General features: G+C 57.4%; 2 protein-coding genes across 2 annotated transcripts; one reads left to right on the forward strand and one right to left on the reverse strand.

The window, feature by feature from the left end:
* The first annotated feature begins 30,129 nt into the window (after positions 1–30,129).
* On the forward strand, positions 30,130–57,001 carry LOC133040815 (collagen alpha-1(I) chain-like). The gene is made up of 16 exons (XM_061120994.1): positions 30,130–30,356; positions 35,911–35,953; positions 36,748–36,896; positions 37,000–37,090; positions 47,426–47,607; positions 47,985–48,151; positions 48,425–48,580; positions 50,016–50,302; positions 50,556–51,308; positions 51,682–51,787; positions 51,875–51,934; positions 52,450–52,695; positions 52,933–53,037; positions 53,885–54,043; positions 54,150–54,361; positions 56,810–57,001. The coding sequence occupies exons 1-16, from the start codon at positions 30,130–30,132 to the stop codon at positions 56,999–57,001; spliced, it is 3,135 nt and encodes a 1,044-aa protein (XP_060976977.1).
* Positions 57,002–57,289: 288 nt separating this feature from the next.
* On the reverse strand, positions 57,290–59,578 carry ASCL2 (achaete-scute family bHLH transcription factor 2). Its single transcript, XM_061156348.1, has 2 exons — positions 58,288–59,578; positions 57,290–57,691 (listed from the first exon to the last, which is right to left on the reverse strand). Exon 1 carries the CDS (start codon positions 58,884–58,886, stop codon positions 58,305–58,307), a length of 582 nt encoding a protein of 193 aa, XP_061012331.1. The 5' UTR covers positions 58,887–59,578; the 3' UTR covers positions 57,290–57,691; positions 58,288–58,304.
* Positions 59,579–69,571: the final 9,993 nt, after the last annotated feature.

A 69,571-nucleotide genomic window follows, 5' to 3' on the forward strand; every position in this document is an offset into this window, starting at 1 on the left:
TCCGCCCCGGCCCTCCACCGCTGGCCCTGGTTTGTGTCACCCTGGCAGGTGACGCGGCTCCTCCACGAGGAGCCGCAGCAGAGGGACAGGAGGAAGGGTGGGGGGAGCAACGGACGGGGTGCAGGGGGGCCGGGGGCGGGGGCCGGGGTGGCGGGAGCAGGAGAGGCCCAGGCGGGCGCGGCGAGGAGCAGGAACAGAAGGCAACGGCCAGGGCCAGCGGCTCGGGGCGGGGACCGAGCCCACGCCCGCTCGCTGTCACCAGCCCCGGGCCACAACAAGGCTCTGATGCCCTGAGTCCCAGGGAGGACGAGAGGTCAACTAGGAGGCCCTTCTCCCCAACGCTGCCCCCTCCTAGGGCCGTCCAAGGCGAGGGGCCTGCCCCGCCCGAGGCAGTGACCCCTGCACCTCAGCCCCGTGCGCCTACCCCTGGGCAAACGACCTCTGGGACCCCGGGCCCTGCCATACTCTGAACTGCGTGGGTGTGGGTGTGTGTGTGTTGGGGGGGAGTGTGTGTGGGTGTGGGTGTGTGTGGGGGGGTGGGGGGATGTGGGGGTGTGAGGAGTGTGTGCTGTGGGTGTGTGTGGGAGGGTGTGTGTGTGGGAGAGTGTGTGTCGGTTGGTGGGTGTGTGTGGGTGTCTGTCGGTGTGGGTGGGTGTGGATATGTGTGGGTGTGGGGGTGTGGGGGGAATGTGGGTATGTCTGTGTGGGGTATGTGTAGGGTGTCTGCGGGTATATGAGGGGCGTGTGCAGTGGGTGTGTGTGTAAGGGGCGTGTGCAGTGGGTGTGTCCGTGTGGGCTGTGTGTGGGGGTGTCTGTGGGTAAATGAGGGGCGTGTGCAGTGGGTGTGTCTGTAAGCGGCGTGTGCAACGGGTATGTCCATGTGGGGGGTGTGTGTGGAGTGTCTGTGGGTATATGAGGAGTGTGTGCAGTGGGTGTGTCCGTGTGGGCTGTGTGTGGGGGTGTCTGTGGGTAAATGAGGGGCGTGTGCAGTGGGTGTGTCAGTAAGGGGTGTGTGCAGTGGGTGTGTCCATGTGGGGGGTCTGTGTGGGGTGTCTGTGGGTATATGAGGAGTGTGTGCAGTGGGTGTGCCCGTGTGGGGGGTGTGTGGGGGTGTCTGTGGGGTTGTGAGGGGCGTGTGCAGTGGGTGTGTCTGTAAGGGGTGTGTGCAGTGGGTGTGTCCGTGTGGGCTGTGTGTGGGGTGTCTGTGGGTAAAGGAGGGGCGTGTGCAGTGGGTGTGTCCGTGTGGGCTGAGTGTGGGGTGTCTGTGGGTAAATGAGGGGTATGTGCAGTGGGTGTGTCTGTAAGGGATGTGTGCAGTGGGTGTGTCCGTGTGGGGGGTGTGTGTGGGGTGTCTGTGGGTAAATGAGGGGCGTGTGCAGTGGGTATGTCCGTGTGGGCTGTGTGTGGGGTGTCTGAGGGAAAATGAGGGGCGTGTGCAGTGGGTGTGTCCATGTGGGCTGTGTGTGGGGTGTCTGTGGGTAAATGTGGAGTGTGTGCAGTGGGTGTGTCCGTGTGGGGTCTGTGTGTGGGGTGTCTGTGGGTAAATGAGGGGCGTGTGCAGTGGGTGTGTCTGTAAGCGGCGTGTGCAGTGGGTGTGTCCGTGTGGGCTGTGTGTAGGGGTGTCTGTGGGTAAATGAGGGGCGTGATCAGTGGGTGTGTCTGTAAGCGGCGTGTGCAGTGGGTGTGTCCGTGTGGCTGTGTGTGCGGTGTCTGTGGGTAAATGAGGGGCATGTGCAGTGGGTGTGTCTGTAAGCAGCGTGTGCAGTGGGTGTGTCCGGGTGGGCTGTGTGTAGGGGTGTCTGTGGGTAAATGAGGGGCGTGTGCAGTGGGTGTGTCTGTAAGCGGCTTGTGCAGTGGGTGTGTCCGTGTGGGCTGTGTGTGCGGTGTCAGTGGGTAAATCAGGGGCGTGTGCAGTGGGTGTGTCTGTAAGCGGCGTGTGCAGTGGGTGTGTCCGTGTGGGCTGTGCGTGCGGTGTCTGTGGGTAAATGAGGGGCGTGTGCAGTGGGTGTGTCTGTAAGCGGCGTGTGCAGTGGGTGTGTCCGTGTGGCTGTGTGTGCGGTGTCTGTGGGTAAATGAGGGGCGTGTGCAGTGGGTGTGTCCGTGTGGCTGTGTGTGCGGTGTCTGTGGGTAAATCAGGGGCGCGTGCAGTGGGTGTGTCTGTAAGCGGCGTGTGCAGTGGGTGTGTCCGTGTGGCTGTGTGTGCGGTGTCTGTGGGTAAATGAGGGGCGTGTGCAGTGGGTGTGTCCATGTGGCTGTGTGTGCGGTGTCTGTGGGTAAATGCGGGGCGTGTGCAGTGGGTGTGTCTGTCAGCGGCGTGTGCAGTGGGTGTGTCTGTCAGCGGCGTGTGCAGTGGGTGTGTCCGTGTGGGCTGTGCGTGCGGTGTCTGTGGGTAAATGAGGGGCGTGTGCAGTGGGTGTGTCTGTCAGCGGCGTGTGCAGTGGGTGTGTCCGTGTGGGCTGTGTGTAGGGGTGTCTGTGGGTAAATGAGGGGCGTGTGCAGTGGGTGTGTCTGTAAGCGGCGTGTGCAGTGGGTGTGTCCGTGTGGCTGTGTGTGCGGTGTCTGTGGGTAAATGAGGGGCGTGTGCAGTGGGTGTGTCTGTAAGCAGCGTGTGCAGTGGGTGTGTCCGTGTGGGCTGTGTGTAGGGGTGTCTGTGGGTAAATGCGGGGCGTGTGCAGTGGGTGTGTCTGTAAGCGGCGTGTGCAGTGGGTGTGTCTGTAAGCGGCGTGTGCAGTGGGTGTGTCCGTGTGGCTGTGTGTGCGGTGTCTGTGGGTAAATGAGGGGCGTGTGCAGTGGGTGTGTCTGTAAGCGGCGTGTGCAGTGGGTGTGTCTGTAAGCGGCGTGTGCAGTGGGTGTGTCCGTGTGGCTGTGTGTGCGGTGTCTGTGGGTAAATGAGGGGCATGTGCAGTGGGTGTGTCTGTAAGCAGCGTGTGCAGTGGGTGTGTCCGTGTGGCTGTGTCTGCGGTGTCTGTGGGTAAATGCAGGGCGTGTGCAGTGGGTGTGTCTGTAAGCGGCGTGTGCAGTGGGTGTGTCTGTAAGCGGCGTGTGCAGTGGGTGTGTCCGTGTGGCTGTGTGTGCGGTGTCTGTGGGTAAATGCGGGGCGTGTGCAGTGGGTGTGTCTGTAAGCGGCGTGTGCAGTGGGTGTGTCTGTCAGCGGCGTGTGCAGTGGGTGTGTCCCTGTGGCTGTGTGTGCGGTCTCTGTGGGTAAATGCGGGGCGTGTGCAGTGGGTGTGTCTGTCAGCGGCGTGTGCAGTGGGTGTGTCTGTAAGCGGCGTGTGCAGTGGGTGTGTCCGTGTGGCTGTGTGTGCGGTGTCTGTGGGTAAATGCGGGGCGTGTGCAGTGGGTGTGTCTGTCAGCGGCGTGTGCAGTGGGTGTGTCTGTCAGCGGCGTGTGCAGTGGGTGTGTCCCTGTGGCTGTGTGTGCGGTCTCTGTGGGTAAATGCGGGGCGTGTGCAGTGGGTGTGTCTGTCAGCGGCGTGTGCAGTGGGTGTGTCTGTAAGCGGCGTGTGCAGTGGGTGTGTCCGTGTGGCTGTGTGTGCGGTGTCTGTGGGTAAATGCGGGGCGTGTGCAGTGGGTGTGTCTGTAAGCGGCGTGTGCAGTGGGTGTGTCTGTCAGCGGCGTGTGCAGTGGGTGTGTCCCTGTGGCTGTGTGTGCGGTCTCTGTGGGTAAATGCAGGGCGTGTGCAGTGGGTGTGTCTGTCAGCGGCGTGTGCAGTGGGTGTGTCTGTAAGCGGCGTGTGCAGTGGGTGTGTCCGTGTGGCTGTGTGTGCGGTGTCTGTGGGTAAATGCGGGGCGTGTGCAGTGGGTGTGTCTGTCAGCGGCGTGTGCAGTGGGTGTGTCTGTAAGCGGCGTGTGCAGTGGGTGTGTCCGTGTGGCTGTGTGTGCGGTGTCTGTGGGTAAATGCGGGGCGTGTGCAGTGGGTGTGTCTGTCAGCGGCGTGTGCAGTGGGTGTGTCTGTAAGCGGCGTGTGCAGTGGGTGTGTCTGTAAGCGGCGTGTGCAGTGGGTGTGTCCGTGTGGTTGTGTGTGCGGTGTCTGTGGGTAAATGCGGGGCGTGTGCAGTGGGTGTGTCTGTCAGCGGCGTGTGCAGTGGGTGTGTCTGTCAGCGGCGTGTGCAGTGGGTGTGTCCGTGTGGCTGTGTGTGCGGTGTCTGTGGGTAAATGCGGGGCGTGTGCAGTGGGTGTGTCTGTCAGCGGCGTGTGCAGTGGGTGTGTCTGTAAGCGGCGTGTGCAGTGGGTGTGTCCGTGTGGCTGTGTGTGCGGTGTCTGTGGGTAAATGCGGGGCGTGTGCAGTGGGTGTGTCTGTCAGCGGCGTGTGCAGTGGGTGTGTCTGTCAGCGGCGTGTGCAGTGGGTGTGTCCGTGTGGCTGTGTGTGCGGTGTCTGTGGGTAAATGCGGGGCGTGTGCAGTGGGTGTGTCTGTCAGCGGCGTGTGCAGTGGGTGTGTCTGTCAGCGGCGTGTGCAGTGGGTGTGTCCGTGTGGCTGTGTGTGCGGTGTCTGTGGGTAAATGCGGGGCGTGTGCAGTGGGTGTGTCTGTAAGCGGCGTGTGCCGTGGGTGTGTCCGTGTCGCTGTGTGTGCGGTGTCTGTGGGTAAATGCGGGGCGTGTGCAGTGGGTGTGTCTGTAGGCGGCGTGTGCAGTGGGTGTGTCCGTGTGGCTGTGTGTGCGGTGTCTTTGGGTAAATGAGGGGCGTGTGCAGTGGGTGTGTCTGTCAGCGGCGTGTGCAGTGGGTGTGTCTGTAAGCGGCGTGTGCAGTGGGTGTGTCCATGTGGCTGTGTGTGCGGTGTCTGTGGGTAAATGAGGGGCGTGTGCAGTGGGTGTGTCTGTAGGCGGCGTGTGCAGTGGGTGTGTCCGTGTGGCTGTGTGTGCGGTGTCTTTGGGTAAATGCGGGGCGTGTGCAGTGGGTGTGTCTGTAATCGGCGTGTGCAGTGGGTGTGTCTGTCAGCGGCGTGTGCAGTGGGTGTGTCTGTCAGCGGCGTGTGCAGTGGGTGTGTCTGTAAGCGGCGTGTGCAGTGGGTGTGTCCGTGTGGCTGTGCGTGCGGTGTCTGTGGGTAAATGCGGGGCGTGTGCAGTGGGTGTGTCTGTCAGCGGCGTGTGCAGTGGGTGTGTCTGTCAGCGGCGTGTGCAGTGGGTGTGTCCGTGTGGCTCTGTGTGGTCCTTGGGGGGACTCTGCGCGCACGCTGGGGTCCGTGAGGTTGAGCTGGTGGGGGGTTCCGGGAAGACGGGGGCGCGTGCGTGCGCGCTCGGGGTGAGAGCCTTGGGCCGCGCTCCTCGGGCGCCCCCAGGGTCCCCGGTCCCCTGCCCCGTGGACCCCAGCAGCTCACACGCGGGCCTCGCTGCCCGCCTGGCGGTCGGCGCCCTGGGGCTCGGGCTCGGCGTAGGCGCAGCCTCGGCCCGGCGGTCAGCCCCGCCCTCGTGGCCCCGCCCTCCCGGCGTTCCCTGAGCGCTGCTGCCCCCTCGTGGCCATCTGCGGCGTGGCCTCCGTCTTGGCGCCGCTGGGGCCGCCGCTGGTAGGGGGTGTCTGGGCAGAAGACCGGCCGCCCTGCCCGCGGGAGGGTCTGGCAGGCGCCTGGGTGTCAGGAGATCCCTGCCCAGCAGTCTACGGGGAGATGTCTGGGCTCTTCCGGGGCGCAAGGCCACGGGCATTGGGCTGAACCGTGGTGGAGCCTGGGTCCCCAGATCTCAGGCCCCAGGGCTGGAGGAGGGTTGGCAGTCTTTTCGGGCTCCCCACCCCCCCTACACTGGGGGTCTGCAGGTGCTGCTTTTCAGATGGGATCAGCAGCGCAGGTCAGAACCAGCCCCAGGCGTGCAGGAAGGAGCAGGAGACCGCCCTCAGGCCTCTGACCCGCTGTGAACGGCACTAGGGAGACCCGCTACCCGGCTCTCGCCCAGGGAGCCCCCCTCCACAGCCCTGCCAGCCAAGCCAGCCGATCCTGACCTGACCTGAGCAAGGCAGGCCTCCCCTCCCTTCCCCACCCCACCAGCCCTAGGAGTGTGAGGGTACCACCAACCCCTGGGGGCTCTGTTGGCATCACCCTCACTTGACAGGTGAGAAAACGGGGGTCCACAGGGGCAGGGAGCAGGGCGGGACCCAGCCTTCGGACCCCCCGGACGAGGCTTCCTCTGGCACCTGGGGGAGGATGCGTCGGGGTGGGGGTGGTGGGGGCGAGTGGCGTCCATCCTCACCTCCAGGTGATAAGGCCGCAAGGGCGTGTGCCCACCTGGCCCACGTGGGGTGGGGCCTGGGCCGGGCTGGGTGCTGGTCTCGGGGCTGAGCCGGTCCAGCTTAGGGCGGGCCGTCTGCGTCCTGCTGCTACAGCCCAGCTCGCTTGGGGTCAGTTCGACAATCTCCCTGTCTCTGTCATACACACATGTATACATATAATTAGGTACACACGTGTACATACAATTAGGCACACACATGCATACATACAAGTAGGTACACACAATTAGGCACACACATGTATACATACAACTAGGCACACAGGTGTGTACATACAATCAGGTACACGCATGTATACATGCAACCAGGCACACACATGTATATATACACACATGTATGCATACAATCAGGCACACATATGTATGCATACAAACAGGCACATGCATGTATGCATACAAACAGGCACATGCATGTATGCATACAAACAGCTACACACATGTATACATACAATTAGGGAGGGAGTGACCGGGGCTGGCTGCAGACAGGATCCGGGGACTGCCCTGCAGTGTGGTCAGGTGGCCACACGGGGGACACCTGGCCCCGTTTCTGGACTCAGAGCAACGGGGAGGAGGCATAGGCTTCCTGGGTGCTGGGAGAGGGATGGGAGGGGTCAGAGGTCAACAGGTGCCAGGGAGGGGGAGGAGGACCTGTTGAGGGGAGGCGTGGGGCCAGGCAGAACAGGGTCGCCCCAGTTTCCAGGAGCAGGCAGGGCTCAGGGGGTCCGAGAGCCCCCCAGCCCCCCACAGGTGGGGGCTCCCCCAGACCCCTGCCCAGTCCCACCTCAGCTCTGCATCTCCACTGTCGCTGTGATGATAACTGGGGCCAGGCCTGAGGACACGGGGCCTCCAGCCAACACACACCCACGTGCACACTCACGTGTGTGCCCATGCACGCACACACAGACGCACGCTGGCCCTTCACTCACACGGGCGGGAAGACTGAGGGCCCAGCCTGTGGGGGAGGGGAGGCGCAGTGGGGGAGGGGCTGTGCCCAGGCCCCTGCTCACCAGGCACCCACGCAGGCCGGGGCCCGGCCCCCACAACGGGCGACCACGCCCAGCGGGCAACCGACAGGGCCAGGCCGCCGCCGGGCCCCCACCCGACCCGTCCCCACGTCCCGCAGCCCACCCAACCCCCTCAGCTCTCCTCCCTCCCAGGGCAGAGCCCAGTTTGGGGGATGCAGGGACCCCTTCGATTCCCACGGGGTGCATACCCTGGGAGACAGCCGTCCGTCCCCCGAGGCAGCCTCGAGCCCAGGGTGTTTCCCTGGGGGCCGGAGGGCGGCATGTGGCCCCGCCTGGGGCTCTCAGGGCCAGGGTGGGCTCAGGCCCGTGCCCATCTGGGAACAATGTGGGGCCCCCACCAGGGCAGGTCCCGGAGAGAAGGTGCGCCTCTCCTTACAACGGCCCTGGGACGAGGGCGACCCCCACTTCATGGACCTGGGGGCCAGGCCTGTCAGATGGCCGCTCTCAGCCCAGGCTGTCCATTCTTGGGAGGACAGAGGGGTAAGCCACCGAGGTCCTGAGCCTCTTGCGAACCCAGCATTGCATCCCGGGGGGCCAGCACCCCCGTGCATTTGCTGCCAGGCCCCTGCCAGCCCCCAGGTCACCCACGTCTACAGCACCCCCTCCTGGGTGTCCAGGGCTGACCCAGAGCTGTCCGCAAAGGCACACCCAGCCCAGGACCCTGGCCACAGCTGGAGGCAAGACCTGAGCCCCTCAGCCCAACCTGTCTGCCCAGGCCCACCTGTCCAAGGCCGCCTGACAGCCACAGACGGGCAGCCTGGGGGACCGTTGTCACCAGCGGTGACTGCTGCAGCCGCCGGGCACCTGCTGTGGATACCTCTAGGAGCAGAAGCATCAGACGCGGCCCAGCCCTGGGGCGCCTGCCTGGGAGCAAGTGGAGACTCTGGGGAGCTCAGGTCTTCGCACCTCATCCGCAGGCCCACGGGAGCCTGGGTGGGATGGTGGGAGGGTGGGAGGCGGCAGAGCCCAGGCCCTGCACAGCCAGAAGCCTGGTCCTTCCTACAGGCAGCCCCACCCCATGAGGGCTCGCTGACCACGCTCCCTGCCCCCTGCCCGCCCAATGCCCGTGCCAGTGGGGGCCACAGGGCTTGTCAAGGGCAGGCCAAGGAGCCATGGGGGGAGGCCGAGGGTTCTGCACCCCACACCCTGGATCACCAATATCGGGGCCCCTTCCCTCCTCAGCCCAAGCTGCCGAAGACTGGAGCCTCTGGGCAGAGCCCCGGCCTGCCAGGTGTCCTTAGATCCGTCACCATCTCCAGTGCGGCGACTGTCTCCCCGGGACCTCTGGGCAGCCGCGGGAGCTCCCACAACGGAGGCCACCACCTGGGCCAAGTGGGCCATTGGGCAGCACCTCCAGACCAGGGTCTGACCGGCCACTGGGCTGTTCCTGCACCAGCTGCTCCCCAAGCTGGGCAGACTGTCCACTCCTCCAACCACTCCCTCCCGGGCCAGCTGGCAAGCTGGGGGTGACTCCAGTCCCAAACACCCCGAGGCCCAGAGCCCCCGGTCCCTTGATCCTCTGGGGCTGGTGGGAAGGGCCCCTCTGGAATGCTCACACCCTTCACCCCCGAGGCAGTCCCCGCCCTGCCCGCACCTGCCCATCTCCGGTCCTGGAGGCTGGCTGCGGAGTGCCTGACCTGGGGTCTGTTCCCTGAGCCCACCCTGCCCGCTAACAGCCTCTCCACACACACACCCCATCCTCCCGTCCTCCCCTCGCGTGTCCAGCACTGCCTGTCCGCCCGGCCTCCGTCACACACGAGAAGAACCCACGCAGTGGATGGGGCCCACCCACTTGCAAAGCAAACACGGCACCACAGCTGACTTAAAGCCCAAACTCGCCGGTCCTCCGGGAGGGGGAGCAACGGATCTTTTCAGAGCGACGGGTTTAATACAAGCATCCAGTTGTTTTTGAATGCGTTCATTCATCCAACGAAGGTTTCCTGGGAGCCTGCTCCATACTGTGCCTCTTAGGGCTTCTAGAGACTTGTGGACTCTGCCCCCAAAGTTCATAATCTAATGAGAAATAAGGTGTGTTTTAACTCATGTCCATTTGTCCAGTAAAAAGGGTGAGATGTAATGGATCGATAGATGGATAACAGACAGATAAAGGCATAGATAGATCCATGAATATAAGAGGGAGGGAGAGAGAGGACAAATAGATGATAGACAGATGGAAAGATGGTAGATGGATGATACATGGATGGATGGAGGATGGATGGACAGGTGGATGGATGGAGGAAGAGAAAGAGGGAGGGAGGGAGGAAGAATGCAAAGATGGAAGATGGGTGGATGAACAGAGGATGGGTGTATGGATGGACGGAAAGATGGTGAATGGATGATGGATGGTGAGATGAGTTCATGAATGGAGGGTGGATGGAGGAAGGGAAAGAGGGAGGGAGGCAGGGAGGCTACGTGGATGGAAGGTGGGTGGACGCATGAAGGACAGAGGATGGATGGAGAAACCGAGGAGACAGACTTTCCCTGTGCTCACGGCCCTCTACATCTGCATCCCTGCTGCAGACGCCCAGCCTCCTGAGCTCCAAAACAGCCTTTTGCAAACTGGCCCAAAGGGCTCCAGATCACCAAGGCCCAGCCCTTCCCAAAGTCAAACCTGGTAGAGAGTCAACATGACCCCCAAAGCTCTGGTCACCTGGGTCCTCGCAGCTGGGGCAGGCAAGCTGCAGAACGGCTGACCTGTGACCTGCCAAGCCCCCCGCTGGCCTTCTGCGCTCTGGGCTAAGTTTAAAGGGACACAGACCAGAGACAGTGCGCACACCTGCACGGCAGCTCCCTGGGAGGGGCTCTCAAAGAGGGGAGAACGTGAGAAGTTCGCCGCTGCCCATGCCCCTGCCCCCACCTCTCAGGCCCAGCGGAAAGGGCACCTCCTCCAGGGAGCCATTTCCAAGCCAGGGGGCCTCCCCCATCCCAGTTCTCCATGGGGGTCATGGAAAGCGCCCTGGGTTCTGTCCTGGGCACCCACCAGGCTCTGCCCCAAGAAGGGAGCTGGGCCTCTGGGCAGGTGGGAGGCAAAGGCCAGACTCCCCACTTCCCGGGGACCTGCATTCACCTGACGCCCCCAGCTAAGGCCCTGCCAGACCCCTCCCTTCAGACCAGCCCTGTCCAGGGCTCAGAGGAACTAGACTGACTCCCTCTGGGCGCCCTGGCAACGGCAGGACAGCCCTGCCGCACCCCAGCCCACGCCTGTGAGTGCCTCCCGGGGAGGGGTCCTCCCCCAGCCCCTGCGCACAGGCCCTCACCCGCCCGCAGTGGGCAGGGCCCGGGAGCCCGCGGGGGTCCAGCTCCAGGGCTGGGGCAGCCTGGGGTGGGGCAGGCCGGTCCTGGCCCTGGTCCAGCGCCTGTCCCCTCCCCCTCCCCTCTCGGGGAGGTTTGCGATCCAGTGTCATAACCAGTCGGTCCTGTTTGGAGGGAAGGGCTGCGGGTTCTGGGGCAGCCAGGGGCTCAGGCGTTGGTTGGGAGAGAGGCGAAGCGTGCAGTGAGCGTGGCGGCAGCCCGTGTGCACGTGTGGGGCCAGCACACATGTCCAAGCACGTGGCCGCACGGGAGGCCCAGACACGCACGTGGGCGCACAGGCCGGTTCGTAGCCCAGGTGTGGGCTGTGTGCGTCGGCGGGCGAGTGCACGCCTGTGTGCGCCCCTCCCGGCACCAGCGGGCACACACGCGCCTCTGATGGAGACCCCAGGCCTGCAGCACAGCCGCCTGGCCGCCCAGGGCCTGGGCCTGAGCGGTCCCACCACCGCCCAACCCCCATCAGGGGGATGAGGAAGACCCAGGGGCCTGGGGAGGCCCCACCTGGCACCCACGTAGGCCCCATGTTGAGCTTTGGGGTGGCCCCTCCCAGGGCAGGGAGTATCCGGTGTCCCCAGAGACTCCAGCCCAGCCCCTCCCCGCACAGAGGACCCGCCCTCCCTGCGGGTCTCCCGAGAGTCTGGGCGTCCCAGGAAGTGGTGGGGGACTTCTGCAGGGACCGGGGTCGGGGGGTCACAGGCTCCAGGCCAGGAAGACCCCATCACACACAAGCCCAGAGTAGGCGGGGCCACCGCCCGGCCCAGTGCAGGGGGAGCTGCGAACGCCTGCAGTCAGCGTCAGCATCTCACATCCGGGGAGGCCCACGGGAAGCTGCTCATGCCATCCCGGGGGCCACGGGAGGCCCGAGGGGCATCCAAGCCGGCACCCGACCTGGATGGACAGCCTCCCGCAGGGCCCCCTCGGCGGGCACCAGTGTGGGCAGTGGGGGCCTCCGCGTGGCCACAAGCACCCGGAAATCCCTGCCAGCCTGCACCACAAAGAGGCCGCTGCCCTTCTGATTCTGAGGTTTTATAGCAAAATGCAGAGATAAGTCAGCTTTGATTCTGCTCTGTTTTATGAGGCTGTGTTCTCACTGGCTCTCTCATCCAGGGGAACAAACGGGTTTATGGCCGGCGCCCCATCTTGCCGTCAGAGGCAGGTGGGGCGGCGGGCGGCCGCTCTGATAAGACGGGCCCTGCCCCTGCTGCATGGCTGCTGGGGGAAGCCTGGAGCCTCCCCGGCTGGCCCCCGGTGCTCCGGGGGGCACCGGAGGTCCTGGGGCACCCTCCACCACCCATCCTCACACCCCTCAGGGCCAGGACCCATGCGGGGTGCCTGGGGCTGTGTCCAAGCAGACCCCATTGGAGGCCAGCCTCCACCAAGCTCTCCCCATCCCGGAGACCCCTGAGGTGGGCAGGCCGGGAGCCACACACCTCCCAGGGGACCTGGGTGAACTCCGTGTCCCCCAAGTTCTGCCTTGGGGGGCCTCAGGGCTGAGCCGCCTTCAAAGGGGCCGGAGGAAGCCTTGGGCCCCACCCCTGCCCTTCTGGGGACATCAAAGAACCCGCCGAGGAGCTTGGAGCCACCCAGCTCTCCATCTCTAGAGGGAGGAACCGCCAGCCTGGCTCCACCCTGGATCCAGAGGAAGGCCCCCCACAGCGACCCCTGGGCACCCGGACCCCACCTGAGGCACCCACCTCAGGGGCCTCTGGGAAACATCTCCAGGGGGATGTGCACTCAAGACCAGGGCCTGCTCCCAACTGGATGGGTCCTGGCCGCATCTTGGGGGCTGGGACGCAGCCCCGGGTCACCTCACGACCACCCAGTGTTGACCAAGGTCCAGGGGCTTCAGGAAAAGCAGGGCTTCTGGTCCCGGGGTGACGGGCCGGGTACCAGGAGGCCCAGGTCAGGCGGTGGGGCGGGGCGGTTTCTTTTTTCCCCGTGAGACAAAGCCCTGATGACTGGGGGACTGGGCCACGTGGGGCTGACCACGGTCCATCACTCACATCACACCCTATTTCTTCATCACACAGTCCCGGGAGGGATCCCCACTTTCCTGGCAGGAGCACAGAGGCTGGGCAGGGTGAATCCCCGCCCGGGGTCATGGGGCTCGGGCGGGCCGAGCCGCTTGGGGGTGCAAGGTCACACGGTCAGGGAGGGGCCCGCGTGCCAGACGCTGCCTCCTCCTTCTCTCCGCTGCCCAACAGCAGGGCCTTCAAGCAGGAGCCGCCGTGGAGTCGTCACCACCCGCAGTGCAGGCTGTCCCCCAGGGTCCCTGCGGGCAGGGGCTGCGGGCGGCGCTCTCTCGCCTCCCTGCCCTCCCCGCTCGAGGGCTGGCGGGTGGCGCCGGCTATGGCCAGGACCTCGGGCGGGCGGGCAGAGGGCACATCTGCACGCATGTGGCTCCCGGCTCACCCAGGGCCTCCTCCCGGCGTGGCGGCTGGGCCCCACGGGCAAGCGGGCCCCCCAAGAACAGGGCTGTGTGGAGTGCCCGCTTGTGGGTCGGACCCTGCTGTCAGTATCAGGAGCACATAGCCACCCTCTAGGGGAGGTAACTAGACAATGAACGAACAAGTAAGTGTCTTCTAGGGAAGCGATCTGCAGACGATACCATGCTAATGGCAGGAAGCGAAGAACTAAAGAGACTCTCAGTGAGGGTGAAGAAGGAGAGTGAAGGAGTCAGCTTAAAACTAAATATTAAAAAGACTAAGATCATGGCATCCCGCCCCATTACTGCGCGGCAAACAGAGGGGAAGGTAGAGGCAGGGACAGATTTCCTCTTCTTGGGCCCCAAAACCACTGCGGACGGTGATGGCAGCCACGGAATCAGAAGATGACTGCTTCTTGGCAGAAAAGCTATGGCAAACCTAAACAGTGTGTTGAAAAGCAGAAACATTATTCTGCTGACAAAGGTCTGTATAGTCAAGTCTATGGTCTTCCCAGTGGTCACTTTTGGTTGTGAAAGCTGGACTGTAAAGAAGGCAGAATGCCAAAGAATTGATGCCTTCGAACTGTGGTGCTAGAGAAGACTCCTGAGAGTCCCTTGGACTGCAAGATCAAACCAGTCAATCTTAAGGGAGATCAACCCTGACTGGTCTTTGGAAGGACTGAGGCTAAAGCTGAAACTCCAGTATTTTGGTCATCTGATACGATAGCTGACTCATTGGAAAAGTCCCTGATGCTGGGAAAGACTGAGGGCAGAAGGAGAAGAGGGCGTCGAAAGATGAGATGGCTGGATGGTATCACTGATGCAATGGACATGAACTTGGGCAAACTTCGGGAGACTGGGAAGGACAGAGAGGTCTGGTGTCCTGCAGTCCGTGGAGTCACAAAGAGGTGGACATGACGAGAGGACTGAACACCACCACCAGGAGACAGGAAAGGGCTTCCCAGGTGGCGCTGCTAGTAAAAGAACCCGCCTGCCAATGTAGGAGATGTAAGAGATGCAAATTTGATCCCTGGGTCAGGAAGCTCCCCTGGAGAATGAAACGGCTACCCATTCCAGTATTCTTGCCTGGAAAATCCCATAGACAGAGGAGCCTGGTGGCCTACAGTCCATGGGGTCTCAAAGAGTCTGACAAGATGGAAGCAACTTAGCAGGCAGAGATGTGACATGCTGGTGCTGGAAAAAAATCCACCTGGACCGGGGGCACGGAGACCTGAGCCCATGAGGTGCTCTCGGGAAGCCTCTCTGAGGAGCTGTGGGGATGAATATCTGCTCCAGGCCTTTCCCTGCAGAGGGGGTGCATGTGCAAAGGCCCCGAGGCAGGAGAGGTACCTGATCCCGGGGCAGCAGGAGGAGGGGCTGATGGGAGAGGGGAAGTGGGCCAGACCACAGAGCGGGGAAGAGGAGGACCACGGCCCTGGCCCCCAGGGCAGCTCTCAGAACCGCTCACGGCAGGTCTGCCCACACCTGACTGGACGGGCTGCGGCCAGGCCTGGGTCTGTGTGTGAGACAGGTCCTTGGAGGCCCCGTCGGCAGGCCCGGGGGGCCCGAGGCCTGAGAACCCGGGACGGCCAGCAGAGAGGGGAGGGGCCCGTGCTGCTGCCCGGGGAGTGGGCAGCCCTTCAGACCAGCTCCTCTGCAGGGGGACCGCTCATGAGCTGGGTGGCAAGCTGGTTGCCAGGCAGACAACAGGGTCATTCCCCAGACCTGTGAGCAGTCCTGACGGCCCACCCGCTCCCCAAACCTGGCTGGCCCCTCATTCCAGACATAACCCGTCCTGCTCCCGGCTCTGCAGCTCGGAGGCCAGGCCGCTGCCTGTCCCAGCCTGTCCGTCCACAGTAGCATCAGGCCCTTTCTCTTTCCAGAACTCAGGCCAGCAGCCCACCCTGCAGAAGGCCAGCCAGACAGACAGGTGGGCAGACGGCCTGAGGCGGGGGCCAGGCCCCGGCAGGGGGCGGCGAGCACAGAAGGCCAGGGCCAGTGGGGACAGAGCGCCCAGCAGGGACGGGAGAGGACAGTGGGGCTGGAACACTCTGGAAAAGTGAACAAAACACGGGGCCAGGCCTGCGAGGGGCCAGGGAGAGACTGAGGGAGGTCTGTGGGGTGGAAAGAGCCAGGCAGAGCCTCCGGCCCCGAGGGCCAGGGCGCCCCAGGCCCCAGAGGGAAGCAGGTCGAACCCAGGCCAGCCAGAATGGACAGAGGCTCCTCAGACTGTCAAGGGCCGGGGCTAGGCGAGCTGGAGGCACAGGGGTCCCCCTCCCCGGGGCTGGGCTGCGTGTCCTTCCAAGCCCAGACAGGGGCCGGGGCCTAGAGAAGCCGGGGTAGCCCAGGGCCACTGGTGATGCCAGCTAGGGACCCCACTGGGGCCCCCGCTCCCTGGCCCCCCAGCCTCCCTTCCCCTCCTGTCCACTGCTCTTCCCAGATGGCTGTTAAGCCCTCCCCTCCTGGGAGGGTGGGCTCCAGTCTCTGTCCTTGCATGCTCCGAGGGACCAGGCACTCACTACCTCGAGGCCCCCTTCACCCATACGGTCCCGTGGACAGAGCCCAGGCCGGGAATGTCCTCCCAGGGTCCCCGACAAGGCAGGGCCGGCCCTGCGCAGATGGGAGGGCAGGGTGGCCTCTGTCTGACCTGCTCTGCCAAGCCTGAGGGCCTCTGTGTTCTGTCCCGTCCCCAAGACCACAGGTGTCTGAGGTCAGAGTTTGCAACCAGTTGCGGGCCTGGCCCCTAAACCCACTCCCCACAGAGAGGGCACCAGACCCCAGCCCAGGCGGCTGCTGAGGGGGATGCAGCCTCTCTCAGCTCTCCCCAGCCGGTCCTCCACCCTCACAGGCCCTTGGTGACCCCGTGGACGCAGCCCAGACCCCTCCTTCTTGCAGTGACGATGGGCTCTACATCGCCCACTGACTGGCTTCCAGGCCCCTGTCCTGGGACTCACTTCTAACCAGCAGGACGCAGCAGAAGTGACCACGTGGCCTCCAAGGTTAGGTCATGAAGGTTGCTGGCTCGTCCCTCACTCGACCGGAGGAAGCCAGGCAGGGACTTCCCCCAGAGAGGCCCTCGGGGCAAGAACCGCCGTGGACAGCCAGCAGCCTGCAGTGTTGGGAGGTCAGGTCAGGAGGGCCTGGGGCCTTCAGGGAGCAGAAGCACTCCCCTTCTGGGGGTCCTGGCCCGGCAGACCCTCCACAGCTGAGGCCTCCCAGGAACCCTCGGTGGCACAGAAGTCTTGATTCAGCCCATTTTATGAACAGGGGTTGGGACTCAGAGAGGAGGGCTGTCCGCCCCCCTTGCTAAGGTGAGCTCACTTGAATTCCAAGTCCTGCGAGGCAGGCCCAGGCCACCAGCACAGACTCCGGCCCTGCAGTTGGCCCTGCCGTCCACTCCGGAGGCATCTGGGACCTAACAGGCCTGGTACATCAGGGAAGGCTTCCTGGAGGAGGGTTCCCAGAAGAGTCAGGTGGGAGAGGAGATAAGATGGCACTCCGGGTGGGAAGTGACGCCAGAGGGCTCCCCAATCCACCCAGCAAGACCCTCCCTCAGTGGGAGGTCTCCACCTGAGTGGGGCAGTGGGGGGGTCACCTGGCCAGACAGCCGGGTCCCTTACGCCGGTGCTGAGCTGTGACCCCAAGGCTGGGGGAGGTGGAGGCCGTGTGGCAGGGTTGGGGCTGCCGGACGCTGCTGCCCTGGGTCCAGACAAGGGTGCCCCTGGGCTGGGGGGTGTCTGAGGGAGGTCACAGGCGGAGGACCCAGGACAGAGCAGGTATGAGAGGGGTCACAGGCCAGCAGGGCTCCCCAAGCACGTGCCGCCAGCCCGCCCGCTCAGAGGGCTGGCGGGACCCTGACCCCAGGCCCACTTTCCTTTCAAGCTTGGCCCCCAGCCACTCTCCCTGGCCCTGCCCGTGAGCGCAAGGCTGGGCAGTGGGGGCCGGGCTCTGTGTTCCGGACTTGTCCCTGCAGGATGGCGGGTCCACCCTCGGAGGACAGGAGGGCTGAGGAGCGGCACCCGGCTCATCGCCTGAAGCTCCAGCAGCTCCACGCAGGTCAGCAGGAGGCGACCACTCTGGAAGCAGAAGGGGGTGCCCGGAGAAGGCCCTGGCTTCCCCTTGGACCCCAGCGGCCCTGCCCCCAGGTCCATCCCTGGCACTGGCTTCCGGCAGGAAATGTCAGCAGCGCCCCCTCCAAAGGTGCCGGCCCCCGGTCACAGCTTCCACCGAGCCCGCGCCTCCGCTTCCCCCCGGGCCCAGGCAGGCCTGTGAGAGGATGTCCGCTGGGGACCGGGTGATGGCTCGCTTCACCACGGGAGCCACTCGGAGGGACTGGGCCCGCTCTTGCTGGAACACAGGCCATAGGCTGGCCCTGCCCCGAGGGCCTGTCCAGCCTCTGGCCAGCTGGCCTCCAGGCAGCCCTCGAGGGTGAACGGAGGAGGGTGCGCAGGACGCGCGCCGGGAGCCGGCAGTCCGGGTGGGTGGAGGGCAGACCCTGGCGGGCGGGCCGCCTGCGGGCAGTTTATGGCCACCTTGGGGAGCCCCCGGCCCGGCAGCTGGCCGAGCCTTGCACCTGCCTCTATGTTTGCACAAATCCCTCCCTAATAGACTTAATCACGGGGCTTTGATGACTGTGCCAGGGACCCGCGCGGCCGCCCTGGCCGCGGCGAACAAACGCACCATTGTCTGCAGCCCCACCGCCCAGGGCCGGTTAATGGGTAAACAGGGGGTAAGGCCGGCGCCTGCCTCAGGCCGGGTGGGGAGCCACCGGGTAAAGCCTGGGCACCCCAGCCCTCAGCCCACACGTCCTGCGCTGGGGCCCCCAGAGGGCAGGGAGCACTCCGTCCCCCTCGTTCTGGAGCCAGCCTCCCGAGCCCTGGAGCCAGGACACAGGTCTCCATGACAGCAAGGCAGCCACTCCAACACCCCCGCCATGGGCCAGCAGACCCCACCCACTGCACACCCCCAGGCCCAGGGGACAGAAGGGGCTCATGAGCAAGCCTCATGCACTACAGGTGGGAGTGTAAGATGGGGCAAAACAGGTTCACGTCAATTCAGTCCCTCAGTCGTGTCCAACTCTTTGTAACCCAATGGACCGCAGCAGGCCAGGCCTCCCTGTCCATCACCAACTCCCAGAGCTTTACTCAAACTCATGTCCTTTGTGTCAGTGATGCCCTCCAACCATCTTATCCTCTGTCGGCCCCTTCTCCTCCCATCTTCAATCTTTCCCATCATCAGTCTTTTCCAATGAGTCAGTTCTTCCCATTAGGTGCCCAAAGTATTGGAGCTTCAGCTTCATCATCAGTCCTTCCAATGAACACTCAGGACTGATTTCCTTTAGGATGGACTAGTTGGACCTCTTTGCAGTCCAAGGGACTCTCAAGAGTCTTCTCCAACACCACAGTTCAAAAGCATCAATTCTTTGGTGCTCAGCTTTCTTTATAGTCCAACTCTCACATCCACACCTGACTGCTGGAAAAACCATAGCCTTGATTATACAAACCTTTATTGGCAAAGTAATATCTCTGCTTTTTAATATGCCATCTAAGTTGGTCATAGCTTTTCTTCCAAGGAGCAAGCATCTTTAAATTTCACGACGGCAGTCACCATCTGAAGTGATTTGGGAGCCCAAGAAAATAAAGCCTCTCACTGTTTCCACTGTTTCCCCGTCTATTTGCCATGAAGTGATGGGACTGGATGCCATGATTTTCGTTTTTTTGAATGTTGAGTTTTAAGCCAACTTTTTCACTCTCCTCTTTCACTTTCATCAAGAGGCTCTTTAGTTCTTCTCTTTCTGTCATAAGTGTAGTGTCATCTGCATATCTGAGATTATTGATATTTCCCCTGGCAATCTTTATTCCAGCTTGGGCTTCATCCAGCCTGGCATTTCATGTGATGTACTCTGCATGCAAGTTAACTAAGCAGAGTGACAATATGCAGCCTTGACGTACTCCTTTCCCAATTTGGAACCAGTCTGTTGCTCCATGTCCATTTCTAACTGTTGCTTCTTGATCTGCATACAGATTTCTCAGGAGGCAGGTCAAGTAGTTTGGTATTCCCATCTCTTTTCAGGATTTTCCACAGTTTATTGTGATCCACATAGTCAAAGGCTTTCACATAGTCAATAAAGCAGAAATGGATGTTTTTCTGGACCTCTCTTGCTCTTTCTATGATCCAATGGATGTTGGCAATTTGATTTCTGGTTCCTCTGCCTTTTCTAAACCCAGCTCGAACATCTGGAAGTTCACAGTTCACATAATTTTGAAGCCTGGATTAGAGAATTTTGAGCATTACTTTGCTAGCATGTGAGATGAAGTGCAATTGTGTGGTAGTTTGAGCATTCTTTGGCATTGCCTTTCTTTGGGATTGGAATAAAAACTGACCTTTTCCAGTCCTGTGGCCACTGCTGAGTTTTCCAAATTTGCTGACATATTGAGTGCAGCACTTTCATAGCATTATCTTTTAGGATTTGAAATAGCTCGACGGGAATTCCATCACCTCCACTAGCTTTGTTTGTAGTGATGCTTTCTAATGCCCACTTGACATCACATTCCAGGATGTCTGGCTCTAGGTGTGATCACACCATCGTGGTTATCTGGGTCATGAAGATCTTTCCTGTATAGTTCTTCTGTGTATTCTTGCCACCTCTTTTTAATATCTTTTGCTTCTGTTAGGTTTATACCATTTCTGTCCTTTATTGTGCCCATCTTTGCATGAAATGTTCCCTTGGTCTCTTTAATTTTCCTGAAGAGATCTCTAGTCTTTCCCATTCTATTGTTTTCCTCTACTTCTTTGCATTGATCACTGAGGAAGGCCTTGCTGTTCTTTAACTCTGCATTCAAATGGGTATCTCTTTCCTTTTCTCCTTTGCCTTTAGCTTCTCTTCTTTTCTCAGCTATTTGTAAGGCCTCCTCAGACAACCGTTTTGCCTTTTTGCATTTCTTTTTCTTGGGGATGGTCTTGATCACTGCCTCCTGTACAATGTCACAAACCTCCGTCCATAGTTCTTCAGGCTCTCTGTCTATCATATCTAAACCCTTGAATCCATTTATCACTTCCACTGTATAATCGTAAGGGAATTGATTTAGGTCATACCTGAATGGTCTAGTGGTTTTCTCTACTTTCTTCTATTTAGGTCTGAATTTTGCAGTATGGAGTTCATGATCTGAGCCATAGTTAGCACCCAGTCTTTTTGTGCTGACTGTATAGAGTTTCTGCATCTTTGGCTGCAAAGAATATAATCAGTCTGATTTCGGTGTTGACCATCTGGTGATGTCCACGTGTAGAGTCTTCTCTTGTGTTGTTGGAAGAGGGTGTTTGCTATGACCAGTGCGTTCTCCTGACAAAACTCTATTCATCTTTGCTCTGCTTCGTTCTGTACTCCAAGGCCAAGTTTCCCTGTTACTCCAGGTATCTCTTGATTTCCTACTTTTGCATTTCAGTCCTCCATGATGAAAAGGACATGTTTTTTTGGGTGTTAGTTCTAGAAGGTCTTGTAGATCTTCATAGAACTGTTCAACTTCAGCTTCTTCAGCATTAGTGGTCGGGGCATAGACTTGGATTACTGTGATACTGAATGGTTTGTCTTGGAAACAAACAGAGATCATTCTGTCGTTTTTGAGATTGCATCCAAGTACTGCATTTCAGGCTCTTTTGTTGACTATGATGGCTACTCCACTTCTTCTAAGGCATTCTTGCCCATGGTAGTGATGCAATGGTCATCTGAGTTAAATTCACCCATTTCAGTCCATTTTAGTTCACTGATTCCTAAAATGAAAACCACTACAGGGGGGTTCGGGATTGGGAATACATGTAAATCCATGGCTGATTCATATCAATGTATGACAAAACTCACTGGAAAAAAAAAAATAAAAATAAAATTAAAAAAAAAAAAAAAAAGAAAACCACTACAATATTCTGAAGTAATTAGCCTCCAACTAATAAAAAAATGATAAAAAAAAGAAAAATAAATAAATAAAATGTTGATGTCAGTGAGCTTCCATAAGCCTCTTATCCTTATCCATCAGAGGGCAGACAGAATGCAAAATAAGGCAGGTCCTCAAAAGCTAAATAGAGTCACCATGCCACCCAGCAGTGAGGCCCCGAGGTGTAGACCCACGAGAATCGAAAGCCGTGTCTCAGAGACACACTTGCTCACCTGTGATCACAGCAAGCGAGGGGAAGCAACCCAGTGTCCATCCAGCTGTGGTCCAGCCCCTCAAGGCAGCATCCCTCCGCCTTAAAGAAGAAGGAGGTCCTGGCACACGTGGCATCATGGATAAGCCCCAGGGAAGCTGGGCTTTAGCAGAAACTCAGTTAGGTTTAGAGGAAACATCCAGAACGGGGAACTTGCACACAGATGGCAGACTGGAGGTCTGGGGGCTGGCGTGGGGCGTGAGTGCTTACGGGTGATAGAACCATCCCCGAGGGGCCTCCCGGTGGTCCAGCGGTTAAGAACCTGCCTTGCGACGCAGGGCTGGTGGTTCAGCGCCTGGTCCGGGGAGATCCCGCATGCAGGGGGGCAGCTAGGTGCTTGTGTCACAACTGCTGAAACCTGAGCACGCTCTGGAGCCGCACAGCACGGCCGGAGAGTCTGCGCCGCAGTGACCGAGCCCACGGACGCCGAAGGTCCCGAGAGCCAAACCCAGTCAGATGCAGCCCGACGAGTAAATGAACATTCTTAAAAAGGAAGAAGAAACACCTCCGAGCAAGATGCGGGGGCTGGCCGCGCTGTGCCGTGACGCTGAATGCTGCCCTCAGTTCAGTTCAGTCGCTCAGTCTGACTCTTTGCGACCCCATAGACTGCAGTTCACCAGCCCTCCCTGTCCATCACCAACTTCCGGAGCTTGCTCAGACTCATGTCCATTGAGTCGGTGATGCCGTCCAACCACCTGATCCTCTGTCACCCCCTTCTCCTGCCACCTTCAGTCTTTCCCAGCATCAGGGTCTTGTCCAATGAGTCAGTTCTCCACATCAGGTGGCCAAAGTATTAGAGCTCCAGCATCAGTCCTTCCGATGACTATTCAGGACTGCTTTCCTTTAGGATGGACTGCTTTGATCTCCTTGAAGTCCAAGGGGCTCTCAAGAGTCTTATCCAACACCACAGTTCAAAAGCATCAATTCTGCAGTGCTCAGCTTTCTTTATGGTCCAACTCTCACATCCATACATGACTACTGCTGCCCTATAAAATAGTTACTCCTAGGTTCTGTGAATTTTACCCCAATTTTTTTTTAAAAAAAAGCACCGTGGTAGATGAACAGACTGTGGGTTCCAGAGCATGGGGAACCTGGAGAGGCTCGCGGCGGGAGGCACAAACCACGAGCCGGGCAGCTGCGCTCAGAGCTCACCTCTGCTGTGATGGCCGCACAGGTGGCCTGGCTTCCCTGGCCTGGGTCTCCCCGGACAGCTGGGAGAACAAGTCCGCCTCTGGGTGGCTGTGTGCCCACAGTGTCGGCTGCGGCCTCAGGAGGGGCCCTCCCCACCACCACACTGCCCTGTGTCCCTTCAATCCTGTTCTTCTTCCTTTTTCACCAAAGACCTACTATGTGCCAGCCAGTCCCCGGGACACATGAGTGAGCTGGGGGCAAGATGCACCCAGTTCTATGGCAAGTGGGCACTGCCCTCCGAGGGACGAACTGCCCCATCCCCAGGAGCCACCTGGCCCCACCCTCCCCTCCCGGGTCCCCGACCCCCTGATGCACTGGCCTGGGCTTTGTGCTGGGGAGGTGCCCGTGCCTCCCTCTGACCTCACCCCCGGTGGGAGCCGGGATATTCCCGGGGGCCGCCTCACCCTGTGCAGCCTCCCCTGCCCCCAGCTTCCCTCTCCTGGGGACCCTACCCTGGACAGGGCCTCACCTCCCTCCAGAGTATTCAAATCCCCCCTCAACTGGACCCAAGTCTGCAGAATTTTAAAAAGAACTAATAGCCCTTTTCAAAGAGCAGCTTCAGGTTCACAGAAAAGTGAGTAAAGAAGCAGAGTTCCCGCAGCCCACCCTGGTCCCCAAACACAGCTTCCTCTGTCATTAGCGACTTCCAGCCACGGGTATATCTGTTACAACTGATGGACCTACAGTGATACATAAAATTTTATTCCAATAAAATATACAAAACAGAGAATGTGCCATCTTAACTATTTTTTAAGTGTACGGGGGCTTTAAGTACTGAACGTGAAAGTCGTTCAGTCGTCTCCGAATCTTTGTGACCCCATGTACTGTACAGTCCATGGGATTCTCCAGGCCAGAATCCTGGAGTGGGTAGGGTAGCCTTGCCCTTCTTCAGGGGATCTTCCGAACCCAGGGATCAAACCCAGGTCTGCCGCACCACAGGCAGATTCTTTACCAGCTGAGCCGTCAGGTTAAGTACTGAGTTGGCCAAAAAGTTCATTTGGCTTTTTTCTCAAGCTGGTGCAGACACTGTCACATAGCTATGCTACCGTCACCTCCACCCACCTCCAGAGCGTCTTCATCCTCCCAAATGGACGCTCCGTCTCCGTCAAACACTCACTCGCCTCCCCTCCCCGAGCCCCCGGCCTCGCCGTCTGGTCCCCGTCTCTATGGACGTGACCCCTCCCGGGACCTCACGCAGGTGGAATCAGAGCCTGACTTACTTCACTGGGCACCCTGTCCTCAAGGTTCATCCACGCTATGCCGTTTGTCAGAGTGCCCCTCTTTTTTAAGGCCGAATAACATGCCTTGGTGTGGACGGACCACATTTTGCTTATTCACACCGATAGATTGTTGCCTGAGGCTCACTGCTGACGAGAGGGCTCAGCCGGGGTTGTACATTCTATTTGTTGATATTGCTATTTAGTCACTAAGCTGTGTCAGACTCTTCGTGACCCCATGGGCTGTAGCCCGCCCGGCTCCTCTGTCCAAGGCATTCTCCAGGCAAGAACACTGGAGGGGTAGCCATTTCCTTCTCCAGGGGCTCTTCCCCACCCATGGATAGAACCCGCATCTCTTGCGTCTCCTACATTATTAGGCAGATTCTTCGGCTCCACATGGGAAGCCCATGGATTTGGACAAACGTACAAGGGCGCGTATTCACGTTGTCACGCCACGTGGAGGCCTTCACTGCCCTGAAACCATCTGAGCTCACGCTTCATCCCTCCCCCAGCCCCTGCTCTTTCAGGAATGTGTAGTTCTGCAATTTCCAGAACCTCACGGGGCTGGAGGCAGTCTGTGCCTCCCCAGATGGGCTGCTCTCCCCCGTGATATGTGTGTACATCTCCCATGTGTCTCTCCCTGAACACCCGGCTCATTTCTTTAGAGGGTTTTTGGAAGCATTCAGTTTTCTCCCATCAGAAAAAAAAAAAAAAAGACCCTGCCCTGAAGGCTGCCCCCCAAACTTCCCCCAAGCTCTTCACCAGAAACCTCTTGGAGGAGTGAAGACGCCCACTCCGTCTCCTCCTGCCACCTGTTGCGCCCCAGTGCGTCCAGACCGTCTCCTGCCAGGGGCCGAGGGACCAGCTGTCTAGCCAAAGGTGTGCCCTGACCTCCATGCCGGTGACCGCTCCCCACCCTCCCCAGCCCCCTCGGGGGGTCTCCCACCCAGCTGCCCCCCCCACCTGCCGAGAGCCTTGGTGGGCTCCCGTGCCAGATCTCCTAGCCTTCCAGTCGTAGACCCCATGCTGTCTCTCCCAGGCCACCCAGCCCTGTCGCCTGGGCTCCGACCCCAGAAGCCCCTCTCCCGTGATGGACAGCAAGCAGGCTCAGCGCCAGGCCAGGGCCCCGGGGCTCTGTACACCGCTCTTCCTCCTCGATGCCACAGTGCCGCCAGCTTTCGGCCCGCCCTGCCGGCAGTCGCCTCTTTCTTGCCCCGCATCCTGTCCATCGGCTCCTCCCACGCATTTTGTCCAACTGCAGCCCCAGTGACTCATCAGCGGAGTGAGGGCACCTGCTGCATCTCCCCTTAAAGCCCCCCACCTGCCTCAGCCCCTCCAGGAGCTCAGAGTGACCTCTGCAAGCACGCAGGCCGCATGCACCAACCTGTGCTTAGAGGCCTGGGACCTCCCCAGGCTGGCTGGGTGATACACGCCAAGCCCAGCCCCTCTCTGTTCTCTGAAGGACGTGCCCAGTGAGCCACAGGGCCCTGGCACGTGCTGCGTCCCGGCTGAGTCACCCTTCCCGAGCATGCTCCCTTGGGGAGCTTTCCCGGCCGCCAGGCCAGGCCTGTGCCCTGCTCCTCACTCCTGGTTCACACTCAGGCCAGAGGGCAGGGACGAAACAGGCCTAGTCATCCCAGTGGGGAGGAAGCAGAGGACGTCAAGTCGGTATGTATGTGGGTGTTCAGGGAGCGAAATTCCATGCAAAAGTAGAGGATGGACCCCCGCACACGGAAAGTGAAGATCCACAGGGCCTTGTCCAAGACGGAGGGGCACCAGGAGCAGGCTCCCAGCAAGTCCATCTGGAGAAGCGTGCTGACCTTCAGGTGGATGGGCTGGGAGAAGTCGAGGCTGGAGACGGGCTGCAGTCGGTGCTGCCTGCAAGGGGCGCAGAAGCCGCAGACAGACACGCACACCTAGGATGGACACCTACGCAGAAGCCGCCAGCCCTTCCAGGCCAAGAGGCGAGCACTAGAGAGGAGCCTCCGCTCAGGCCCGGCGGCTCTCCAGGTGTCTGCGCCCCACTGTGGACCTGAACCCCACTCTCAGACACCAGCCGAGTCAGCACGGACAGCGGGCGCTCCACCAACCCCGCGAAGCTGGTGGGACGCCTCCCTGGAGGAGGGTGGGGGTGGGGAGCCTCCCCCCATGAAACGCTCTGGGGTGGCAGCTGCCGGGGCTCCCCACTCACCGCTGACAACGCTGGGCCAAGGAGGGGCAGGGCCTGACCTGGGGGCAGGGCGACCGCAGCTGGGGCTCAGGCCAGGTGTCCGTTGGAGCCTGCGTGGCACCGGGCTCCCTCTGCCTGGACCCCGCCCAGTCAGGCCCAGAGGGGGACGGTCCCCCAGGGGATCTTGGGGGGTAGGCCTGGGCAGACAGCACCTCCTGGGACTAGGGGGGTTGGGGTGCCGCCTCCCTCCCGGGTTCCTTCCAAGTCCCCCAGAAGCAGAGGCTACAGACTCGTGTGTGTGTGTGTGTGTGTGTGTGTGTGTGTGTGGTTACGACCATCCGGCACCCAGAGCGACCCGCGGGAGCTGGAACCTGGGACCGGCTGGTCCCTCCCCGGGCTCCCCGCCCCAGCTCCCGGGGGCGCTGCACCTGCCGGCACACGCAGGCACACAGCACGCAGGGACACGTGCCCAGCCCCCGGCAGGGACACACGCGTCCACACCCGCAGCCACACCCGCCGGGACCCACCCTCGGCCCCCACCGCCGCGGGCAGCGACAGCCACACCAACGCCCGGCACACGTCCTCAGCCGCGTCCACCCGGGCCGGCAGGTTCAGACAGACGCCGCGCACTTCAAAGCCCCGGGCCACCGACCTGCCGGGACAGGGAGACCACGGACGTGCATACGCACACGCCCCTGCAGCCTGCCCGCCTGGGGCTTGGACGCCGAGCCTGGCTGGGCCCGGCCACCTCGCACGCTTGGGAGGGGCTCCAGGGCGGCAAGCTGCCTGGCGTCCAGGGGCCCAGGGCAGTGTCCAGTGTCCCTGACTCTGGGGCACAGAAACCCCCGCCCGGCACCGCTCCCCCAGCTACCGAGGTGGGCTGCCGACTGCTCCCAGTGGCCCTGTGAGGCCGTGCCCACCTGCCTTGCCGCACAGAGTGGGCGGGCACCCCCAGCCAGTGCAGTCTGCAGGCCCTAAGAACATCAGGGAAAGCTGAACCCAGGAGCAATGGATCAGGCAGCCAGCTCAGATCTACAAATCTGCAATCTGTGGCTGAAAGTCGAGTGTGAGTCCCAGGGCCTCCCGGCAGGACCCAGAGGCAGAGGCGGCAGGGCCAAGGCAGCCCAGGATGGGTTGTGGGAGGCCCGCAGGCCCTAGGCAAGCATCTCCACCAGGAAGGAAGATGCTGGGAGACCCTCCCACTTGAGATGTTTGCACCTGACTCCCCAGCCCCTGGGCTGGCAGAGAAGCCCCCCTTTGGAAGGTGGGGGCCACATGTTGCTCAAAGACCACGCGGGGACCTAGGTAGGCAGGTGCCCTCCTCAGCATCCACCCCACCACCCTGCCGGGCCTCCAGACCCACAACTACAGCCTCAGCATGACCAGCCGGGAAGGGCTCGCCTTGACGAGGGTGGGAGGGTCATACCCCCAAGGAGCCGTAGGGCTCGCCAGCGGGGAACCCCAGGGCCTGGAGGAGGTCAAGGCAGCAGCGTTGCCCGGGGGTGGGAGAACTTGTTTACCAGGGCCCATTTCCTGGGACACGGGACCTGACCCCCAAGTGGGGACCCCAAGTTCACTGCAGTGATGGCCCTTGGAGGCAGAGAGGAGCAGGGGCTCGCGGTAAAGGATGCCCAGAGGCCAGGGCTGCATGGCAGACAGCGGAGGAAGTAAGGGCTGGAAAGGTGGGCGGCTCACGCGGGTCTGTGTGTGAGGCCAGGACACCCACAGCCATGCTAGCGGGAGGCCCCCAGCATGCTCCACTTTAAAGGCAGCAGGAGGGGCCGGCGGGGGCGCCAGCATTGCCAGGGCCTGGCCAGGGCTCATCCCCGGAGACCGGGCTGGTGGGGGTGGGGTCGCTGTGATAGAGCTGGGCTCCGGCAGTGACAGGGCAGAGAGAATCCCAGAAGAGAGCAGGGCAGCGTCTATCTGCCAGCAGCAGGGAGGCCACGGGCTCGTGACGGGCAGAGTTACAGGCTGACCTGCCACCCCAGAATTCACAAGACCAAGGCCTGACCCCCAGCACCCAGAAGGTAACTGTGCTGGGAGCTGGGCCTTTAAAGAGCTAAAATGGGGTCACTAGGGTGGGGCCCTAATCCAAGGTGACTGGGGTCCTTATAGGAAGAGGAGGTCAGGACACAGACACACAGAGGGATGACCCTGTGAGGACATGGGGAGGAGACGGCAGTCTGCACGCCCAGGAGGGAGGCCTCAGGAGGACCAGCGCCGCCCACACCTGGGTCTGGGATTCCAGCCTCCAGGCCTGAAGACAGTGAATCGGGCTGTCTAAGTTGCCTGGCTGTGGGCCTTTGTGATGGTGGCCTGAGCTGATGCATACAGGCAGCAAAGCTGAAAAGGCAGCAGGAGCCTGCCCTGTGGCGTCTGCGGGGAGGTGAGAGGGATGGGTAAACGGGAGAGGAAAGCAGGTATCCCGGGCAGAGGTCATCCTTCCCAGGGCAGGCTCTGACCAGTTCCCAGACGAGCCCGTTCTCGGACCCAGACATCAGCAGGAGAAGCTGGGTCCCCATGGGAGGACCCGTGACACAACCAAGAGCACCCAGGCATATGTCCGTCGGTCCCTCCCCTCTGGGGACCTACAGCGGACGGGTCAGGCCATATCCTTGGGGGCCCAAGGGGCCCGGGGTCTGCAGGGCCGCTGCGCCCACCCTGCCTTCTCACTAATGCTGAGACACTCGGACTGATGGAGAAGCAGCACGTGAGGCAGGAGACGGCTGCCCCACCCAGATCTGTCTTCACAGGCCGCTTGTGTCCACGGGCCCCTCCTGCTGAATAATCACCACGGACCCGCTGAGCAGTGGCGGGCCTGCACGTGGCCTCTTGACCTTCCGTAGCAGGCGAGAGCTGGTGGTGTCCCCAGACTGCTGCCCCTGCCCCAAACCCAGAGGGCCTTCATCCACCTCTGGCCAAGATGGAGAAAATTGTTAAGTGGGAGTGTTAATCCCTCAGTCTTATAATCCCATGGACCACAGCCCACCAGGCTCTTTTGTCCACTGAACTCTCTAGGCAAGAATACTGGAGTGGGTTGCCATTCCCTTCTCCAGGGGATCTTCCTGACCCAGGGATCAAACCCAGGTCTCCCACGTTATAGGCAGATTCTTTAGCAGCTGAGCCACAAGGGAAGCCCAAGAATACTGGAGTGGGCAGCCTATCCCTTCTCCAGCGGATCTTCCCGACCCAAAGAATCGAACCTGGGTCTCCTGCATTGCAGGTGGATTCTTTACCAACTGAGCTATCAGGGAAGCCCATAGATGTATAAGACAGTGATTCCCAAGAGCTAGGGAGCAGACGAGGTGACCCCCAAAACCCCAGCTCATGGCCTCGAGAGAGTGTCCAGGCCACAGCAGAAATGGGGCTGGACCCTGAATGGGGAAGATGGAGCTGGGGGTCTGGGGAGACCAAGACAGCTTGGGTTTGCAGGACAGAAGGAAGAGCTGTACAGACAGAGAGCCCTAAAGGGTTGCAGAGGGGCCTCAAATATGCAATAGAGAACTGACCAGCACAGGCTGGGAATGAATGCACCAGGGGATGTGGGCAAGAGGTCCTGCTGCCCACTCAGCAAAAACAGGGCCAGCCTGCCAACCAGCCCAAGAGCCTCACAAGTCGTGGGGCATCAGTAGACCCAAGGGGCCTGCCTCCGCTGTGGGGAGTAGTTAGTTAACCCCAGAGAGACCAGCGATCTGGACCTGCCTAGCACGTTGTAAAGCAAGATGCAAAAGGGATGATCCTTCCCAAAGTAAGAGAACCGCGTTCCGGAATAAAGCAGATCCACGCAGAGACACCCGGCATCCAGCACGGTGAAGCTCACACCATCCACACGGATGAGAAGCTGGGCAGCGTGCGAGGCAGCAGGAAGAGACAAGACCCAGAGAGAAGGGTGCCCGGATCAACCAGAGCATGCCAGCTGCCGGAATCGGCAGGCAGGGCCAGGGAGATGGTGACCGGTTATCGTGACTGCATCGCACAGACAGCCAGAGACACGGAAACCACGCAAACCGGGCCAGTGGACTCCAGACGTCAACGGACCAGGGCGGAGGGGAAGACGCACTGGCCGTGATCCCGATGATGGACCAGGAGAAAGCATTCCAAACGAAAAAGAGGAAAAAGAGTGTGAGCAAATGGCCAATGCACCAGCGGGGCCACCTCAGGAGGCCTCACAAACGAGTAATCAGTGTTCTCATGGGAGGGATGGGAGAGGGACAGTATCTGAAAAACAATGGATTTCAGCTCCAGCACATAGAGAGCTACACTCCTTCCATAAGAAAAAGCCAAACCAGCTGAAAAATCATTAACTTTTCTTGGATATATCAAAGACCTGAGGTTACAAGGCAAAACGTCTCCCTTAAAGTTAGGAGAGGCCACAGATCTGATGAGTCACAGCGGAGATCTGCCTTCCGGGGACAGAGGCCACGAGCCAGGAACAGCCAGAGACACTCACGTGGTTACGCCGACCAGCTGCCGGAGGCTGAGAGTGGACAATAGTGTGAGCGAATCTCCTGGAGGACACAGTCTGGACTTCCTGGGACTCTGCCAGGTTCTCGTGCGGAAGAGCTCTGAAAGATCCAGTCTTGGCTCCGACGGCAGGGTGGACGGAGCGTGAGGGCGGGGAGGTGAAGGGTAGTCATTGAGAAATACACACAGAGCCTCCTCCGGACAGGCCAGCTCTCTACCTAGGAGGGGCATTTCCCCAAAGCCTTACAGAACACTCTTCATGGGGTTAAAGCCACAATAAACCTAGACAAAGTACTAAAAACCAGAGACATCACTTTGCCCACGGAGATTCTTATAGTCAAAGCTATGGTTTTTCCAGCAGTCATGTACAGATGAGAGATGGACCATCAAGAAGACTGAGTGCCAAAGAATTGATGCTTTCAAACTGTGGTGCTGGAGAAGACTCTTGAGAGTCCCTTGGACTGCAAGGAGATCAACCAGTCCATCCTGAAGGAGATCAGAAACAATATAAGAGATGATAAGATGGCGGAACAGGATTGAAAGAAAGAGCGAGTCCACCTAGAATTCCATGTCCAGTGGAAATATCTTTCCAAAATAAAAGTGAAATAAAAACATTTTAGACAAACAAAAGCTATGATATTTAATTTCCAGCAGACCTTCACTACAAAAAGTGTTAAAGGAAATTCTTCAGACAGAAGGAAAGTGACAGCAAAAAATAAAGAGCACAGAATGGTAACTGCATAGGAGAGTACGTACTTTTTTCTTATTATTTAAATATCCTCTAAATATAACTGTCGTTGTGATCGATGTACCATAATGATGTAAGATGTTAAGGACACGGGAGACTTGAGTGTGGAATAGACGGGAACTGTGTTCTGACTTGAGAAATTTTCTTAAAATCTAAAACTATTCTGAAATAAAAATTTTATCTAAAATGTGACTTCCTTACATGAAATTGATAGCTGTACAGTGTGGGGTTTATAGCACGTAAGAGTGAAACATATGACAACAGTAATGTGAAGGTGAGGGGCGGAGATGGAAACACACGATTATAAGGTTCTTACACTACATGGGATGTGGTATAATGTCACTTGAGGACACACTGCGGTAAGATAAATATTTATATGAGACATCCTGAAAACTGAAAGTAAAAACTGTCCAGTCACATCCGACTCTTCAAGACTGTATGGTTCATGGAATTCTCCAGGCCAGAATACTGGAGTGGGTAGCTGTTCCCTTCTTCAGGGCATCTTCCCAACCCAGGGATCCAACTCAGGTATCCCGTATTGCAAGTGGATTCTTTACCAGCTAAGCCACCAGGAAACATCCTGAAGCAACCACAAAAACAAAACAAGTGACTATAGATAATAAGTCAACAAAGAAAATAAATAAATCATGGAAAAAACTCAAAGATGGAACAGATAGAAAGCAAATTGTAAGATAATGAATGTAAATCCAATCTTATCAACAACCACATTATATATAAATGGTCTAAACACCCACATTAACAGGTAGTGATTGTTGGATTGAATAAAAAAGCAAGTCACAACTATATGCTGCCTGTTCCCAAAATGCACTTTCTTATGCAAATAGACACAAATAGGTTAAAAGTTTAAGGATGAAAACATACAAGCCAAGCTACCAGTAATCAAAAGAAAGCTGGAATGGCAATATTAATGTCAGAAAAGTAATAAGAGTGAAGAATATTATCAGTGATAAAGAAGGTCATTTCATAACAACAGAAGGGTCAATTCTTCAAGTGGATATAACAGTCCTAAAAGTTTATACGCCTAATAACACAACTTCAAACAAATGAAGCAAAACTGATCAAATAAGGAGAAATAAGACAAATTCATGTTATGGTAGGAGATTCAATATCCAGTTTTCAATAATAGACAGAAGTACACAGAAAATTGATCAGAATATAAGGGATTTGAACAAAATATGTGACTAACTTGACTTAATTGACATTAATAGACCCATACCTCATACAGTTTACAAAAATTAACTCATATGAATTAGAGACCTAATGTGAAACCTAAAGCTACAAAATGTCTAGAAGAAAACAAAGAAGATCTTTGTGACCTTATGTTAGACACCCAAAACAACTTCATGAAAGAAAAATAAATGGATAAGCTAGATTTCATGAAAATTTTAAACTTCTAGTCTTTGAAAGGCAGTATTAAGAGAATTAAAATACAAACCACAGACCGACAGAAATTATTTGTAAATCGTATCCTCTTTCATTGGCGTTTTGCTGCGCTGGGTCTCTGTTGCTGGGCGGACTTCTCGGGTGGCGGTGAGTGGGGGCTGCTCTTTGTTGAGGCGCCCAGGCTCCTCCCTGCAGCGGCTTCCCCTGCGGTGGAGTCAGGCTCCGGCAAACCGGCTTCAGCACTTGCAGCCCGCAGGCCCGGCAGTTGTGACTCACGGGCTCAGTTGCCCTGCAGCACATGAGATCTTCTCGGACCAGGGGTCGAAACTGCGTCCCCTGTACTAGCAGAAAGAATTTTATCCACTGTACCACCAGGGAAGTCCCGTAAATCATATTCTGAAAAAGGAACTGTATACAGAATATACCAAGAAATTTCAAATGCCAGTAATAGGAAAACAAAGAACCCTGTAAAGCTGGACAAATAATTAAGAAAAAAAAAACACTTGCCCCAAAAGATGGTAAGTAAACCCCCGAATACATGCTCAAAATTATTACTCATTAGAAAAAATTTAAATTTAAATTATAATGAAATATCCTTACATAGCTATAAGAATGACTAAAATTTTTTAAAAATGATTATACCAAGTTTTGGTGAGAATATGAGAAACTAGATTCTCACACAGTACTGATAGGAATGGAAAATGGTACGACCACTTTGGAAAACAGTTAGGCAGTTTCTTAAAAAGTTAAGCAGACACCTACTGTATGACACAGGCATCCCAGGCACAGGTATTCACCCAAGAGAAGTAAAAGCATCGACACAAAGATGTGTACGTGGACGGTGACAGCATTGTTTGTAGCCCAGCTGAAACAACCCAAATGCCTTCAACAAGCAAATGTCAAAATAAAACATTCATTCATATTACTCATCAGTTAAAAGGCATGAACTATGGATTCACTGGACAATATTGATGAATCTCAAATTAAGTGTGTAGAGAAAAAGAGCTATAGTAAAAGAATACACACTGCAAGCCTCCATGGGCACATAACTCTAGAAAATGAAAACTCATCTACTGCGACAGAAAGCAGACCAGTGGTCAAGAGGGTCAGAGAAAAGGAAACCCTTGTACACTGCTGGTGGGAACGTACATGGTGCAGACAGCACGCAGAACAGTACAGAGTGCGTGAAAGTCGCTCAGCCATGTCCAACAGAATACTGGAGTGGGTAGCCTATCCCTTCTCCAGAAAATCTTTCTGAGCTATCAGGGAACAGTATAGAGGTCCCCCCAAAAAAACAAAAATAAAATCACAATATGACCCAGCAATTCCACTCCTGGGTATACTGTGTATCAAAAAAAAACCAAAACACCTCAAAAACACTAATTCAAAAAGATACATGCACCCCAGTGTTCAGAGCAGTGTTATTTACAATAGTCAAGATAAGAAAACAACCTAAGTGTCCATCACCAGGTAACTGGATAAAGAAGACGCGAGAACATGACACATCTAGATCTATCTACGGGCTTCCTTCACGGCTCGGTTGGTAAAGAATCCGCCTGGTCGCAAACAGTCGGACACGACTGAGCGACTTTCACTTCCCTTCACTTCATATACATCTATAGAATACTACGTAGCCATTAAAAATGAAATTTTTCCATTTGTGGCAACATGGGTGGTCGTGTAGGGTGTCACAGTATGTGAAATAAGTCACACAAAGAAAGACAAATACTGTACAACGTCATTTATATGTGGAATGTACTAAATACACCTAGCCATTCCCTTCTCCAGGGGATCTTCCTGACCCGGGGATCGAGCTCGGTTCTCCTGCATTGCAGGCAGATTCTTTACTGCCTGCGCCACCAGGGAAGCCCTAAAACACACTAGCGAATATAACAAGAAAAGGAGACTCAAAGATGTGGATAACAGACTGGTGGTTATCAGTGCGGAGACGGAAGGGAGGAGGGGCAAGGCAGAGGTAGGGGATGAAGAGGGACTCTGAAGTAAGCTAGAAGGATACTTGGTACAACACAGGGAGCGAAGGTAATATTTTATAGCACTATAAATGGAGCATAACCCTTAAAAACTGTGAATCACTCTACTGTACATGTGTAACTTACATAATGCTGTACACCAACTATACTTCCACTTTAAAAAATTAGAAAAAAAAGAAAGCGGATCAGTGGTTATCCAAGGTCAGGGAGAGGGGTGAGAGAAAGGGGCTACAAAGCGTAGAAACTTTAGGGGTGATGAGAACACGCACCCTTTTGATTGTGGAGATGGTTTCACAGTTGTACACGTAGGTCAGAACTTAGCAGACTGCACCCTTTAACTATGTACAGTCTACTTGAAGTCAGTCATACTGCAATAAAGCTATAAAAGGTATAATTTCTCAGGGGAAGTGCCTGAGACTAATGACACCTTCAAAGCCTTAACACCCGGGGAGCGATCCCCGCCACGTCTTTGCTCAGCTCACCCTCCGTCCTCGCGGGCGGCTGGCTGAGCCGCAGCAGGTGCCTGTGGACCCCTCACACTTAACAAGTATGTCGGGAGCAGCTCCAAGGGCAAATGTGGGCGGGGCGGGGGAGCTCACGAGATCACATTAACAGTCTCGGGAGTGCGGCGTGTAGCTGTTGAAGGGCTCTTCTCAGCAGGGTCTCAGAAGCAGTCCGCATTCACACACGTGGGCAGCAGCATGTGTTCATGGTCTTGCCCCAGGAATGTTTGTACTCCGGCTCTCCGACATGATACGGTCCAAAGGGAAAATGCCCTCTGGACATTTCACAGATAATTGCTCTCGTTCGGTGCATGGATGGCTCTGTGATAAATGGGGATGATGGACAAGGAGGGGCATGTACTGTGGATGCCCCAGCTAAGACAGGGGGATCCCTACGGTGGGAGATACAAAGGCTGAGGGGTCTAATACGTTCATATCTTTGCCATTAAACTTGGCAAATTCCCTGGTACCTGGGCTGCCTACAGTGGAGAAGTTCACCCAGCGTGCAGAGCCGTTGGCAAGAGCCGTAGTAGAGGCCCAGCGCAGACCCCTGGGCGCTACAGCAGGGTGGCGCCCCCGGCAGAGCCCCAGGGCCTGACCGCCGCCCTCAGGTGACCACGTGGTTATAAACGCCCTCCACGAGCTGGCTCCTGTATATGCGTGCATGCTCAATTACTGAGTCACGTCTGACTCTCTGTGACCCTGTGGACTGTAGCCCGCCAGGCTCCTCTGTCCATGGAATTCTCCAGGCCAGGATCCTGGAGAGGGTTGCCATACCCTCCTTCAGGGGATCTTCCTGACTCAGGGACTGAACCCGGTTCTCCTGCGGCTCCTGCATTGCACGCGTGTTCTTTCCCACGAGCCATCTGGAAAGCCCACTGCCTTCTGTCAGGCCCACCGAGTCAGATCGGTCGGCCGGGCAGTGATCCTCAGGAAACAGAGAGCTGCGTCTGACTGAGCCGAGCGGAGGGCCCAGGAAAGCCACGGAAACAAGGGCCCTTCCCCACACCATCCACCGATGTTGCATTCAGGCCACGGCCCTTGCCTTCTAGGGAGGCCCCCCAGATCCGGGAGTGGGAGAGGGAAAGCCTGAGTGTGAGTCCCTGACTGCTTGGCGAGCTGCATTTCCAGAAGAGCCGGGGGCTCCTCCTGTGCTGCGGCCCTCCCGGGGCCACTGACGGTCGTGGGCTAAACAGCAGACACGGGGGAGCCTTCCAGGCGGCAGAGCTTCGAGGACTGGACTGGCCATCCATCTGAGTGGAGAGAGAAACAGGTCTGGGATTCCATATCCAGCAGCTTTAGGCTGTGGGTGTAAAGGTCCCGGTTCCCAGAGGGGAGATGCATCCAGCAAGGGACACTCAAGGAAGAGCTGCCCCTGGTTGGGGGGCTCTGAGCCCACAAATTCGCCCGAGGATACTGTTATCCATGGGGGTGGGGGGGTGTCTTGGGCTCAGGGGACCCCTACGGGCATTCTTGGAGACCCACACCCACACTTTGCCGAAAAGGCACAAAACCCAGAGCCAGCATGATAAGTTGTGGTCGCTAGGGGTTTACCCTAGAAGGCTGGCCCCCTGGAGTGGGGGACAGAGGAGCATAAGGAGGGGTGGGGGGTAGGGTGCTCTGAGGGGAACCCGAAGCCAGGCCCACCCCCGCTGGCCTGGCTGACCCCCAGGCTGTCACAAATTCCCCATACGTCACACTCAACACCCCAGTCCGCCTGAACTCCCAGGGATGGGCCTTGGTGCCTACGGGCCCCAGGTGGCATCAGAGGCTCCTGGGAATAGGCGGTGACCCCAGGAAGGGTCAGGCCAGGGAGCATCCAAGAAGCAGCAGATGTCCCAGACCCCCAGACCGCCCCCAGGCTCCCCCCGAGGACTTGCCCCTGACAGTTCCAGAGCCTGCAGGTTGAGAACGTGTCCCAGACACCGCCTGACCCCAGCCCTACAGTGTGCTGGACTGGGCGCCCGCCCCTTCAGCCCCTGGCTGTCCTATCTGGGCAAAGGGCTAAGGATGGGCAGCTGCCCCTCAGAAGGGCGAGGTGAGCCCCCCGGGAAGGGGCTTGTGAGGCTCCTCAGAAGCAGAAGAGAGAGGAGACTCCCCACTTACCCCCAGGACGCAGACAGCACCCCTCCCTCCACAAGGACAGGACAAGAGGCACCAGACAACGTGAAATTCACGGCGTTCCTGGGGACCCCCGAGAGCTGGGGTCACAGGGTCCCTGCAGGCGCCCCTGTGAGAGAAGAGAGTGGGAGCACCCCCTGACCTGGGGCAGAGGACCCCAGAGAAGCACAGGCCAACAGTCTCCAGGAATTCATGAGAGCCGAGCGCGGGATCAGGAGAGGGTACAAGAGCCCTGAGGATGCAGATGTAGGGGGAACGCACAGCCACCTGCAGGGCCCCGTGGACTTTGGGGGCACTCACAGGGACGGGCAGGACTCCCACGAGAGACCCCTTGTGTGTGGGCCTGAGGTGGTGGACCAGCAGATGCCGCACCAATGGCAGGGCTCCTTACTCCCCGCATCTCCCCTCCGGGGCACAAGCCTGAGATGGTGGGGCAAGGGCAGACGCACTGTCACACGTGGGGCCCCGGTGAAGACCCACGGCAGCTGGGGAAAGAGCCACAGGGACCCCACAGCCCCAGCAGAGAAATAAGACACACACCCTGGGACTGGAGACTTGAGAAGGCTTTACCCACAAGATACAGGGTTAATCAGAAAAACAGAACAGTCCCAGGCCCACCACCAGTCTGATGCGAAACAGGTGATGGAGGAACATCACAGGTAAAGTTCTGGGGGTGCGGAAAGACACGCCATCGGAGGCCCAGCACAAAGGTGATACTGGATACAGGCTGGAGGTGGAGCTGATGCCAGGAAGAACTATTCGCACACTAAACACAAGGTGATGCAGAAGGAATCTGATGCGGGTGGTGGTGCTTCTGAGGGTAACCATGGCAACACAACACCCAAACCCAGCTCCATTCCCAACCAGGTTGACTGCAATCTCCACAATGAAACAGCATCAAAAAGAAAGTGAAAGTCGCTCAGTTGCGTCCGACTCTTTGCGACTCCATGGACTGTACAGTCCATGGACTTCTCCAGACCAGAATACTGGAGTGGGTAGCCTTTCCCTTCTCCAGGGGATCTTCCAGGGGTCAAACCCAGGTCTCCTGCTCTGCAGGTGGATCTTTGCCATCTGAGCCGCTAGGAAAGCCTAAGAACACTGGGGTGGTTAGCCTACCCCTTCTCCAGGGGATCTTCCCGACCCAGGAATTGAACTCGGGTCTCCTGCATTGCAGGTGGGTTCTTTACCAGCTGAGCTACCAGGAAAACCCTATCAAAAAGAAGGACATCCTCATTTCCAGGCATAAAATTATTTACCCCGGGAGACTTCCCTGGTTGTCCAGTGGCCAAGATTCCTCTCTCCCAATGTAGGGGGCCCAGATTCTACCCCTGGTCAGGGAACTAGGTCCCACACGCCACAGCTAAGAGTTTGCATGCCACAGTGAAAGATGCTGCCTGCTGCAAGACCCAGCACAGTCAAATAAATAAATGTTGTTTAAAAATTATTTTTAAAAAACCTATTTACCCCAGTCTCCACTGTTCTCCACAAGATGTTTGGGTTTCAGCAAGAGTTTAAAAGCTGTAAAAAAGAGTCAAGAAATGACATCACCCTGTCAAGAGAAAGCTGTGAGAACAACCAGACTCAGGCATGGAATAGGCTCTCAGGACACTTTAAGTAAATGTGATAAATATGTTAAAGATTGTAATGGGAAGGAGGGCAACATGCAAGATCAGAGATTTCAGCCAAGAGGGGGGAACTCGAAGGAAAAATCAAATGGAAATGCTAGAAGGAAAAACGCCATAACAGAAAGGATGGGTTCATCAGTAAAGCTGACACAGCCAAGGAAAGAACTGGGGAACCTGGAGATGGGGCCACAGAAAATACTCAAACTGAAACACAAGGAAGAAAAATCATGAAAGAGGGAGGAAAAATATAACAAAGCATCCAAGAGCTGTGGGTAAGGTGACAGGATAGAGCAGACACGGCTGAATCTCAGAGAGAAGAGAGGAAGAACAGCACATGGGACACAGCTGCAGACGGAAGGGATGAGGATTTCCCAGAATCACTGACGAAAACACACCACACCGGGAGAAGGGAAGGGCTGCCCACTCCAGAACTGGCCTAGAGACATCCATGGACAGAGGCTCCAGTCCACAGGATTCCAAAGGGTTGGGCACGACTGAGTTTCACTTGCAACAAACCACACGTCTAAGAAGCTCGGAGAACACCAAGCAAGAAAAATAGCATAAAAAAGAACCCAAGGTATATCACATTCAGATGCTGAAAACCCACAGCAAAAGAGGAAATCTTGAAAGTAGCCAGGAAAACAAGGTACCTCCCGTTCAGAGGGAAAGGACAATATTAACAGCATACTTCTTATCAGAAACCAGGTAAACTGGGGATAAAAGGGGACACAAGACTCTTGACCCAGAATTCTACACTCAAGCTAGGCTTCAGCAGTACGTGAACCGAGAACTTCCAGATGTACAAACTGGATTTAGAAAAGGCACGGGAAACAGAGATCAAATTGCCAACATCCTTTAGATCATAAAAAAGCAAAGGCCATGGAACAACGGACTGGTTCAAAATTGGGAAAGGAGTATTTCCAGGCTGTATATTGTCACCCTGCTTATTTAACTTCTATGCAGAGTACATCATGAGAAACGTTAGGCTGGATGAAGCACAAGCCGGAATCAGGATTGCCGGGAGAAATATCAATAACCTCAGATATGCAGATGACACCACCCTTATGGCAGAAAGTGAAGAGCTAAAGGGTCTGTTGATGAAGGTGAAAGAGGAGAGTGAAAAAGTTGGCTTAAAGCTCAACATTCAGAAAACTAAGATCATGGCATCCAGTCCCATCACTTCATGGCAAATAGATGGGGAAAGGATGGAAACAGTTACAGACTTTATTTTCTTGGGCTCCAAAATCACTGGAGACCGTGACTGCAGCTACGAAACTAGAAGATGCTTGCCTCTTGTAAGGAGATCTAAGAGAAACCTAGACAGCATATTAAAAAGTAGAGATATCACTTTGCTGACAAAGGTCCATATAGTCAAAGCTGCATTTTTTCCAGTAGTCATGTATGGATGTGAGAGTTGGACCATAAAGAAGGCAGAGTGCCAAAGAATTGATGCTTTCAAACTGTGGTGCTGGAGAAGACTCTTGAGAGTCCCTTGGACAACAAAGAGATCAAACCAGTCAATCCTAAAGGAAATCAGTCCTGAATATTTTTTGGAAGGACTGATGCTGAAGCTGAAACTCCAATACTTTGGACACCCGATGCGAAGAGCTGACTCACTGGAAAAGACCCTGATGCTGGGAAAGATTGAGGGCGGGAGGAGAAGGGGGCAATAGAGGATGAGATAGTTGGATAGCATCACTGACTCGATGGACATGAGTTTGAGCAAACATCAGGAGCTAGTGAAGGACAGGAAAGCTTGGCATGCTGCAGTCCACGGGGTTGCAGAGAGTTGGACATGACTTACCAACTAAACAACAACAAAATCTTTATTAGAAAGCAAAAGCCATTGCTATAAAACTTTTGTTATAAGAAATATTAAACAAGTTCTTTGGGCAGAAGGAGCGTGATGCCGTATGGAAATTCAGATCTGCACAAAGAAAGAAAGAGCACTGGAAGTGGAACAAATATCAGCAAAAATGAAATTTATTTCTCCCTCAGTTTAATTGCTCTAAAAGATAACTGGCCTAAAGAAAAAAACAGCAGTAATGTAATATATGTCTATAGCATAATGCAACTATAATTCATGGCAACAATAGCACAAGTAAGGGAGGAATTGAGAATCTGCAGTTGTAAATTCCTCACATAACACATCGAGCAATGTGATAGTGTCTGGTAGACTAAGTAAAGACGTGTACCGGACTTTCCTGGTGGAGCAGTGGCTAAGAATCCGCCTGCCGATGCAGGGGACATGGGTTCGATGGATGGTCCAGGAAGATTTCACCTGCAGCGGAGCAGCTAAGCTCGCGCACCCAACTACTGAGCCTGAGTTCCAGGGCCTGTGCTCGCGACAGGAGAGGCCGCTACGATGAGAAGCCCACACCCCACGATGAAGAGCAGCCCCTGCTCGCTGCAACCAGAGAAAGCCCGCACGCAGCAGTGAAAGCCCAGCTGACCAGAGGGTTAGCACAGCCAGAAATAAATAAACAAATTTAAAAATTTTAAAGAAGTGTATCACAAAACACAGGGCAACTATGAACTGTTTTAGGAAAGAAAGATATAAACAATAAGGCAACAGGGAAGATAAAGTGAAATACTAACAAATAGTTAATCCTAAAGAGGGTAGAAAGGGGGGCAAACAAATAACAGATGGAAAAAGTGGGAAAGAGCTAATGAGATCGTAAAGCTTAATCCAAACATATAGGTAGTCCCATTCATTTTGAGACCCGGGTTCGATCCCTGGGTCAGGACGATCCCCTGGAGGAGGGCATGGCAGCCCACTCCAGTATTCTTACCTGGAGACTCCCCACGGATGGAGAAGCACGGCAGGCCACAGTCTATGGGGCTGCAAAGAGTCGGACACGACTGAGCGATTTCACTTTCACTTTCATTCAATTTAAACAATCTCAATGCACTAATTAAAAGAGATGATGAAATTGAATAAACAAATTAAGACTCAACTAGATTCTGTCTATGAGAAACTCACATCATACAAAGTCAGGAGTAGGCTGAGAGTAGAAGGTTAGGGAAAACGTGTCTACAAACACTTATCAGAATGGAGCCGGAGGGGCTGTCCTCATCTCAGAACAAGGAGACCTCGGAACAAGAAATATTACAAAGGGTAAGACAGATATCACACAGTGATAAAAGCATCGGTTTTCCAAGAGAAGAGAACAATCCTACATGTGCCTGTTCCAAACATCAGAGGTTCAAAATATGGGAATCGAAAACTGAAGAAAAAAAACCCTCAACATTCAATCATAATTGGAAAAAAAAAACTCTTAGAAAAGCAGGAAGATAAGAGAACTTCCTTAACCTAATAAAAGTCATCTTCAAAAAAAAGAAAAGTTAACAATGGGAAAAGACTGAATGCTCTTCCCCATGACGGGGAAGAAGGCCTGGCTACCTTCGCTCACTGCTCTCATTTACTGTTTTACTGAAGGCCCAAAAGTGAAAGTGAAAGTCACTCAGTCATGTCCAAATCTTTGCAACCCCATGGACAATGCAGTCCAGGGAATTCTCCAGATCAGAATACTGGAGTGGGTAGCCTTTCCCTTCTCCAGGGGATCTTTGCAACCAAGGGATCAAACCCAGGTCTCCCACATTGCAGGTGGCTTCTTTACTAGCTGAGCTATCAGGGAAGCCCTAGCCAGTGTAATAAGACAAGAAAAGGAAACAAATGACATACAGATTGGAAAGGAAAAAGCAAAACCATCCCCATTCACAAAGACATGAATATTTTATATAGAAAATCTCCTGCAAAAACTACAGAAAACTAGAACTAATAAGAGAATTGAGAAGACCTCAGAATAAAATCAATATACAAAACTAATTCCATTTCTGTATATTTGTTGTTGTTGTTCAGTCACTAGGTCGTGTCTGATTCTTTGTGACCCCATGGACTGCCGCATGCCAGGCTCCTCTGTCCTCCACTATCTCCCATCATTTGCTCGAATTCATGTTCACTGAGTCAGTGTTCCTATCTAACAATTTCATCCTCTGCTGCCCCCTTCTCCTTTTGCCTTCAATCTTTCCTGGCATCGGGGTCTTTTCCAATGAGTCAGCTCTTCGCATCAGATGGCCAAAGAATTGGAGCTTCAGCTTTAGCGTCGGTCCTTCGGATGCATAGGCAGGGTTGATTTCCTTTAGAATCGACTGGTTTGATCTCCTTGCTGTTTGAGTCTTCTCCAGCACCACAGTTTGAAAGCATCAATTCTTTGGCACTCAGGCTTTTTTATGGTCCAACTCTCACATCTGTGCATACCTACTGGGAAAACTGTAGCTTCAACTATACGAAGCTTTGTGAGCAAAGTGATATCTCTGCTTTCTAATATGCTATCTAGGTTGGTCATAGCTTTCCCTCCAAGGAGCAAGTGTCTTTTAACTTCATGGCAGCAAAGAATCCTCCTTCAGTGCAGGAGCCACTGGAGACACTGGCATGATCCCTGGGTCGGGAAGATCCCCTGGAGGAGGGCATGGCAACCCACTCCAATATTCTGGCCTGGAGAATCCCATGGATGGAGGAGCCTGGCAGGCTACAGTTCATGGGGTCTCAAAAGAGTCGGACATGAGTGAAGTGACTTAGCACATGTGCTCAAAGGGACTGAACATCATGATCTTAGTTTTCAAATGTTGAGTTTTAAGTCAGCTTTTTCACTCTCCTCTTTCACCTTCATCAAGAGGCTATTTAGTTCCTCTTCACTTTCTGCCATTAGGGTGGTGTCATCTGCATATCTGAGATTATTGATATTTCTCCCCACAATCTTTTTTTTTCAGTTCTATCAGTTTATTGCTACAAACCTCTCTCTCTCCACCTTCATGCACGTGTGCTCAGTCGTGTAACCCCATGGACTGCAGCCCGCCAGGTTCCTCTGTCCACGGACTTCTCCAGGCAAGAAGACTGGAGCGGGCTGCCATTTCCTTCTCCAGGTCCCTGAAATCTGGATTCCGGCTTGAGTTTCACTCAGCCTGGCACTTTGCACAATGTACTCTGCATAAAAGTTAAAGAAGCAGGGTGACAATATACAGCCTTGACGTACTCCTTTCCCAATTTGGAACCAGTCCATTGTTCCATGTCCGGTTCTGACTGTTGCTTCCTGACTCGCATATGGGTTTCTCAGGAGGAAGGCTAGGTGGTCTGGTATTCTCATCTCTTTAAAAAATTTTCCACAGTTTGTTGTGATCCACACATTCAAAGGCTTTAGTGCAGTCCGTGAAACAGAAGTAGATGTTTTTCTGGAATTCTCTTGCTTTTTCTATGATTCAGCGGATGTTGGCAATTCGATCTCTGGTTCCTCTGCCTTTTCTAAATCCAGCTGGTGCATCTGGAAGTTCTCAGTTTATGTACTGTTGAAGCCTGGCTTGAAGGAGTTTGAGCATTACCTTGCTAGCGTGTGAAATGAGCGCAATTGTGCATAGTTTGAACATTATTTGGCATCGCCCTTTCTTGGGACTAGAGTGAAGACTGGCCTTTTCCAGCCCTGTGACCACTGCTGAGTTCCCCATATTTCCACTTGTAAAATGAATCCATATTTCATTTTACTATATATTATTATTTACTGATTTTACTAAGAGCTACAGTAATCAAGACAGCATGTCACCACGAAGGGAAAGACTCATAGGTCAACAGGACATAATAGAAAGCCCAGAAATAGACTCACATAAATGTAGCTAACTTAATTGTGCTTTGGCCAAGATGCAAAGGCAATTCAGTGAAGTATAGTCTTTCAACAAATGATACTGGATGAACTGTACAACCAGGTGCGGAAAATGGAAAAACTAACTGAAAATAAATCACATAGCTTTATGTAAAATATAAAGCTATAAACGTCTAGAAGAAAACAGGAGAAAATCCTTGTGACCAGGATGGCCAGAGCCTCCAGCCTCAGCACGACTGACATTTGGGGCCAGATAGTTCCTTTTCGCAGGGCTTCCCAGGTGGCTCAGTGGTAAGGAATCCACCTGCCAATGCAGGAGACACGGGAGATGCAGGTTCGATCCCTAGGTCGGAAAGATCCCTTAGAATAGGGAACGGCAACCCACTCCAGTATTCTGCCTTGGAAAGTTCCATGGGTGGAGGAGCCTGGTGGGCTACAGTCCATGAGGTCGCAGACTGAGTGACTGAACACACACACAATTGTTTGTTGCAAGGACTTGTCCTATGCACTATTGGATATTTAGCCAAATACCTGACAATATGCAACCAAAAGTATCTCCAGATATTGCCAGATACCCCAAGGGGACAAAGGGTTGCTAGTTGAGAACCACTGGGTTAGATGAAGAGTTCTCAGATGTGACACCATAAAAGGAAAAAAAAAAAAAAAAACAGATACACTGGATTTTGTTAAATTTAAAACTCTTCCTCTGCAACAGGCACTGTTAAGACATTAAAAGGCAAACAGCAGACTGGGAGAAAATACTTGCAAATCACGCATCAGGTACAGAACTTGTACCCAGAATATGCAAAGAATTCTCAGAGCTCATAATAAGAAAATAAACCAACTTAAAAAGCAGCAATGCAGATACACGATGCCAAATAAACACATGAAAAGGTACCATCAGTCACTGGGGAAATGCAGGTTGAAGCCACAGAGGCACCAGGACATGCCTGTTTCAAAGGCTAGGAATGAAACAGAGCAACAGAAACGACAGAAAGGACACCCCCAGTGCTGGCGAGGGTGGAGCGGGCGGTGGGGCCCACCGCTGCTGGAGGGGGGCGAGGTGGTGCTGGGGTCGCACACCCGTGCTCCTGGGTGGCGGGGCCTTCGGCACAGGTGGGGGCCTGGGAAGGCTGGGTGGGGGCACCGGGAGGGCAGAGGCAACCCCGGGGTGCCAGGCTTCCCCACCAGCTGGAGAAGCCAGCGCCCTGTTGGCACAGTCTGCGCGCAGAAAGGCCACACCTGCTCCAGGCGTGTGTCTGCTTGTGTATGTGTCTCTGTGTGTATATGTGTGTGTGTGTGTCTGAGTGTGTGTGTGTGTAATGTCTGTGTGTGTGTATATGTACGGGTCTGTGCCTGTGTGTGTATAATGCACATGTCTCTATGTGTGACTGTGCTTTATCTCTATGTGTGTACATATGTGTGTGTGTGATGTCTGTGTGTGTATATATGTATGTGTCTCCATGTGTGACTGTGCTTTATCTCTATGTGTGTATATTTGTGTGTGTGTGTGTCTGTGTGTAATGTCTGAGAGTGTGTGTGTGTGATGTCTGTGTGTGTATATACGTATGTGTCTCCATGTGTTACTGTGCTTTATCTCTATGTGTGTATATATGTGTGTGTGTCTGTGTGTGTGTGATGTCTGTGTGTGTATATATGTACTGGTCTCTTAGTGTGTATGTTGCTATTGTTCAGTCACCAAGTCGTGTCCAACTTGTATGTGTGTAGGTGTATATGTATATGCATATGTGTATGTGAATATGTATGTGTATATGTATCATGAGCATATGTATCGGTATTGTGCATACATGTAAATGTGTGTGATGTATGTGTGTATGTGTATGTGTACCGTGTAAATGTACGTGTGTGTGTAACGTCTTATGCACGGGGCTTCTCTGGTGGCTCGGATCGTGTGTATATATGTCTGTGTCTCTGGGTGTGCATGTATGTATTTATGTCTGTGTGTAACATATGTGTGTCTATATATGTAGGTGTCTATGAGCATGTGTGTATATGTGTCTGAGTGTGTGTATATGTGTAAGTGTCTGAGTGTGTGTCTGTGTGTGTAGTGTCTGTGTCTATGCATGTATATGTATGTGTAAGTGTCTGGGTGTGTGTATATGTGCAAGTGTCTGAGTGTGTGTCTGTGTGTGTAGTGTCTGTGTCTATGCGTGTATATGTATGTGTAAGTGTCTGGGTGTGTGTATACATGTAAGTGTCTGAGTGTGTATATGTATATGAGTGTGTAATGTTTTGTGCGTATATATGTATCTGAGTCTGAGTGTATGTGAATGTGCGTGTCTTTCTGCACATGTATGTGCTGTGTGTATCGTGTGTTCCTGCGTGTGTGCATGTGTCTTTGTGTGTGTGTATGTGTGTGTAACGTCTGTGTCTGTGTGTATACATATGTGCATGAGTCTGAGTGTGTGTATATATGTATGTGTCTCTGTGTGTGTGTGTGAGTGTGTAATGTTTTGTATGTATATATGTATTGATGTCAATGTGCGTGTCTTTCTGCACATGTGTGTGATGTGTGTATCGTGTGTTCCTCTGTGTGTGTGCATATCTTTGCACGTGTGTGTGTGTGCGTGTATGTGTAGGAGCAGGCTGGGTGGAGGCAGGTTGTGAGCCTTCAGATGAAGTAGACCATGAAGAGAAAGCTGGAATCCACCCCCGGCGGCTGGCCCTGCCCAGAACAGGCTGGACCTGACTGAGCGCAGCCGGGGCTGCCCTGGGGGAGGCAGGGGCTGGGGAGGGAGGGAAAACGGGGTTGGGGGCCGTGGGGGCCCAGGCCTGGCCGCGCCCCTCCCCTGAGGGCACCCCATCTGCTTGAAGGTTCTGCCCCCTTGGCTGATCATTGCCTCTCATTTCAGGTCACCTCCCAGCGCCCACAAGGGCTCCAGGCCAGCTGGGAACCCAAGCTTAGAACCCCAGGAGAGTCCCGAGAGACCCTCGGCTACCCACCTCCCTCCCAGGCCCCCACAACTGGGGACTGAGGACCAGGGTGGGCCTGTCTGAGGAGGGAGGGTGCTCACCCCCTGTGCCCCACCCCGCCAGGCTCAGCACCACACGGCAGGTCAGACCTCAGGCAGCACCTGGCTTCTTTTGCTTTTTCATTTAAAATTGGTGCATCTATTGACCTTATTGACACTGACTCCTTCCAACAGGGATGTGAAGAGAGGCGGCAGAAAGGGGCCTCCCTGAACACCCTGCAGGACAGGGATGAGGATGTGGACCCCGTGGGGCGTGGAGAGAAGCCCAGCGTCCCCCAGCACACACGCACATGGACCGCGGCCCCGGCCAACGGCCCCACGGGCGCAGGGCTGGTGGCCCTGGGATGCAGACGCAGGTCAGTGATGGAGCCTGGCCTTTCCCCGCCCGGGCAAGAGAGCTCGCACACACCAACACAGGCACACAGAAGTCCCAGGGCACTGACCACTCCAAGGGGAGCCTGCGTGAGGCAGGCCACCACGCGTCCAGGCTGTGGTTAGGTTGACCTAACGTCCAGGAGCAGGCAGTGTGCCTGGTAATCCAGGTCAGAGTGGGGGTGGAGGGCGGGGGTCCTGGGGCCACTTGCCGGGCCAGGAACATTTCTCGTGGTGACCTTGATGGTTACACACGTGTACACACATGCGAAATTTGTGAGCAGACCCTCCAGATGGGTGCGTTTTAGGTAAATTATACACGAACTAGGAGATGAGAGACTGCCCAGGCAGCGCCCCGCAGATCCGGAAACCCTCCACCAGGGCCGCAGCAGGCGGAGACGGAGAAGGGCCCCAGGGACCCTGGGCAAGGCGGGGTCCACTGGACCCAGAGCAGTCCCCCGCCACAGACAGCCCCTGGGGCTGGGCCGGGGAGCCCGGGGTGGGACATGCCGGAGACGGGACTCCAAAGTGAGTCCCAAAGGCTGTCTCTCCAGGCCAGCGCCCACCTCGAGGCTGCACGCCCCCTCCCAACCCCGCTTCTTCTTTCTGGCCACAGAGGCAGCCGGGAGAGTGCAGGCCACGTTACAGGGGGCAGGCAGGGCTGGGTCACCAAAGCCCTGGGCGGAAGGGCTGGGCCCACAGCGCGGGCCAGCAGCCTGCCCCTTGGTGTCCCCCCAGCAGGGGCTCGTCCCTCCCATCCTCTCCACTCTCCCCGGGGGACCCTCCCGGCCTCTGCCGCAGCCTCTCAGCCCCCTCCCCTGGGCTTCCCAGGCGCCCTCTGCCCTGTTCCCCAGGTGAGGAGGCCCCAGCAGGCCCTGCGGGGCAGCCAGTCTGGGTCCAGAATCCTGCTGCCCAGCTTCGCTCAGAGACCAGTCAGTCGTAACGCTGAGCCCTCAGGTGCTGGCCCACTGCCCTTCCTGCTCTGAAATCCCCCCACCTCTGCCCTCCTCAGGTTCTGACCGAGCCCCAGGGCTCCCTGCACCCCAGGGACGGCGGGCCAGGGGCCAGGCGGTGTTGCCACGGGCGCAGGGAGCACACACAGGGCCCAGGGTTGCACGGGGTCCCCTGGGCTTCCCTCTCCTGGCCGCCTGCCCCCGCCCCCAGGTCACCTCCCTCCCTGTCTCCCAGAGAGAGCTCACGGGACACCCTTATTGGCCCTGACCACTGAGACCAGGGCGAGGCAGACCTGGAAGGCTTCCTGGAAGAGCCAGGGTCTGGGAGGAGAGGGCTCCGGAGGACGGATCATGTCCAAGCTGAGGGGCGGTTGAGGATAAAGGGGTGACTGCCAGGGGAGCTGACAGTAGGAAGAAGAGTGTGGGAAGGACAACCCACCCTGGCTGGGCCCACGCCCACTGCCAGAGCCGCCCCTGCGCGTCCCCTCCTTGGTAAGAGCCCTGGGCCAGCCAGCCTTGCCTGGATCCTCAGCCCCAGAAACTCATCCGACATCCAAGAGTCTCAGTTTCCAGGCCTGTAAAATGGGGTAGGGCACGTGCTAACCACACCAGCACACACATGACCACACCTGCTCAGTGGTCGACCTCGGCCACCGGCTAATGCCCACCCCGAGGATGATGTGTGCATCCCTCCATGAGGGACCGCTCCACACCCCGCCTGGCAGAGCTGAGCCCCTGGTGCCCGAGCCCCTGTGCATCTGATGGGGAAGAGACCGGGGCTCTGGCCGGGACCCTGTGCCTCCCCTGGGCCCCGCAGGAGGGTGTGAGCAGCACAGAGACCCGCTAGAGGAGAGGCCTGTCAGGGCCGGGGGTTGGGAGGGGATGGTCAGGGAGAGGCCATGGAGCCCAGGAGGCGCTGCCGGAAGTGCAGGTGGGAAGGGTGACCGTGGGTGAGCTCCCTAAACCTGGCCTGCCAGGGCTGGTTTCCTGAATGGAACCCCGCCCACTTTCAATCCCACAGAAGGCATTCAAATGAGAGACAAATATTTGAGGCTGAAGATAAAGCCCAGCGCAGCCTCATCGAGCAGCCCAAACTGCTCCCAGGCCCTCATTTGGATATTAATTGGACTTCGTTTAGGGATTTGCATGCTTATCAATGTGGGCAATGGCCTGCCTCTGTGGCCAGGCGTAGGGCTCGTAGGCAAATGCCGGGTCCACGGTGAGGGGAAGGACCTGGGGAGCCCTGGGTGGCGGCCAGCACCTCCTCAATAGTTCCGGGTACCAAACTTGAACCAGGGGGAGGCCACCCACGTGGGGCCCAGGCCCGTACCCCACGCAGAGTACCAGGGGGACAAGCGGGTAGAAGAAAGCATACTGATGATGCCCATTAGCCTGATACTGGCCCATCACCCCACTGAGGGGACACCCGCCCCTTCCAGGTTGTCGGGACCAAGGTCACAGGCACTGCACACACAGGGACCCTCCCCGGGAAGACCCTCCCCTGTCCCGGCCTCCTGTGGGCTCCCCGGGGCCCCAGGGCGAGAGGCAGCTCATCCAAGGCCACCCAGGCCCCTCCCTCCTCAGCAGCGCCCACTGCCCAATGGGGCCCATCCCCCAGCCGGCCCCTGTCTGCAGCAAGGGTGCCCAATGGTGCCCGGACCCCGTCTGCAGCAAGGGTGCCCAATGGTGCCCGTCCCCCCGCCAGCCCCCGGTCTGCAGCAAGGGTGTAGAGAGGGCCCTGAGGGGTGGGGCGGTCCCAGGCAGGATGTGCAGCTGGGGTCCTGCAGGGAGGGGCTGGGGTTACTGGAAAGCCCTGACCGTGAAGGACTGAACTGGGCCCCTCAAAGTCCTCTTTAGGGTCCTGACCCCCAGGATCTCAGGATGGAGCTGTATTTGGAGCTGGGCCCTTAAAGAGGTGATTAGGGTGAAAGGAAGTCACGAGGGTGGACCCTAGTCCAATGTGAGTGGGATCCTCACAGGAAGAGGAGGTCAGGGCACAGACAGACTCGTGGGACGACCCGGGGAGGACGCGGGGAGGACGAGGGAGGACCCGGGGAGGACGGGGTAGGACGGAGGAGGACGGAGGAGGACGAGGGGAGGACGCGGGGAGGACGCGGGAGGACGCGGGGAGGATCCGGGGAGGAGGTGGGGAGGACGCGGGGAGGACGCGGGAGGACACGGGAGGAGCCGGGGAGGACGCGGGAGGACGAGGGGAGGATCCGGGGAGGAGGCGGGGAGGACGCAGGGAGGACACGGGAGGACGCGGGGAGGACGCGGGAAGACGCGGGGAGGACGCGGGGAGGACGGAGGAGGACGAGGGGAGGACGCGGGGAGGATCCGGGGAGAAGGCGGGGAGGACGCGGGAGGACGCGGGGAGGACGCGACCGTGCGCGCCCGGGAGAGGGGAGGGGCCAGCCCCGGGGAGTCCAGCCTCCAGGGCTGGAGACAGTGAATGTCAGCCGCTTGAGCCGCCCCGTCTGATGTTTGTTCCAGCATCCCTGGCTGACGAATGCACTGCCTCCAAGGCTGTCAAGGCCCCTGGGTTCTTGCCTCAGTTTTGCCAAGTCCACCCTGGGAGCCTCAGCGCTGGGCCTGGCTTTCCCGGTCACTACGGAGGAAGGGCCTTGTTGAAGGGAGGCAGGCAGACAGGACCTTCTTCGGAGTCCCCGCCCCCCACCCCGGGGCTTGTGGCAGGGCCACAGGGGGTGGCATGCAGCGGGGGTGGGGGGGTGGTGAGCAGAGGGGAGCGGGCACCCACCCCAGCTTCTCCCGCCATGTGGTGAGTGGCCTTGGGCAGGGGCTGCTCTGGGGGTGCTCCCAGAGTGACCCCCTCTGAGAAACTGAAGTTCAGCAATCTGGTGACAAAGGCCCATTTCAACGTGTAAGGGGGGCTGCTGGGGCCCAGGCTCAGCAGGGGGGCCCTGCTGGGGGCACGTGGCCGGGCTGAAGGCAGTTTCCTTGGCACCGAGACAAAGGCTTGGTCTGCTCTCCTCCACACACACCCCCCTGCCACCCCAGGGCTGATAAATTTGCCTCGTTAATCACAATCTGCCCCGGGGTGGGGGTGGGGCCCGAGGGGGTTTTGGGCCCCCCTCCGGGAAGCAGGGAGGCTCCATCCACCCGCATGCGGCCCTGGCCGAGGGCAGCCAGCGAAGGGACCGGGCACTTGCCTCCAGAGCCCCGCCAGGCCTCTGCTCCCTCTTCACCACATGTGCCTCCCCAGGTCCCCCCAGTTGGAAGACAGGGAGTTGGAAGCCAGAGCTGGCGTCCCCGCTCCCCTCTCTGTCCCCAATCACAGACGAGACCCTGCCTGGCAGTGTTCCCAGCAGAAGCACCAACAAGGGTGCCCTCCAGGCAGGTGGGGGCTGGGAGAGGAGGCAGGAGCGGGGAGCTGTGCCCGGGGCTTCAGCTGCCGGCTCAGAACTCAGCGTCTCTGTGAGCCTTGGGCCTGTTGCTGAGCCTCCGGGGGCCTGGAAGTGGGGGCGAGACCCCTCGAGGGGGCTGGGAGGACAAGGGGCTCCTGGGGGGCCTGCCCACGCCGTGACCCCAAAGAGCTCGAGGCGGACTCACAGCCCACAGACCCCCGCCCACTCTCCACTCTGGAGCAGCAAAGACCAGGGTGTGACTTTGTCCTCCAGCACCCCGCCCCGGGCGGCCCCCAGGCAGCCCTCACCCTGACTAGCACTGTCTGGAGGGGGTCCACGAGCCCTGCTGGCCCCCTCCTCCTCACCCACTAGCGGCACTCTGCCACCCCTTCTCAGCCTCCCAGAGCCCCCTCCGACCAGCAGCGCCCCCCCGACAAAGCCACAGTTGAGACCCTTCTCTTGTTGGCCCCGCCAGGTCGTCTCCAGCCTCCTCCTGCTCTCCCCCCAGGCCCCCAAGTGCCCCCTGCTCCCACCCAACAGCAGGGGCTCTGCTGGGCCCACCTGGACCTCCCTCGCACCCTCTGGGTCCAGCAGAGCCTCACCCTCTCAAAGGGCCTTTGTGGCCGCGCCCCTTCCATCTGCAGGGTCCTCTCGTGGCCTCCTGGCCTCAGAGCCCCAGAACTCTCCCTCACCCTGGCCCTCCCCCCAGGGGACCCCCCACTAGGATCCAGGGGCCTAGAGGGACCCAGCGCAGGTAGGAAGGCAGGGCTGGCCTGGGCGAGGCCGTGGGGGCAGATGCAGCCCCTGCCCTTATCCAGGCCTCTCCACGCCGGCTCCCCAGGGATCCAGCCACCTGCATGTCTCTCTTCCTCCGCCCTCGAGGCCACGCAGGACTGCTCCTGTGCGTGATGGTGAGGAGTCCAGTGCCCACGTCACTGGGGAGGGGTCTGCGTGGCCCCTCCCCTGCCCTGAATGCCCGCCCAACCCTCAGTCTCTATCAAGAGGGAAGGCGAGCCCGTGAACCCCACGGCTGATGTCTGGTCCCTTCCGTGGTCAGGCTCACCCTTGTTCTGGCCATTCCTCTTCGTGGAGCAGGGTCAGATGATGCACACTGCACTGGCTGCCTCCCCATATGGCCCCCCCAATCCGGCTGGGGGTGAAGGGTAGGGGGCGGTGCGCACCAGGGTCAGCTTCCCAGTCGTTGGAGCTCGGCAGACACCAGGGCAAACACCACTGTTCGCAGGTGAAGGTCGACAGGCCAGCAGAGAATGCATGGATGCAGAGAGATGCGGGCCACGTGCGAGCCGGCCCCTTGGAGGAACCAGCACTCACGGGGACCTGGGACGTGGGGGCCCAGGGAGACCCGAGGATGCAGGTTGCATCCTCCACCCAGCAGGCAGGGTGCCACAGCCCCAGGGCCACGTCCTCAGTCCAGCCAGAACCTGCTCCACATGCACGTGCACGGCACCCACCATCCCTCCTTCCTCGAGGGACCGCCTGCACTGGCCACCGCTTAGGTGGAAAATAACCACAGGATGAAAGCGGGGATGGGTGAGCCCAGAATTTCCTCCTTTCAGCCCTTCCTCGGCCACAGCTGACGGGAGCGGGTGCAGGTAGCTCACGGCTATCTAGTTTTTGCAGCATCTCTGCTGTTCCATAACAGGAAAATCACGTGCAAGCTGCAATGTTTCAGCGGCATCATTTCGGTGATTCTGCGTGGCAGTTAACGCGCTTATCTCTACATCTAAGACTAGCATCGCACAGTATAAAAATTCATGCCAATAAATTATTAATTTTCTTTACTTGAATGGCATTAAATATCAAGTTTGAAACACCAAGTCAAGACAGGCCATGGAAAAAAGGAAAAAGCTATTTCCGCACCTTTAGCGTCACTTTCCCCCCATATTTGAACAAGGTTGTCTCACTGTGATCTCACCCTGCAGGTAGACCCTGCAGGTGGGCCCTGCAGATCAGGAAGCCAGCCCTGGGCCAGGGGTTCCAGGGTGGGGCTGCTCTGGAACAGGCAGGAACCACGGAGGTTTCCACTGCCCCTCTCGGGATGCACTGGTTCCAGCACCCGGGACAGGCAACAGCTCTGCGAGGTCAGCACTGCAGCCTCCGTTTCAGGGACACGGCTCCGAGACGCTCCGTGATGCAGACAACACCCAGGGCCCCTGACGTTTCCCCGGAACCAGTGTGTCCACCAAGGGCCAGGCAGTACCGTGGGCCCTAGAACACGGGTCCCAGGAGGGCAGGGCCCCCCTTGGACGCTGGTGCACCTGGATACAGAGAAGGAGCCCAGTGAAGTTTCTGGAAGGACCAAACGTGGGACCTGGCAGATCAGACGAGGCCAGCGGGCACCCATGTTGGACTCCAGCGTCCGAGAGGCTGGCCCCAGGGACACATCATTCTCTGACTGGGTGAGTTTTAGCCACAGAGACCCTCCTGGGACTATAAAGCAGGGTGCCTTGGGGTACCTGCTGTCATGAATAAAGGAGACAACATAATGACCCCCAGCACAGCACCCCCAGAGTACCCCCGGGGGCTGTGGTCATCCAGACCATGCTACCCACCTGCCCACCTCTAGAAAAGATTCCCCTGGTCCCACCCAGCTTTACCCCAAGGCACCATTCCCTCTGCACCACAGGGGGGTCCCCACCTAGCCCCAGGCTCCTAATGTCTGCCGTTGGCTTCCGACCTCCGGGTGGGGGGGGGGGCAAGGCCTGGGTCACAGGCCACCAGGAGAGCCCTGCTGCCCCCACCACGGAGCTGATGGTGGGGACCTGAGCAAACATGCTGGTCTGGAACACGGAATTGCTAAGGTGTGCCCCTCAGGACAGCCCCAGGCAGCCCCGCCCTCCTGGAAGAGGGCCACTGCAAGGACTCAGGAATGAAGCCATCCCTGTTTGAATCCCGTGTCCCATCACCTTCAGGCTCTATGACCTCCAGCACCTCATCTCTCAGAGCTGTGCTTTCCGGTTCTATAAAGGGGGCAGCAATTGGCACCTAGTAACTGACCACTGGCGGGGGGACGGGGCACTTTCTGCCTGGGGGGCAGACGGGCCAGCATGCCCACATGAACATCTGTCATCCTGCCTGATCAAACACAGCCCTCTCTTCTCTTAAAAATGAGCCCACTCAGACAATCAGTGATCAGTCGCCACATGGGATGCAGACCCGGGGACATGCTCTGAAGCGCAGGAAGCAGGAACCAAACTGGAGTCTGATCACGCCTCTGCTTCCGAGCCACCCCCTCCAGTCACAGGAGATGCAGGACCAGTACCCAGCAAACACCAGCAGGCATGGTGCCGTCAGCAACGCTGGGACACGGAGGACCTTGCTTCCTCGTGAAGCAGCTGGGGAAGGGATGCTCACGAGAGGCTTAACTCCAGTGCGGATCTGCACCGGATCCTTATGATAAAAAACCTAGGACTTCCCAGGGGCCCAGTGGTTGAGTCTGTGCGTCCACCACAGGGGACACGGGTCTGATCCGTGGTCAGGGAAGTTCCACAGTCATGCATGAGGCAGTCAAAAAGAAAACACAAACTTGGAAAACAGAGGCCATTAGAGGGCTGTGCCACTGACTGGGTGTTTGACAAGAAAAAGAGCTGTTGTTCATTTGAGGGGATCGAGGTATTGGGGTTCACCTTGGAAGCTCATCTGGAGAATTTATGGGTGGAACCGTATGATGTCTGGGGTCTGCTTCAGAACCACATGAGGGTGGGGGGGGGGGTGGTGCCTGGACAGCCAAGGGTTTGTGTTCAGTTTTTGGTGCTGGTGATGGGGGCTTCTCAGCGCCTTCTCCCAGATCTGGCCTGTCCATCGTTGACCAGGCCGGATACTGGACGCCTGATACAACAATGTCACTTGTGGGTTAGATGGAGCCTGTGTGCCCTGCTAGAACATCAGCTTCATGAGGGCAGGGCTTCCTCGGGCACCAGTGCATCCTCCGTGCCTGGCACAGAGAACATGTCCAGTGTAAGTTCTGGAACTTCTGCACGTGCTTGGGATTTTCCATAAAACCAGAAGCACAAAAATGGCAGCTCTCATCCTTGGCAGAATTTCATCACCAGTCCCCCTTGGCCTGCCCCTCCCATGCATCCCCCCTACGCCCGCCCCCGCCGCTGACCAACACCTATGTGTGGGCCCACCCTGCCCACCACCACTCTGTCCTGAGAACTGGGTCAGGGTAAGGCGAGCCAGCAGAGGCCGGAGCCAGAGGCTTGGCGAGGCCACTGACCAGGCTGTGGACCTTGGGGAAGGCTGCGGATGGCCCTTGCCGGGTGGCCACGTCACATGCCTCCTTCTGTCTCTTGGACGAGGCCAGGTCACTCCTGGCCCTGCAGTCCCCAGCTGCTCTGCTGACCCTGCCAAGCCTGAGCCTCGTCACACCCACCCAGCCTGTCACCCTGCTCGCCCGGGAGACATTCGCTCTGCCAACACCAGTCACCCCAACCTGCCCGGCTTCCAACGGCTGTGACCCAACCACTCCCCGCAGGAGGAAGGGGTGCCTTCAGCATCTGAAAGCAGCCTGGGGGATCCCCATCAGCTCCACCCCAACCCGTGCAATAAAAGAGAGCTCTGGGCAGGGTGAGACTTCAAAGCCGCTGAGGCTCCGGTCAAAGGTAGGGCTGAGTAATCACCTCTGGGCTTGGGGAGCCTGGGGAGGGGCCTCCCTGTTCCTCTCAGAGGAGGCCCTCACAGACGCCACCTGCAAATAGGTGGGCAGGGCCCAGGCCTCTGCAGTCTGCAGGGCACACGTGGCCAGGAGCCACAGTGTGGCGATGGAGGGCAAGGTATGGTGGGCTGGACACAGCCAGACACCTCTGCTCCGTCCTCCCGCAACTGTAGGTCTCCCCCACCGGCAGGTGGGGCTCCCTGCCCCGGGTCACCCAGCTGGCGGTGGACAGCGGGGATCTGAATGCGTCAACCTGGACCCCCAGACGGAGGGCGGCCTGGGGGCTCACAGGTCGGAGCCCCTTGGGCTGAGCCCTTGCTGGGCATTGCCCCAGAGCCCCGCTCCCATTAGCAGCCTGCAGACCTCAGCGTCCCAGCCGTGAGGCAGCCCTGCCTGGACCACCCTCCAGCGTCCCGACACCCGACGGGAGCCCCAGCCCCGCCTGGGGTCATGGGGGACCTTAGGGGCATGGAGTGGGTACCCCCACCACACTGATACACAGCACTGGTTTGCTTATAGATCCACCTTCCCTAAAACAGGTGTTCAGACGCTGGTCTCTCCCCATCTGGCAGAACTGCAAGGGGACGCCCACCAGGGACTCTGCCCAAGGGCTGTGGCACGGGAGATTTCAGCCAGGTTCCAAACTTCCAGGAAGAGGGACTAGAGGGAATAAACAATCTTTATTGTGTTCTAAATCTAAGGGTTCTTTGTACAAAAATAAGCCTTCATACCGCCAGTGTCCCTGAGCAGTTCAAGTCCATGCGTTCATAAAAAAACATAATCTGCGAGGTCATAAAGCCCTTTCCCCTTCAAACCTCCAAATGTCGGCTCCGCAGCCCCAGTCCAGTGGAAGGTCTCTAAGGACAGGGTGGCTGGGTTCCGAGGAAACTGCCAGCGGGAGGAGGAGGTCAGGTTGGACCCACTTCCACACTAGCCCTGGGTCAGGCTGGATGGCCGGGGAGCGTCGGCTGGATCCCCGGTTCGGTGGTGGCTTGGCCCGCGGAACGAGGAACACGGAGGCGGGTGCCTTTCCAACCGGCTGGCTCCGCAGGGGTGAGCGCGCTTCCCGCCGCTGGGAGGGAAGGGGAGACAGGCACGCGCGTTAGTGCGGGAGCCGGCCCTGAGACCCCGCGCAGCCCGGCCCTCCCCCACCCCCACAAGCGGAGTCGGCAGTTTCGTTCTCTGGGTGGGTTTTGGAGCCCAGGTCTCCGTGGGAGCCTCGGCTTCGGTGTGTGGCCCGGCCCGGGCGCCGGGCGGGGCGAGCGCTCGGAGGGGTGAGTCAGGGCTCCGCGCCCCCGCCGACTCATTTCTGCCACCGGGCCGGGCGCGCAATTTGCAATGCAAAGTCTCTCCGCCTCCCAGCGCCCTAGTCTGCCCCGAGATCCGCAAACACTCGGGGCCTCACCCGCCCCAGCCCTCCGTCTCCCCGCTCCCCCTACGGCGGCGGAGCAGCGAGGGGGAAGTTTTGCAATCCCGGACAAACAAACGCTGGTCTTGCACAGGCTTGAAAAAGTCGAGGGGGGGGGGGGTGATAAAGAGTGAGCGAAATCCTGGCCGTCGGTCGGGGCCTCGCGGGTTCTCGGGGGCGCGAGGAGCGAGGCCGTTGTCTCCACCGCGCCCAGCCGCCCAACCTCCGACCCTCCCTCTTTCCCGCCTCCCGGAGCCTACCTTGCGGGGCCGGGCGCTCAGTAGCCCCCTAACCAGCTGGAGAAGTCGAGCAGCTCGCGCTCCGCGGGGCTCAGGGCGCCCTCACAGCCGCTGTCGTCCGACGAGTAGGCGGAACGCGGGGACCCGGGTTCCGAGCTGTGTCCACGACCCGGGGACGACGAGGCGCAAGACGGCGAGGCGGCGGTGGCGGGGGTCCCCGATGGCGCGCGGGGCAGGGGGTGGCGCGCGGCCGGGGCCAGCAGCCCCCCGGCCAACGCGGCCCGCACAGCATCGTGCTCCGCCAGCAGGCGCTGCAAAGCGCGGATGTACTCCACCGCGGAGCGCAGCGTTTCCACCTTGCTCAACTTCTTGCTGGCACCGCCGTGCGGCACGTGCTGCCGCAGGGCCTGGAACCCCAAGTTCACCAGCTTCACGCGGTTGCGCTCGCGCTCATTGCGCCGCGCCACGGCCGCCGCTCCACTGCCGGGATCCACCGCGCCGGGCCGCCGCCGGCGGCTGCAGCGCAGCAGCTCTGGGGACTCCGGTCGCCGCCGAGCGGCGCAGCAGCCCGGGACACCAGGCGCCGGGGGCGCGGGCCGGGGCAGCGCGCGGTTGTCCATCGCGTCTGCATCCACTCGCCCCGCGCCTCCCCCGAGTCTCTACGCGCCGCAAGAAGGTGGAGGGCGAGGAACCGAGGGCGGAGGAACGCCGGTCAAGTCTCAACGACGATCGGGCACTTCTCTGCCAAGACTCCCCAGGGTACGCGGCCCCAGGTCGTCCGGGGTCCGGGGACAGCGAGGAGCAGGAGACCGAGAGAGAGGGCGGCCAGTGCTCGCCGAGGAGCGTGGGGGGCTCGTGACTCGCGCGTGCTGTCAGACGCTCGCCAGGTCTTCCCTGAGCGGCGCAGGCGGCGCGTTTTTAAATATATAGATAACCCTCCTCCCCGCCGCCGCCTCCTTTCTCACGCCCTCCTTCCCTTGCCTCCCCCTCGCGCCACGCTTCGCCCAACCCCTGGCGCACAGTCTGCAAAGACCGATCCGTGAGCCTCAGAAGACCGCACCCAGTCCCCCGGGCACAGCCCGCAGGCCCCCAGTGGGTCCCTGTTTCCAGCAGGGGCCCAGTGCGCCCCCGAGATGCAGTCCGCGGGTCCCGCGTGCGCAGCACCGCCCCCGGCCCCCGAAGCTGCTGTTCACAGGTCCTGGGTACGACCCCCGCCCCGTCCGCCTTTGGGGGTAGGGTGTGTCTACCGCCACGGTGCAGCCGTTCCGGAGGCGCGTGAGACCCCCGGGGGCAGCACGCGCCGGGCAGCCGGCACCCACGCTCCGCCCCTTGAGGCTGAGGGGCGTGGAGGGGCCTCAGCCAATGGCGGGCCGCCCGTTCGGCCAATCGCGGCGGGCGCGGCCCCACGCCCGGCCCCTGGGAGGAAGCGTGTACGCCAGACGCGTGGCTCCTGGAGCGTCTCTAACAAAGCTTGGCGCCCGCGCGGCCCCGCCCCGCCCCTCCCGGCGACCCTGGTGGGCGCGCATTCCCACGAGCACCTGCTCCTGGCCGGGCGCCCATCTTCATTCGGCGGGGCCTGCGAGAGGGCCACTGCGTCCTCCCGCCAAGGCGGTGCTTAAGAAGTGGCGGAGACTCGCGCGCTGGAGTGGGGTTGGGGGGGTGCGAAGGTCTGGCTCCTGGGGGGCGTTCCCCCAGTTGCCTGCCACGTACACTGTCTGCCCCCAGCCTTGCGCATCTTTGAGGCGAAGGGCCTGGAGATTTGCTCAGTCCGCTTCGGACCCCGGTGGCAGTCCGCCTGCCTTTCCCCTCTGCCCGTCTCCTCCCGCCCCGCTCTCTAAGCTTCCTCCGCTTTCCATATTCCCCTCAAAGCGTCCTCCCTTCTTGGACCGGTTCCCTCGGGCGGCTCACCCGTGGATGTCTACCCGCCTTCATGACCCTTTTCGCTCAGTGCCAGCACCGGCCACCTACCCCTGCGCTGGGATTGGCCGGTGGGGGAAGTCGGGGTGGGGGGGGGGAGTCAGGGGTGGGGGACAGCCGCCTTTCCCCCTGACCGACGGGGCTACTTTTCGGGGCCTGAGAGGGCAGGGACTTTGGACGTGCGCCGTTAATGGGAGAGTTTTGGCTGTGCCTTCGGGAGGCCATACCCAGCAGGTTTTTCCCGAAAAGTGACCAAACCGTTCGGGCCAGGACCTCTGGGAATGGAGGGCGGGGGTGAGGGGCGGGCCCAGCTACCTTGAGCTGACTTACTGTGCTGGCATGGGGAAGGGGTGGGAGACTGGGGCGCCTCCCAAGAACCCCGCAGGGCACCGCAGCGAAGGTTTACTGCCTGCCCTGGTGGTGCCCTCTGGCTCCTGTTCCCATGAAGGATTCTGGCAAGTCTGCTCGGCTTGCCTGCTGTAGGAAGTGACCTGGAGTCTAGCACTTGCCAGGAGCCGGGTGGGTGTGGGGCCCCATTTCTCAGGAAGAAGCTGACTCAGAAAGGCCATGGAATGTGTCCACAGTAACACCTCTGGCCAGTGGAGCAATCCAGGTAGGAATCGGGTCCCTTTGGAGCGGAAGGCCTGGCTCCCCTCTGCGCCCCCTCTCTGGTAAGAGCCGCCCCCTCCTTCCCTGAGGGTTCTTTGGCAAACCCCCAGCCAGATAGGAATCTGCCTGCCCACGCCAAGGGTGCCAGGGAAAATTCCTGAGTCCTGCAAACAGGGCCCTGCCTGAACTTCCGCGGGGCTTCCAGGCCCCGGACAGTCTTGGGGGCTGCCTCCGCCTCCACCCGGCCTCCTGGGCTCCGGCTTTGCCCCCTCCCACCTGTCCACTGCCTGGAAGCAGGAGGGTCATTACCCCGGCGAGTCAGATCATGCCCGGGCCCTGGGGATTAAGCCTGGGCCTCCCTCTGCGCTGGCCTTGCGCTCAGCTCTGAGGCCACGTCACCGGAACCCTGCCTGGATCCCTCTGCACACAGCGTGCCCCTCATCCTGGGTGTCCTTCTGAAGGCTCCACGGAGGAAGACAGGTGCCCTTCTCTCTGTGTCCACAGGGCACCACCCATGCCCAGGTCATGCATGACCCTGCTTCGCTAAGGGGACCTCACGTCCAGCACAAAGGATCAGGAGGAGGTGGCTCTGGAGCCGCCACTGCAGGAGTGGGCAGTGGCCGGGGCACAGGGGAGCCTGCAGTCCAGGCCCAGCTCTGCCGTTGACCCTGAGAGGTCCCTGCAGCCCAGCGTCCCGCTGCTCCAGGGAGACATGCTAACCCCTGCTCCAGAGTGACCAAGGCTGAGTGCTTGCCCACTCTGAAATCACGTTGGGCTCCGTGGGCCTGGGGTGCAGATCCTGAAAGTGTGGGGCACCCTGGGGACACGTGAGGTCCGGAGAGGCTCTGGGTCCCCCTTCTTGGAGTGATGGAGCTGTCTGGACCCTCTGGGGCCTCCCCCGGGGAGGAACTGGGCCAGGTAGAGCCCGGGCGAGTTCCATGCCTGGGTGAGGGCGAGCGGGGCTGACTGCCAGTTGGCGTGGCCTGGGCTCCTCACTCCTGCAGCCCAAGGCTGCTGCCCACCTCCCTGTCCACCCCTCCAGGGCCTTCCTTCCTGGCTGCCTAAGTGCATTCTCTGGGTCAGGGCACAGGTGGGAGGCAGGTAGTCATTCTGGGCCAAGCCAACAGCTTCTCCAGGCCCACAGGTTGTGCTGCAGCTCTCAGGCAGGAGTCCCACCTGTGTGCCCAGGTCACTTGGGAGTCCAGAACCTTCTGGAATCCAGTGGGGTGGGCAGGAGCCATGGGACATGAACTCCTTCCAGATGTTAAGCATCATACCCACCAATGACCAGTTGGGATTCTCCAGAGAAACAGATGATACGTAACAAGAGATTTATGATGAGGAACCCAGTCACATGATGGTAGAGTCTGGGAAGCCCCATATCTACTGTCTGCAGGAAGCAGACTCAGAAAGCCCGTGTGCTGGTGGGATCCTGTCCAAGTGTGGAGAGCTGAGAACCTGGGGGGCTGGTGGTGTAAGCCCCAGTGCAGGGCCGGGAGACAGCGAGCTGGGCAGTCCCAGCTCCAGCAGATGGAAGGAGGAAGAAAGGTGAATTCCTCCCACCGCATCCGTTGTTCTGTTCAAGCCCTCGGCGAACTTCGTGATGCCGGTCCACACTGGAGTGGGCCCTGATTCTAATCTTCACCTCATCCAGAAACACCCCCCGACACACCCAGAAATAAAGTCTAATCGGGGCACCTGTGGACTGGGCCAGTTGACACTCAAAACTGACCATCTCATGTCCACCCCTTGTCAACACGGCACCTGTACCCACCTCCTGAAACCATGCCTGAGCTCCAGACAAAGGCGATAGAAAGGTCATAGGTCTGCCTCACGTGGTACAGCTGTCCTGCCTCCAAGTGGAAGGATGTGCCTGCCTGCCCCAGAAGAGGAGGAGAAGGCCTGGGAGTGTGCCCCCCTCTCCCGACGTCCTGAAACACTGTGGTGTGAGATCCCAGGCCTCAATGCTGTGACTCGAAGTCAGTGCATCTCATGTGACATGACGAGAAGACAGGAAAGAAACAGAGACACACTCACACTTACATCACCAAGCAGGACCCGATGGGACCTTCCCAGAGCGCAGCCTCCCTCCCCGCACACCCTGCCAGGTCCCCTGCCTGCCCCGCGTGTAGGAAAACTTTAAATGGAATCAGAGACATGAGAAAACGCAGAAAGAAAACAGTTGAGCAAAACAAAAGAATAGCTTAGCCATTCAAGTCAAGGACCCTTAGTTCCTCCTCCAGGGCTGTAGATGTGATTCTGGGCCATGTCCCTTGAGCTGCTTTGCAGGTACTGAGACCCACCAGGCAGAAGAAGTTAACTGCATGCTGCCTACAAGCAGGCAGACCCCAGACTTGTTCTAATCAGAGGTTGATATCGACCCCCAATTACCTCACTGCCAACCAATCAGAAGAATGTCCACAAGATGATCACTCATCCTGATCACTCATCACCCCCTTCCCTCACCCTACGAGTCTTCAGGGAGTTCAGGCCTCTTAAGCGTTAGCTGCCTGGACTCCTTGCTTGGCACCTGCGGTAAATGCTGTGCTTTCCTTCCCCACAGCCGTATGTCAGGAGGTTGGCTCCACTGCACGCAGGAGAGCGACCCCAAGTTTGCTTGTTTCTGTGACACTTAGAGCAGGAAGGCAGGAGGAGAAGGGGGCAACAGCGGGTGAGATGGTTGGATGGCATCATCGACTCAATGGACTTGAGTTTGAGCAAGCTCCGGGAGATGGTGAAGGACAGGGAAGCCTGGCCTGCTGCAGTCCACGGGGTCACAAAGAGTTGGACACGACTTAGTGACCAAACAATAACGATGGCAGAAGGAGGAAATAAATACCACAACGGCAGTTCTGGTTTCTGTAACCGGCCGTGAGGCTGTAGCCCATATTTGTAACTACCTTCTCCCAACACCTGCTCTGGGCTGCCTGTGCCTTCAGCGAGCCCCTCAGCTGGCTGCGGTTCTGTCCTCGGTGGTTGACCCAAACCTTCGTTCCCAGAGGGTCGGGTCATCAGTGGCCCTGCCTGGATTGGGCTGCTGTCATCTTCCCCTGGCCCCAATCCCAGGCCCCCGGCGCCCTCCTGCCGTTCCTCACCTCCCGTGCGGAGGGAGCAGCAGCCCAGTCCCCCACTTCAGGATCAGTCACCCCGGCCAGCACAGTGAGCCCCTTCTCTGCCTGTTGGTTCTGAGACACGAGGACCCCAGAGTGCCTGGTGAGTCTTAACTTCATTGCTGTATCTCCTGGTGGACCTGGGCGCTCTGAGCCGGGAGCATGTACGGTCTCCAGAAGAGGAGGTAACTGCTATGCTGGTGGGGCTCAATCAGGGTGCCACTGCCATTTTTCACCCCTTGATTCCTGGACCCAGGAGTCTCCGCTGTGAATCAGCACCGTATCGTGGACGCTGACTCAGAGCGCATACAGCCTCTTGGAGAACCTGCCCCAGCCCCACAGGGTATTGCCACCTTGCTGGTGCTATAACTGAGTCTTCAGAAGGCTATTCCACCATCTGTCAAGCCAGCTGCTTCATGATGGTGGGGAACGTGGTGAGTTCCACAGGCAGAAAGTTGCCGCCCTTTCTTCCCTGATCAGAAGCAACGCTGCGTGGAATACCACACGGTGGATGAGGCATTCTGTGATCCGCTTTGGCACAAGTACTGAATGCAGAGAAGGCAAATCCGTACCTGTACCATGAGTGTCTGTCCCAGTAGGAGCAAAACACTGTCTCTTCCATGGTGAAAGTGGAAGTCACTCAGCCGTGTCTGGCTCTTTGTGATCCCATGGACTGTATGGTTCATGGAGTTCTCCAGGCCAGAATACTGGAGTGGGTAGCCTTTCCCTTCGCCAGAGGATCTTCCCAACCCAGGGATCAAACCCAGGTCTCCTGCATTGCAGGCCAATTCTTTATCAGCTGAGCCATAAGGGAAGCCCAAGAATACTGGAGTGGGTAGCCTATCTCTTCTCCAGCGGATCTTCCCAACCCAGGAACCGAACTGCAGGCGGATTCTTTACCAACTGAGCTACCAGGGAAGCCATGGTGAAAACAGTCCTGTTACTGAATTTGGGTCCACTCTCCCGGGAGTAGTAAAGCCAATCTACTGACAGGTGGTTGTGGCGAAGAAAAGTGCAGCGTCTGTTGCAGGTGCCAAGCAAGGAGTCCAGACAGTTGGTGCTCAAAAGGCCTTAACTCCCTGAAGGGTAAGAGAGAGAGGTTGTGGGGTGGGTGATTGGCTCATGGACATTCTTCTGATTGGTTGGTGATGAACTAATCAGAGCCAGCATCATCTACCCTCTGGTTCCAAGTGATCTGGGTCTCTGTGCTGGTGGGCAGCATGCAGTTAACCTCCTCCACCTGATGGGGATTTCAGTGTCTGCAAAGCGGCTCCAAGGACACGGCTCAGAATGTCATCTACAGCCCTGAAGGAGAAACTAAAGGTTCTTAACTTTAATGGCTAAACTATTATTATTTTGTCTTGTTTGACTGTTTTTATTTCTTTCTGCATTTTCTCACTTCTCTGATTAAATTTACTCTTTGGAACTCAGGGAAGGTTTGGGAGACTGAAGTTTCTCTACAGACAAGATATAGTGGCGGGCTCTCTTCCAGGAAGGTTCCATCGTGTCCTGTTCGGCTACATGCTGGTGTAATTAATCAGGTAGCTGGCTGGCCCCTCTGGGGGGTGGCGCCAAATCAGGGGTTTGGTGTTGGTCTCGGGAGATTGGACACTCAGCCTTGGTAAGTGGAATCCGTGTTGCTGGACCCAGGCATCCCCCATCCCTGCCACCATGGCCACTTACTCATTAACCCACTGCGCGATGGCAGGGTGGCTGGGAAAGAGGCTGACTGGGATCTACAGGAAGGTGCCCCTGTGCACTCTGTCACTAAAATCTGCTGAGCTCACCCTTTGTGAGCACTCATGTGGGACAGGAATATTTTCAGGTTTCTTGCCAATCCACGTACCTCTTCCCCAAATTCCCTTGTCATCGATTTTCCAGTCATGTTGATTCTGAGTCCCTAACCACCCAACCAAACCACTGCCCTGAGCCCATGAATCCAGTTAGAACCACTCATCTGGCCATTTCTCCTTCCAAGCAAAGTGCAGGACCAGGTACACTGCCCAAAGCTCTGCCCACCGGGAGGACCGCCCTTCACCGTGTCCTTGAGGGGTGTCTGCCTCTGGTGGGGGGAGCCTGCAGATCACACAGGACCATCTGTAAACAAGACCGAGGTGCTGCTGCTTCTGTTGGTGGATCCTAGGAAACCAACCCCCTCCCCCCTGAGTCCATAGGTTCAGGCAGGAAGAGAGAAGGCAGTATAGCAGGGGTGGGAGCCATGGGCACTTGAGCTACTTCTTCAGGTCACTAACCTCTGCCTTCAGGGCCTGCTTGGGCAGCCTCACCTACATGCCACTTCCATTGGATGGCAGAGTGTTGCCCTACACGCCCAGCTTTCTGGCTTGGTGGGTCAGATAAAGATAACACCCTGTTCATGATGAGCAGGTCGCATGGTAACTTGGTGACCTGTGGTTAAGTGTTCAGTCTCTGCTAAGGTTAGTAGCAGGCCCAGAGATTTTTCTCAAGAGGAGAGCACTTTTCTGGGGCAGATGGCAAAGTTCAGGCCCAAATCCTAAGGGCCTGCCCTGTGATTCATCTCCAGGGGCTGCCAAAGACTCAAGGAGCATCCGTCTCTGCCCTGACACTTCAGGGACCACTGGACCTGCTGGATCACTTGACTTCAGGAGTGCACAGCCTAGACCTGTTGCAGACCTCCCCAGCCCAAACCAGCAGTTGTCAGTGGGCCAGAGTAACACACCCAAATGAGGACTACATCGTTTCCATTTTTGGGTTGCAGGAGGGACCAGATGAAATACTCTATCCTTCACCTTAGAAGGATATCTTGCCACTTTACTGGACTCTCTAGAAGTTTTAATGAGATGGAAGGCCCCTGAATTTTCATTGGTTTTATTTCCTACCCTCTGATATACAAATGTTTTAAGCCTAGAGTAGTTGCTGCTTCTTTCTCAATAGGCTCAAAAATCAGTAAAATATCATCAATGTAGTGCACAAGTGTGATGTCTTGTGGAAGGGAAAAGTAACCAAGATCCCTGTGAATTCAACTGTGACCCAGGGCTAGAGAGTTGCCTTACCCCTGATGTAGGACAGTGAGGGTGTACTGCTGGCCTTGCCATGTAAAAGCAACTGTTTCTGCTGGGCCTTAGGCACAAGGATGGAGGAAAAGGCACCTGTGAGATCCAGGGTTGCATGCTGGGCACTAGGAAATGTGTGAATTTGCTCAAGCAGTGAAACCACGTCTGAAAGAGCAGCTACAGCTGAAGTCACCACCTCATTAAACTTAAGAGGACCCACTGTCACTTCTCCAAGACCCACTGTCTTCTGCATAAGCCAAATAGAATGGGATGTCATGGGAATCACTACCCCTCCACCCCTCCACCCTTGAAGTCCTAGGTGGAGGCACTGACCTCTGCGGTCCAACCAGAGATGCTGGCTGGTGTGCTGTCTTCCTCAGTAGAGGTGTTCTAGTGGCTTCCACTTGGCCTTTCCCACCATCGTAGCCCTCACTCTACAGTCAGGGAACCGATGTGAGGACTCTGCCAGCTGCTAAGGATTTATCTTCCAGCTGTGCCTTCTGGTGAGCCTGATGTGGACAGACCTGAGCTGGAGCTGACCTGACCCCCTGACCTCCAGTGGCCCGTCTGACTGGGGGGTCCCCAGGGAGGCTTGGGGTCTCCTGGAATGGGTACGGGTCAGAGCCACTGTCTAGGGGCCCCTGGAAACTCTCCTTATTCCTCTTCCCCGGCACACAGTCACCTGTAAGCAGCGGCAGGTCCTCTGGGGAAGGCTGGGAGAGAGACTGACAGCATCCATTTCCAGGGGTGTCCTGGGTCCAACCTCAAGGGGAGCTGGCCTCCCCTTCCTTCAAGGTCCTGGGTCTGAAAACTGGCTCAAGCCTGGGGCCTCACTGAGTGGCCCTGACCCTCTGACTTTGTGATTCAGGTAGATGTTTTTTCACTTGACCTAGGACTTCTTCCTTATCCAGGTGCAGTAAGAATCCAGCAAGCTTCCACACCAGCACCAGGGTCAAGCAGCGAAGACCATGGGTCAGCGCAGTCCGACTGTTCTGGCCCCTGTCTCGCCCCTGACGGTCATCCCCGCCACCATGCCTACCTTGCTTTCGACAGCAAGTGCCCCCACTAGGCTCCTGCCACCCTGGGATTCAGCAACCCTGCTCACTTAGGTTACCCAGTTCAGTGACCACAACACCTACCATGAGGTCTGGATGGCAGAGAATGCAGCCCTCTGAGGATACGGTCCTTGGGGATGCTGGGCTCCCCATAGGTGTACTCCCCACAGTCATGCTGAGAGGGTCTTCTGGGCCCTCCCAGGAGGGTGGGCAGGTCTTACTCAACAAACCCACTCTCACATCCTATATCCCCAAACCTTTGATCAAGGGAGGTAGGCCACCTCCAGTTCGGGCCATCGTGACAAGTCATGTTTTGGCCCCTGTCTCAGCCAAGCAGCAAAACAAACAGTGAGAGCCCCACCCCCACCCCCTTCTCTGGAGAGCCAGGATCTCTGCTCAGAGGCTCGCGTCCACAAATTTGGTCCCACAAACGTCATCCTCCAGCACCCTACACCTTCAGCATCCATCTCTCAAGTCCCCTCGGCTTCTGTCTGTATAGATCAGAAAACTCCGCTCCCCCTGCAGCACAGAGCACGCATCCTGAGTCACAGTTTTCCCCTCACCTTTGGGGACCCTCACCTTTGCTGGCACTTGTGTAGAGTTAAGGGCCTAGAAGCCAAGAGATCGTGAGGGCGGGTCCTGAGAAGAAGTAGTAGCATCCTCCATGGCAACTATCTCCAAGGGACTGTCATCATCTCCCCAGGCAATGCAGGGTCAGCCCCCCAGATGGAGGTGGGAAGGTTCCTACTCATTGGGACTAGAGAGACTTCTTCCACTGGCAAAGAGGACTCATGAGAATTTGAGGGTCAGGACCCCTCATTCCTCCAGGATCTCCCCACATGTCCTCACCCCAACACACAGCCTCCTGGTCCTCCTACTTTAACCGTAGACACCCTGCAAGGCTGGGAGCTCAGTTCACGTGGTGAGTCAGGATGAGACTGGGCATGTGGTTGTCAGTAATCTCAATCTTGCAGCAGAAGGAGATAAGGCTTTCCTCGGGCCATACAGGGAAGCTCTTTATGATTATTTATGAGATATTTATGACTATGAGATCATTTTCTGAGATTATCTTTAAGATTATTTCTGAGACTCTTGAGCTGGGAATTTGAAATCTCAAACTCACACTCTTCTTGAACCACTCTGTCCAGATACACCAGGAGACACCAGCCAATGTCATGACATTCTTCAGTTTTCCAAAGATGTTCGAAAGAATGATCTACAGAGCAGTGCATCACCTTGCTTCACCTAAGTGGTTGATGGGGAGGGTGCAGATGTTAATACTTTGAGTATCTCTCTTGCCAGATCCCATCGTGGATTACCAGCATTTTCACTCTGGCCGGAAATAAAGTCATTGGTGTCTTTAAACCCCATCAGGTTAGAAAACTGATCCTAGAAACCTGGAATTCAGAAAATTCATTCTTAACATTCTGTACCCTCTGGAACCACTCTCAGTACCTAAATCTTTGTTATTAATAGTTCGGGTTCTCTAGAGAAAGAGAGGAGAAGGCAATGGCACCCCACTCCAGTACTCTTGCCTGAAAAATCCCATGGACAGAGGAGCCTGGTAGGCTGCAGTCCCTGA

The sequence above is a fragment of the Dama dama genome, chromosome 2 (assembly GCF_033118175.1).
Source record: "Dama dama isolate Ldn47 chromosome 2, ASM3311817v1, whole genome shotgun sequence".
Classification (NCBI taxonomy): domain Eukaryota; kingdom Metazoa; phylum Chordata; class Mammalia; order Artiodactyla; family Cervidae; genus Dama; species Dama dama.

Excerpts from the sequence above, each read along its gene's own strand:
- ASCL2 (XM_061156348.1), bottom strand. The coding sequence starts at position 58,886 with ATGGACAACCGCGCGCTGCCCCGGCCCGCGCCCCCGGCGCCTGGTGTC.
- LOC133040815 (XM_061120994.1), top strand. The coding sequence starts at position 30,130 with ATGAGTCACAGCGGAGATCTGCCTTCCGGGGACAGAGGCCACGAGCCA. Across the intron at positions 51,309-51,681 it reads GCAGCGGGGGTGGGGGGGTG|GGAGGCTCCATCCACCCGCA; the intron begins GTGAGCAGAGGG and ends TCCGGGAAGCAG. Across the intron at positions 54,362-56,809 it reads ACACATCATTCTCTGACTGG|GTGGGGCTCCCTGCCCCGGG; the intron begins GTGAGTTTTAGC and ends CCCCACCGGCAG.